A 72,089-nucleotide genomic window follows, 5' to 3' on the forward strand; every position below is an offset into this window, starting at 1 on the left:
AATCAACATATGATGCAGCTGCAGGGAAAATACTGTCTCTTTTATCCTCAGAGTGCTCTAAGCCTGACATAGGGCAAACTATATCCAAAGAGACTTAAGGCAAGTTAATTTTGGTATAATTTTTAAAAATAACTTCCTAGTTTTTTCCCTGGTACATATTTTAATATAATTTTTAAAGATTCATCATGAACCCTAGTCTCTACTAGGGTTAATATATTGATGACCAGAGTTCTCTTGTTTGTACACTATCCTTTCACACCTGATTTCACTCACATAGAAAAGCTATAGGGAAGTAGCCATTAGGAGGTAAGGCCTCCAAATATTAACAGTCAGTGGATGCCACACTCCCCTTACTTCCCACAACTAAGTTCTTATAAATCAAGAAAAAAGGGTAGATCTTTATCTTCTCTTCCAGAAAACGTCACTCCCAAGACATTTAATTGCAGTCCTCTAGAAATTTCAAGTAGGATAGAGAACACTTAGCCAAAGCCTATGGTCTAGATAGCTGATTATTTTCATCTTCTTGGAGCAGAATTTGTTAATGAGCTTTTAATTTGATGGGCTTAAATCACCAAAGTGCTCCAAGCTTTAGGGAAGAACCACAGAATTCACAAAGGAAACCTCATCAATCCCTTTCCAGCAGCTCTCTTCCTGACACCTATTTCCAAATAAAAGCAGCCCAGAGGATTTCTAAGATCACATACACACATTAGTACAGCCACTTTCCAAGTCCTTTTTTATAAATTGGCTTTTAAATGGTAAGGGATTGAAGTGGTATCTCCTAAGGAAAGCCCACAAAACAAGACATGCTATGTCTCAGGAACAAAGAGAAAGATTGAAACCACACCCAGACCAGGTTTATTCAGAATAAAGCCTGGGAGGAGATCAATCCCAGGTAAATGCATTTGAGAGCATTGCCAGTGAACACATAGCAGAGATATAATCACTTTCCTGATAGACTAGTGGTTTATATAGTATGAAGTGGCTGGAAAGGGCTTGGATGTCTGAGTTAAAGCTGGGATGCTGAAACAGAGGGAAAGTTTGGGTTAGATTTAAATGTCCTTTGACATAACAGTGTGAGCTGGGAGGGGTAAGGGCTAAGGTTGGCCTCAGGCTGAGATGCTAAGATAGGAGGAGACAGCTGGAGAGGAGTAAGAGAAGTCTCAGTCTGATAGCAAGAGACTTCAGGTAGTGCTGTGTCCAACAGTCTAGGCAGGGCAGAGCTGCTCAAGGTAGGGTTGGGCTGTATTAGCAAGGCAGAGAAATAGGGGCTGCTTGTTGTTATGTAGGTGAGAGGCCAACATGGATTTAAGGCTTTTTGATGGAACAAGGGTTCCATCTCTGTGTATGGTAAAGTCAGAATAAAAGCAGATTCTTATGAAGGCAACTTCTGGTAGAAATTCTATAATAAGAATTGAGCCAATCACAATTCATAGTAGTTCAAATAGATTTCACTTTTTAGTTAAAGGGATTCATGCTTGATGTCTTTCAATAGGAATCTGAGGGAAAGTCTAACAAGAGTAAATGTCATAGGAGTGTCCAGAACTCTAGTAGAGATATTGATGTGCACCACCAGTGACAAAATTTGGCCCTAATGACAGAACTCCAAATCCCCAATGAGGACCCACACATGTAGCATCTTTCAAGTCAGCAAGTAGTACTTATATTTTGGAAGAATTCTTAGTCAAGCAGAAGCTATGCACATGCCTATTTTTGTTTTAATGAAATATTATGTGCTGCCCTTTTTGAGAAAAGAGAAGCAGTTAGCAAGCCACATTAGGCCCTTCACTCACAACTTCTAACATGATTACTACCACCAATTCATATCTTAGAAGAAGTCAACTGCTAGCTTTGGGTGTGCATATTGGAGAAGGGGCAAAGGAGATGTACTATCTGCTATCTCTTTGCTTCTTTTCTAGCCTGCAAACTTCTCTTCCCCTTCTCTACTTGTCCCAGATAAGAAGTCACTATGCTTTAGTCACTCACAAGTCTGTCTAGCAAATCCCAGACTCTGATTCAGATCGTGGATGTTGATGAGCACATTGGCCAGCATCAAGCACTACATATACCATTTGCACTATTACCCACAACCTGCACACCACAGTTCTCATCTGCTGGTCTCAGCACACCTGCCCAGGTTGTTGTGCTCATCCCAAGCTCACCGAAGTACAGAGAAACATAAAGGGAAGGACATGGGGTCAGAAGACCAGTCCACTTTCCCAGGGCTGTACCTGTCACATCACTTCCAAAAATGCTATTGCTATGGAATCTCTCTCCAAACTGGAGGCCAGTGCATTAGACTTCTTCAGTCTGTAGGTCCCTATGTATCCCTTGGCCTCAATAGGCACTTCAGGTGCAGACTTGTCCCACACATACTGAGGTACTTACCAGGCAGGCCAGGCTGTCTCAAATTGCTGCCTTCCACATGGTTCTGATGTGTAAATCTGCAGCCAGAACCACAAGGCCACAATCCACAACACACATTTGTCTTCTGTGCCTGGCCTACTATGTTAGCAAATGTGTAGTTAGGCCAGCCTCTGAGGTATCTGCTGTATCCTTTGACCAATGGGTTCTAATTGGGTGGGACTTTTTCTCCCTAAATGCTTTCTATGGTGTCAAGATGGTACCTGCCCACTTCTAGTCTTAGAGAATTTGTCATTTTCTGGGAGCATGTACTCAAGAGGTTGGCAGATGGGCACTTCTGAGCTATGAAAGATTTTTTTTTTTTTTTGCTTTTTAAGGAGGACTCTAAGGTTGAGTGTAACCAAAGTCCCCTGCTTCAGTTTTCTTAATTTGCAGTACATTCATAAGGTGAATATTGATTCATAAGATGAGTCTTCTGTTTAAATATCTCAAGATTCTGTCAATTCAACAAGTCATTGTCATCCATCTTCTGATGTGAGCCTGTGGGAAATCTGCTAGCAGGAGCAGTTTACACTAAGAAGAAAACACTAGAAAAAAACCTACCAATGAAAGAAGAAATCTCAGAGTAAAAACATTCTGGTCTTAAAAGTGGGGAGCTCCCACAGGCCCTACAGTCAGCCAAAGAAAGAGATGAGTTTCTGTTGCTTGGTTATGCCTCTTTACAAAGAGAGAGGCCCCAGGATAGAAGCTGGGAGAGCTCAGCCTTGTCCAGGTTAATGATGGTTTTGACAGCCTCTCAGTCAGTCAGGATCCATGTTCTGGCTCCAGCTTCAGTTGCCAAATCTCTGCCTATCATCTTTCTATTTTCATTTTAGACAATGGTGTCATTTCTGGGCTCTGCTACCTCTGAGATCTGGTCTTAACCCAATGATTCCTTCCTTACATGAGCAGGGTATCCACAAATTATGTGGATGATTCTATTGTGCAACTTGTTTTTTTCACATGGTTTTGTAATTATTTATGTCCCCCAGGACTGTAAATGCCATTAGGGCAAGCATTATATTCACTTCATTCATGTTGTATCAGTTATACCCAAGAGAGTACCAGGCATAATGCAGACAAGTCACCCTCCCTCCTCTACTCCTTACTCCCACAGTGTAAGGGGCTCTTGCTCTTCTCCTCCACTCCTCCCTCAGCACAACTACCACAACCATGAGACCCCCACACACTATACCCTGGCACCCTCTCTGGCCCCATGTGCTCTCCAGTTCATGTGTCTCTAAGCAGAATGATGTGGCAAGTTAATGGGGCTTCCTTGTGCCCATGAAGCCTAGTTACTGTGCTTCATTTTCACTAAGTGAGTTGTGGATATTGTCCTTGAATGCTCTGATTGTGCTCAGTTCTTATTGACTCATAATAACTGAGAGGTGACAGTCTTCCAGAAATCAAGAAGACGCTTGCTTGCATATTACACTCAGGGGCCACAGAGTTCTGTAGAACTGGTGTTGGAGCCCTTTCCACTTATTCAATGTTCACACCTACTGCATTTTTCCCTTTGTGCTCATCCATTCCCCACCCCCCAGAATAGCCAAGACAGAATGAGATTATTTAAGAGCCATGATGATGAGCCAGTGGCAAGACAACTCACTTTATAATGCATATTTTGGCTATTCCACAATTTTTTTTTACTTATTTCCTTCTTTGTTGTGCTTTGATATTGGAGGTTGGTGGATACATGAACTGTGAATTAGTGAGGCATTCCAAATATAGCTATGAATTATATAATTTTGTGGATTATTCAATTAAAATTGTTCTAGCTGCTGATTATGTCTTCCAGTTTCTAAATAACTGCATCATAATGAGGACCACTGTATGTGGTAGCAGTTAAAAATATTTGTCTTGCTGATTAATATAAGGCTTATAGATAGCAGCCACATATGAGACTGTGTCCTGGATTTATGGGAACTTTATAAGTTGATTGGAGATAGCCTTTTATTACTGATGAACATTAATATATTGAGAACACCTTGTCTTTTAACTAATACAATCCAAATAAAGATTTATACATGATTTTTATTCTGCCTTCATCTACTAAATTAAAGTATTGAACACCTGTTGACTCTACCTTTTAGATCTCACTGTAATGTGTTGCATCTTCTTCATTCCCAACTGCCACAGTACCTTGGTTTGAGTCCTATTAAATTATATTTAATAGACTTTTTAAGTGACTTGCCTACCTTTTGTCTTCCTTACCTTTGTGTCAAAAGCCTTTTGTGCTTCTGCCCATCCTCCTGCCTACATCTCACTGCTCGGTATCTCTTACTCCAATTTCTAGGAAAATCAAGTGGCTAGCAGTTTTTTAACATGCCATGCAAAATAATGCTCAATAAATGCTTATTAAATAAATGAATGGGATGCCTTACATCTTTAAGCTAAAACTTTATCATGCTTGCCCCTGGATGGTTCCTGTTCATACACTTCATCCACATGTAGTTATTAATATGCTCCTTTTATGATCAGACTTGTCTCAGAACAGCAATTTATATATTCACCTAATTGTGGCAGCCATCAAATAGATTTCTATTTCCTTGTCTACTCTACTACGCAGTTCTTGGGGGTCAGGAATCTTGTTTATTTTTTTGTGCCCTCACTTATTAATTGAATTAAGATACTGAATCTGTCAAGATGCCAAGTTTTAATGTCAAAGCAAACATGTTTCTTGCCCTCATGAAGTTTTCAATCTGGCAAGAAAGAACAATCTACCCAAAGAATATTTCATGACCATAAATAAATATTGCTTGACACACTAAATATTAGTGTGAAATCAATGAATAATGATTTAAACATTCCTAATCCAGCAACAACTCTAATCCCATGAACTAAAATTGACTGAAGTAATAATAATAGAACTCTGTCACTCAGTTATCCATTTGCATTCCTACTTAAAAAATAAAAAAATCAACATACATATACCTAAGAATGTATACTATTCATATGCTATCTTATTCAGCTTAAGAAAACATGACTATGGGATAATAGTAATTTTGAATTTCCTTCCTCTTTTAGACAAAGTATAATCCTATGTGGTTCTCTACAGCATAAATTATTGTTGTAGGTACTCTTCCTCTTTTGAACATTTTGTCCCAGATGAGAAATCTTGGGTTTTAGAAACTGAGCACAAAGATAAAGATTTTTTAAATCAGCATTAAATTTTTGTTGTCCATTAACTTAGACTTTTTAATAATATTACCGTGGGCAAATTCTGAACTCTTTCCATCACATTTTCCACTTTGTAAATTCTTGATGATACTATCTCCAGAAATAATCTAAGGTGTCTATGATTTGATGTAAGGCATTTAGTCCCTTAACCTTTCTTCTAGAAGATACTCAGCAATATTAGACCTGTTTCAAATTCCCCTGTTTGTTTCTGTACTTTGTGAATTAAAAGATAGTGTAAAAGTGACTTGAAAATAAATATAAACGTCAATTAAACTCAAATAAAACTGTATTCTCAAAACTGGATGTTAAATTTTGCCATCCACACCTCTGCTAAAAGTTATATTGCATTCATAGTCATTTATTATTTGAGAGAAGTTTCCAGGACCAATGCAACAAGTAAGATTTTTTTTTTTCTAAAAGAAGACAGAGATTATGAAGGAGCCAGGATTTGGAGTGAGTCAGCAGCATTAGGAGTCACTCTTAAGATTAGATTCAGGAAAGGAGGAATACCAACGGATCCTTGATGTTTGGAGTTGGGAAGGAAGGGAAGGAGGATGTAAACAAAAGTAAATGCCCTCTGGATTCTAGTATGTCTCCACCCACCCCAGACTGAAGCCCTTGAGGAGGGCCAGCTGGTCTCCCTAGACATACTCCCACCTGAACTCCATTTCCCAGAGTCGCTAGGTCCCCTGACGTAATCCTTGATTGGAATCCCTGGGCGTGTGACAGTAGGAGAACCTGCGCATGCGCCCGCCTGCTCCAGTGGCTCGGAGTTGAGAAGAGGAAGTTCATTCACTGATTAGAGTCAGCGCTGTGAGGGCGCGCTGCTCCTCCCGCATTCACTGGGTCTCTTGCTCTGCACGTGGTATCCCAATCAGTTTGGGAACACACAGGCCGAGCCTTTCCCCTGCTGCTTCTGTGCCTCTTCATCTGCCGCCTGTGAGTCCAACGTGCAAGGGACTTTTTCTGCCCCACGCTCTCTGCTTTACTTTCCGTGTGTCCTGAAGAAAGGTGGCGTGCTCCCGGGACTTTCCGCGGCAGGTATGGAGAACAGGAAGGGGTGAGATGCGTGTGTGGGAGGGGGTGCGTGCGAGTGTGGCTGGTAGCTTCTCTGTAATCCTGGCAGCTTTCTGCATGAAGGTCAGGGTTGGGACCGGGCTTTCTGGTCTTCCCACTGCCACTTCCCTAACCTCCCAGTGCCCTCCCAGTCTGCATGCGACCTCTCTCAAACTTTCCTTAATGCGCTTTATTTAGTGGTTACAAGAGATAGCACAACGGTCAGGGAAACGGCACAAGCATGGCACGCTAGAGGACAGAGGGGTAAAGTAGAGAGACTCGGTTCTCTGTTTAAGTAAGTCTGCTTGCCACTTTGGGTGGGTCACAGAATGGCGTCTGGCGGGCTTCCCGCCATATCCTGCGGTGGTTCCAGTGGGGCGGGGCTCAGGGGCCTTCAGCAGAGTGCCTGAGGCAGCTGGGGGTAGGGAAAAAGGATCTGATCAGGAACTGCTCCAAAGCCCCCATCCTGCTTCAGCCTGATGGGGTCCCCGCGGACACACCTGGCCTCTGTGGCCCTGTGTGTTCGGCTTTTTCCCAGAGGGAACATCGTGAAAGGCATGCAGTAGCTTTGTGGATTGGTCACTCTCCCGTGTTTAGTTAACAGACTTTTCAATCTGGAGTTTGAGGGCATAGACTCTTAGCTGATGATTTCTTTGGCTGCTTTTCGGTTTCTATCTTAAGCTCTTCTTTCTTCTATCAACAAGGATGTCAACAGTTATTATCTGCCATTGATCCTTTGAAAAGTGAGGAGTGAACTGAAGTTAATGCAAGTCTACGGTGTGGGTCAATAACTGGAGCTATTTCAATCTGGATTTGCATGAAGTGGAGCACTATAAAAACGTACATACAGGTCGGCGCCGCGGCTCACTAGGTTAATCCTCCGCCTAGCGGCGCCGGCACACCGGGTTCTAGTCCCGGTCGGGGCGCCGGATTCTGTCCCGGTTGCCCCTCTTCCAGGCCAGCTCTCTGCTGTGGCCAGGGAGTGCAGTGGAGGATGGCCCAGGTGCTTGGGCCCTGCACCCCATGGGAGACCAGGAAAAGCACCTGGCTCCTGGCTCCTGCCATCGGATCAGCGCGGTGCGCCAGCCGCAGCGCGCCGGCCACGGCGGCCATTGGAGGGTGAACCAACGGCAAAAGGAAGACCTTTCTCTCTGTCTCTCTCTCTCACTGTCCACTCTGCCTGTCAAAAAAAAAAAAAGTACATACAGAGGCTGGTGCCACGGCTCAATAGGCTAATCCTCCGCCTATGGCGCTGGCACACCAGGTTCTAGTCCCAGTCGGGGTGCCGGATTCTGTCCCTGTTGCCCCTCTTCCAGGCCAGCTCTCTGCTGTGGCCCGGGAGTGCAGTGGAGGATGGCCCAAGTCCTTGGGCCCTGCACCCGAAGGGAGACGGGGAGAAGCACCTGGCTTCTGCCTTCAGATCAGCGTGGTGGGCCAGCCAGCTGCAGCCGCCACTGTGGGGGTAAACCCACTGTGGGGGTAAACCAATGGAAAAAAGGAAGACCTTTCTCCCTATCTCTCTCTCTCTCTCTCACTGTCCACTCTACCTATCAAAAAAAAAAAGTACATACAGAAAAGTAACTTTTTTTGGCCTAGTTCTTTACAGTCACCCATTGATCCATCAAACTTATTATCTTACATTCCATGCTGTTTTAATTATGAAGAGCAGTTAAGCACATGGTGTTTTGATGTTTTTGACATGGGAAGATATTCTATATTTTTATAAGGACTGTGACCTGTGGAAGCATCTATACAAGTTGTTAATGTGAGGAGGGCTAAGAAAGAAGAGTAGGGGCCGGCGCTGTGGCTCACTAGGTTAACCCTCCACCTGCAGTGCTGGCATCCCATATGGTTGCTGGGTTCCAGTCCCGGTTGCTCCTCTTCCAGTTCACTCTCTACTGTGGCCTGGGAGGGCAGTGGAGGATGGCCCAAGTGCTTGGGCCCCTGCACCTGCATGGGAGACCAGGAAGAAGCACCTGGCTCCTGGCTCTGGATTGGCATAGCTCTGACCATAGCGGCCATTTGGGGGGTGAACCAATGGAAGGAAGACCTTTCTCTCTGTCTCTCTCTCACTGTCTAACTCTGTCAAATAAAAAAAAAAAGAAGAAAGAGGAGTAAAGAAAAAATTGCACCTCTCCCCCTACAGATGCCCACATAGTGGAGCAGATGATATGACCTTGAAAATTGTTGCTGATTGACTTTCATTTTAATGATTTTCACATGAATAACTGTGCTTCAGTTATTCATGTGTTCTGATAGAATGAGGTTGTCATGATTATTAATTTATTAAACTTATTTAGCATGATGAGGACATCTAGAAAGTAAAAAAGTGAATCCTGGATAGAGGGTGTTAGGGTCACAGCATTTTTTCCCCTTAATCCCAGTGTGTTCTTCTCCAGTGTACTTCCTATCACAGTGCTTGTGAATGGAAAAACAGTTATGTGTTTCTGCTGGGAAGAACTCCTTCACGCCATGGAAAAACAACTGTAGGACCACTTTCTGAGCAACTATGATATGTGCCTGTTAATATGACTTGGAAATAGCTGAGAACAGGAATCCTAGACTCATAAGACTAACCGGCTGTCCTTGGCACATTATTGCCTGCACTGCTACAAGTTTCTGGCAAGTTATTTACAGTTTGTAAGAAAGAAATATTTCATGTGACATACATAATCTGGTAATATAGCCGTGATGTCTTTCAAGAAATATGCCATTTGAGAAAGCAAGTCTCATAGTGTTCATTTATCTTATCATTAATGACAGTCATTGATATCTACCACAGGTTGAAAGAAGGGAATCTGCTCTCTAAATTTTTTTTAAGATTAATTTATTTACTTGAATGGCAGAGTTACAGAGAAAGAGGGTTAGACAGAGAGAAATCTTCCATCCATTCTTTTACTTTCCAAATGGCTGCAATGGCTGGGGTTGGGCCAGGTTGAAGCCAGGAGCTAAGAACTTCTTCTAAATCTCCCACTTGGGTGCAGGGACCCAAGCACTTGGACCATCCTCTGCTTCTTTCCCAGGTGTGTTAGCAGGGAGCTGGATTGGAAATGGAGCAAGCAAGTTTTGAACCATTCCCATATTGGATGCAGGCACCTGCTTAGCCTACTAAGCTCACACCAGGTGGGGGGATAAAGTTTTTTCTGATATGAGTCAATATGAAGACTACTACTTTTAGTAGATAATGACTTTTGGTTATAATTTGAGTTTCATTACATTTTCTTTAATGTATATTTTTGAGGTTACTGAGTCCCAGTATTCATCTGATGTTATCCTTGCTCTGATAAACATTCTCTTATTTCTCATTTAAAACCCTTTTTAAAAAAGACTTATTTTGTGTATTTGAAAGGCAGAGTGACAGAGAGAGAAAGAGATCAAGATCTATTTTATTCTCTCAACCTCCACATGGTGGCAGTGGCCAGGACAGGGCCAGACTGAAACCAGAAGTCTGGATCTGTGGGACTCTCATGTGAGTGACAGGGGCCTAAGTGCTGGGCCATCTTCTAATCCTTTCCCTGTCATATTAATAGGGAACCAGACTGGAAGTGAAGCAGCGGGAACTTGAACTGGTATTCATTGCTAGTGGTAGCTTAACACATGCCACAATGCTAGCCCATCAATAGATATTTTGAAGTAGAATCAATGGCTATAAAAATGTACAATCTAGATTTAGAGGAAAATGAAAAAAGTTTCCTCTAACTTCAGTTGGTTCCAGAGGACTTAGAAGTTTATTAATATTGTTAATATTATTTAACTTTATTAATATTTTTAATTAACTTTATTAATTATTTGTTAATTTCTTATTTATTTAACTTATTTATATTATATTATTTATTAGTTCACATCCAGCAGACTGCATGTGATTCTATTTTTACAACTCTCAAAACTTGTCCACATTAGTCTAGTTTTAGAGGACAAGGGTGTTATCAGTTACCATAAGGCATTTTAAGTAGCTATGCTTTCTTTCTGACTGTTAGGCTACAACTCTGACTTCCCTTGGGGCCTAAGAGGTTTTTGTGTGCATATCCTGGATCTCACTTTGTTTATTTTTTTTTCAGTTTTTTATTTATTTTTTTTTAACCTTTATTTAATGAATATAAATTTCCAAAGTACGGCTTATGGATTACAATGGCTTCCCCCCCATAACGTCCCTCCCACCCACAAACCTCCCCTCTCCCACTCCCTCTCCCCTTCCATTCACATCAAGATTCATTTTCGATTCTCTTTCTATACAGAAGATCAGTTTAGCCAGTTTAGCATACATGAGTAAAGATTTCAACAATTTGCTCCCACACAGAAACATAAGGTGAAAAATAATAGATGATTTTTTAAATGATGATGAAATCAGATCAGACCTATTGTCATGTTTAATCCCAGTGAGAGTCAAGTTGGGAATTGATAATTTCTTCTTCTTTTTTTTTTTTTTTTTAACAGAAGATCAGTTTAGGATACATTAAGTAAAGTTTTCAACAGTTTGCACGCCCATAGAAACACAAAGTGAAATATACTATTTGAGTACTCGTTATAGCATTAAGTCTCAATGTACAGCACATTAAGGACAGAGATCCCACATGAGGAGTAAGTGCACAGTGACTCCTGTTGTTGACTTTACCAATTGACACTCCTGTCTATGGCATCAGTAATCTCCCTATGTTCCAGTCATGAGTTTCCAAGGCTATGGAAGCCCCTTGAGTTCTCTGACTCTTATCTTGTTTAGAGATGGTCATAGTTGAAGTGGAGGTTCTCTCCTCCCTTCAGAGAAAGGTACCTCCTTCTTTGAAGACCTGTTCTTTCCACTGGGATCTCACTCACAGAGATCTTTCATTTAGGTTTTTTTTTTTTTTTTTTTTTTTTTTTTTTTTTTTTTTTGCAAGAGTGTCTTGGCTTTCCATGCCTGAAATGCTCTCATGGGCTTTTCAGCCAGATCCGAATGCCTTTAGGGCTGATTCTGAGGCCAGAGTGCTGTTTAGGACATCTGCCATTCTATGAGTCTGCTGAGTATCTCACTTCCCATGTTGGATCACTCTCCCCTTTATTTATTCTATTGGTTAGTATTAGCAGGTACTAGACTTGTTTATGTGCTCCCTTTGACTCTTAGTCCTTTCATTATGATCAATTGTGAACTGAAATTGATCACTTGGACTAGTGAGATGGCATTGGTACATGCCACCTTGATGGGATTGAATTGGAGTCCCCTGGTATGTTTCTAACTCTACCATTTGGGGCAAGTCAGCCTGAGCATGTCCCAAATTGTACATCTCCTCCCTCTCTTATTCCCACTCTTATGTTTAACAGAGATCACATTTCAGTTAAATTTCCAACTTAAGAATAACTCTGTATTAGTTACAGAATTAAACCAGTCATATTAAGTAGAACAGACAAAAAAACTACTAAGAGGGATAATGTATTAAGTTGTTCATTAACAGTCAGGGCTATGCTGATCAAGTCACCGTTTCTCATTTCACTTCAGGAGGTTTCCTTTTTGGAGTTCAGTCAGTTGTCACCGATCAGGGAGAACATATGGTATTTGTCCCTTTGGGACTGGCTTATTTCACTCAGCATGATGTGTTCCAGATTCCTCCATTTTGTTGCAAATGACTGGATTTTGTTGTTTCTTACTGCAGTATAGTATTCTAAAGAGTACATGTCCCATAATTACTTTATCCAGTCTACCGTTGATGGGCATTTAGGTTGGTTCCAGGTCTTGGCTATTGTGAATTGTGCTGCAATAAACATTAGAGGGGAGACCGCTTTTTTGTTTGCCAATTTAAATTCCTTTGGGTAAATTCCAAGGAGTGGGATGGCTGGGTCGAATGATAGGGCTATATTCAGGTTTCTGAGGAATCTCCAGACTGACTTCCATAGTGGCTTGACCAGTTTGCATTCCCACCAACAGTGGGTTAGTGTCCCTTTTTCCCCACATGCTCGCCAGCATCTGTTGTTGGTAGATTTCTGCATGTGAGCCATTCTAACTGGGGTGAGGTGAAACCTCATTGTGGTTTTGATTTGCATTTCCCTGATTGCTAGTGACCTTGAACATTTTTTCATGTGCCTGTTGGCCATTTGGATTTCCTCTTTTGAAAAATGTCTATTGAGGTCCTTGGCCCATCTCTTAAGTGGGTTGTTGGTTTTGTTTTTGTGAGTTTCTTGATCTCTTTGTAGATTCTGGTTATTAACCCTTTATCTGTTACATAGTTTGCAAATATTTTTTCCCATTCTGTCGGTTGTCTCTTCACTCTCCTGACTGTTTCTTTTGCAGTACAGAAACTTCTTAATTTATGCAATCACAAATGTTAATTTTGGCTTTGACTGACTGTGCCTCCTGGGTCTTTTCCAGAAATTTTTTGCCTGTGCCAATATCTTGAAGTGTTTCTCCAATGTTCTCTAGTAACTTGATGGTGTCAGGTCATAGATTTAGGTCTTTAATCCATGTTGAGTGGATTTTTGTGTAAGGTGTAATGTAGGGGTCTTGCTTCATGTTTCTGCATGTGAAAATCCAGTTTTCCTAGTATCATTTATTGAATAGACTGTCCTTGCTCCAGGAATTGGTTTTAGATCCTTGATCAAATATAAGTTGGCTGTAGATGTTTGGGTTGATTTCTGGTGTTTCAATTCTGTTCCATTGGTCTATCCATCTGTTTCTGTACCAGTACCATGCTGTTTTGATTACAACTGCCCTGTAGTATGTCCTGAAATCTGGTATTGTGATGCCTCTGGCTTTGTTTTTGTTGTACAAGATTGCTTTAGCTATTCGAGGTCTCCTGTGTCTCCACATGCATTTCAGCATCATTTTTTCTAGATCCTAGAAGAAGGTCTTTGGTATCTTGATTGGGATTGCATTGAATCTATAAATTGCTTTTGGGAGAATGGACATTTTGATGATGTTGATTCTTCCAATCCATGAGCATTGAAGATTTTTCCATTTTTTGGTATCCTCTTCTATTTCTTTAAGATTTTGTAATTCTCATCGTAGAGATCTTTAACGTCCTTGGTTATGTTTATTCCAAGGTATTTGATTGTTTTTGTAGTTATTGTGAATGGGATTGATCTTAGCAGTTCTTTCTCAGCCATGGCATTGCCTGTGTATACAAAGGCTGTTGATTTTTGTGCATTGATTTTATATCCTGCCACTTTGCCAAACTCCTCTATGAGTTCCAATAGTCTCTTAGTAGAGTTCTTTGGATCCTCTAAGTAAAGAATCATATCGCCTGCAAAGAGGGATAGTTTGACTTCTTCCTTTTCAATTTGTATTCCTTTAATTTCTTTTTCTTGTCTGATGGCTCTGGCTAGAACCTCCAGAACTATATTGAATAGCAGTGGTGAGAGTGGGCATCCCTGTCTGGTACCAGATCTCAGTGGAAATGCTTCCAACTTTTCCCCATTCAATAGGATGCTGGCCATGGGTTTTTCATAAATTGCTTTGATTGTATTGAGGAATGTTCCTTCCATACCCAGTTTGCTTAGAGTTTTCATCATGAAAGGGTGTTGCATTTTATCGAATGCTTTCTCTGCATCTATTGAGATAATCATATGGTTTTTCTTCTGCAGTCTGTTAATGTGGTGAACTGGATCTCACTTTGAGCACTAGACATCGTTGTTCTGTGTGACTGCCTCATATTTCTGCTTGTGGTTGTGTTACACTTGCCCATAGTGGGAACTAAATCTTTCTTTGGCACTTGGAGACTCAGAAATCTGAATCCTGCAATCTTCTGCATGAATGTAATCAGAAAACGTGTTTTGAAATATTTGGCCTGTGGATAGTTGGGGCAGTTTCTCCGGACCCTGATGAGAATTGGTAAACTGATGGTGTTTTTCCACTCCACAATGTGTTCTGAAATTTACTTAATTTTATATTTATCTGAACTTTGCTACCCCCTCTTTTGGAACTTTTGTGCTTCCATTGTCCTTATAACTGCAGACATTAGTAACCTTTTTCCCTTCTCTTTATGATATTGAGAAGAGCAGTGGAGACATTGTGACTTTCTCCCTTGTCAGCCCATCTTCCTCAGTCATTTTTGAATTAGACACCAGGTTAGCTTTCCTACTGTAAAAGGCAACTGCCTAAACTCAATGTAACTTTTCAATAAAAGTCATTATAAAATTAACTTGCCTTGTAAATATCTTACCTTTTGTTTTGAAATATGTTTTGAGTGACTTTATGTCAGTGTCTGTAAGCTGGAGACTTCCCTCCTAAGGCAGAAGGCTACTAAGAGACACTACAGCTGTAGCCTTGCTCTGTTATTTGGATATGGCTCCTCTTTCACCCTTTCCATTTTTTTGGTAAGATTTAAACATTTTATTTTAAAGGTGGGTTTAAAAGTAGGGTTTCCCCTACTGGGAAAGAGGGAGAGACAGAAGAATGAGGATCTTGCATTTACTGGTTCACTCCTCAAATGGCCATAATGCACAAGCTGTGGTAGTTGAAAGCCTAGAGTTTGGAACTCCATCCAGTCCTCCCTTGTGGGAGCAGGGGCTGAAGTACTGGGACCATTTTTTGCTGCTTCCCCAGGTGCATTAACAGGGAGGCAGATCAGAAGTAGAACAGCTGACTCAAACAGGCACACTCATGGGGCTGACATTTTGGCATTATGGGTTACATACACTGTCTGCAGTACTGGTACTGACGTCTCAAATGGATGGTTCATGTCCTAGTTGCTCTGCTTAAGATCTAGCTCCCTATTAATTGCCTTGAAAAAGCAGTGAAGGATGGCTCAAATATCTGGTTCTCTGCCACTCATGTGGGAGACCTGGAAAAAGCTTCTGACTCGATTTCCACCTCAGTATCGGCTGTTGTGACCATCTGGTGTGTGTATGTGAACTAACAGATGGAAGATTCTCTCTCTCTCTCTCTCTCTCTCTCTCACACACACACACACACACGTACACATACTTTTAGGATATATTGATTTATTTGAAAGGCAGAGTTACAGAGAGAGAGAGAGAATCTTCCATCCACTGGCTTACTCCCCAGATGGCTGCAATAGTGACAGCTGGTCCTGGGCCTGACCTGCCCCACACCAGGAGCCAGAGCTTCATCTATGTCTCCCACATGAATTACAAGGGCCCAAAAACTTGGATCCATATTCTGCTGCTATTCCTAGGCCATTAGCAGAAAACTGGATCAGAAGTGGAGCAGCTGGTACATGAACTGGTATCTGTGTGGGATGCCAGCATTGCTGGCAGTGGCTTTACTTTCTGCGCCACAATGCTCTTTCTTCTCTGCCTTTCTCTCTTTCTGTAACTCCAAATTTCAAATAAATAAATAAATATTAAAATAAACTGGCTCTCATCGGTATGCCAGCATTTGAGGTGTTGGTACCTTAACCCATCATGCCAAATACCAGCCCCACCATTCCCCTTTTGTTGACTTGTGTGTCAAGATCTTAAAGATACCTGTGAATAGATGTCAGTATTGCACGGGATTATCCCATTTTAGTTTGTTTTTCATGTTTTGAGTGGGGATAAGTGATCAAGGCTAGAGGTAATGTGATCCATGTTTAAGCTGCCATGTGTTAGGGTGAAGTTGATTCAAACTTTTTATTTTTTCAAATATATATCAAAAGTGAAATCCAGCTCGTTGCTGTAACCTGGGAAAGCAGTAGAAGATGGCCCATGTCCTTGGGCCCCTGAACCTATATGAGAGACCTGGAAGAAACTCCTGGCTCCTTGCTTCTGATTGGCCCAGTTCCAGCCATTGTGGCCAGTTGGGAGTGAACCAGCAGATGGAAAACTTCTCTCTCTGCCTCTGTCTCTTTGTAACTCTGCCTTTCAAATAAAAAAGCCCCCAAAACAAACAAAAAACCTGAGGACTTATGGACTGGAGTTCTTTGTTTCAGTTTGCATTTTTTGTATAATGAGATACAACAATTTGGCTAAAGAATCCTATCTCCTAGTAGATGACTGCAATTGACTTGCTTGTCTAACCACATGGCATCAAGGTGATTCCTAAGGCAGGTGTTGGGCTCTATGGAAAAAGAAGCCTCTTCAGGGATGACTTATTTCCCCTGCAAAAATGACAAAAATCTTAATAAAATTGTAATAAAAATCATAAGATATCGATTTAAAGACTGTGATCCTATCCAGCATGGAATATAGAAAAAAAATCATAAAACAAAAAAAAATCCAGATCCATTGTTTTTAAATGGAAAATGGGAGAAATGGTTTGCAAGAAGAGTTTCACGTAAGATTCATAATTCCCTAAGGACACTGAAATAATTCTCTTTAATTGTCCCTCCCTGAGGTAGTTCCTGATGCTCATTCCTCAGGAAATAATGCCCATATTTTCAATTATGAATAGTCATGTGTGTTTTACAAATGGAGTATCTACAGATATGTTTCCCAAGGTCTTTAAAGTACGAAAACATTACAATAAAATACAGGGTTGGCCATTGTCTGCTGTCTTAGGCTAGAATCTATACATCTGTTACCCTCTTAGAAGTCTGGCTCCTATTACATACATCTTGTGATCATTTCTTTTAGGTCACTCCTGTGTCCAGATTCTTGAACTGGTAACACAATCTTTGGCAAGTCTTCTCATCTGTAAACTCAGTCTAAATTGAAGTTGTCTAGTTTTTGTGCCTACTCCAGGATCAGGGGGACCCAGAATTGTAGATGACTGGCTCTGCCTTCTTGCTCATTCAAGAGATGAACTCTCAGCACAGGTCCCAAGTGGCTTTGTTTGGCTTTCTTTCATTGGTCCCCTTGGTGACCAAGCTGATTCTTAGGTAGTCAGGAAACCTATTGTCTCACAGAAGCCTCTGGATTTCTGTTTTGCTCTTCTCTGTGATGTATTTGAAAGTTTTCTCTCAGGTCCCTTCTGGGACCTGAGTAGGAAGTCCTGTTTTGTACTGAGATGTGTCTTTATACAGGCAGGTATCACTGAGAACTGTGTCCTCAGGATCATCTGAATTTGCCCAGGCCTCGAGTTCCAGGATCCTTGCTTCAGTTTTGTGTATTTGTGGATGTACCAGCAAATGGAAGAAATCTCTCTCCCTCTCCCATTACCCTTGCCTTTCAAATGAAATGAAAAACAAATAGATAAAAATTGAAAAAAAGAACAACAAAGAATGTTTTGTCTTGTGTCCCAAGAAAAAATTACTCTCATAATACTCCTGTAAGTCTCAACTCACGGACTTGTTGGGCACTGCTTTCTAGATGCCTATTATAGATCCCATTCTGGGATCCACCCCTTCCATCATCTGCAGTTTACTGGGGGTGCTCATAAACCACCAAACTGCCTCCCAACTTTGCATTTTTTTAATACATAGCTTAGCCATAATATCACTATTTCTTTTTTTTGAAAAATTTTATTTAATAAATATAAATTTTGAATTTACAACTTTTGAATTATAGTGGTTTTTTCCTAATCTCACTTTCTTTAGCAGCCTCCTAATTTCTAAGATGCTTTGTGGGCAAAGAGATAGTGGGGTCTTTGATTTTCATTGAGCCTTTGCCCAAACTGATTCTGTGTGGTAGGTAGAATTTTGCTTGATCAAAAGGGCACAAAGATTTCTGTTAGAGAAATAGGGCTATCATTGCCTCTTCCACCATGCTCCACCCTACAACAATGCCTGCCCTTGGATTCTGTTTTCAAAGTGCTGGAGTGAGACAGTTGTGATGCAATAAAGGAATGAGCTTTTCATTTTTAAACATTTTTATTTTTATCAATATATAGAGAAAAGGTACCATGTATTTCATGTATAAAATCTTAAGAACATAACCATACTTTCCTATGTAACACCCCTTTCTCCTTCCTTTTATTTATTTATTTTTTGAGAATTTATGAAGTTGGCTTTTTTTCCTCACCTAATCTTTACCCCTTACCTTCAGCCTTCCTGCCCTTTTATTCTTACTTTACAATATGGTATTTTTAGGGTTTTTCCCCCACTTTCTTTCATCCACATTTTTGCTACTCTCACCCCAGTTCCAAAGAAGGGGTAATGATTAAAAATAATGAGCTAGTGATTCAAAGACAGTAATCCTATCCAGTATGGAATTTGGAAAAAAACAATTCCATTGTTTTTAAAGTTACCTATATTTTATTTTTTAAAGATTTGTTTATTAGAAATGTAAAGTTTCAGAGATGGAGAGGCAAACACAGAGAAAGATCTTACATCTGCTGGTTCACTCCTCAAATGACCACAATATCCAGGTCTGGGCAAGACTGAAGCCAGGAGCCAGGAACTTCATCCATGGCTTTCATGGGGGTGCAGTGTCATAAGTACTAGAGTAATCAATCTTCTGCTGCTCTTAGGCTCATTAACAGGGAGCTGGATCAGAAGTGGAGCAGCAAGGATTCAGACAGGTGTTTATATATATGGATGCCAGCACTGCACATAGCCACTTTATTTACTATGCCAGCCCAAGATTTCATTTTAACAAATGACAGTACATAATTCTTCTAGAAGAATTTCCTCATGGCTACAATAGGAATGTATTTCTTATAATGTGACCTAGATTAAATATTTCCATGTTTTCTGATTAACATTCTCTGTTGGTTCTGGAGACTGGCAAGTTGGGAGGCCAAGGGTAGAGCCCCTGTTTTGTGTTCAGTTGTGCTGAGCTGCAAGGAAGCTGTAAAGGAAGTTTGAGACCAGGAAAATGAGGTGTGAGGGAAGGCAGTGTAGAGGGGTAAGTATAGATGAAATAAGTGTAGGACCATATTCAGAGATAAGTTTAGTAATAAAACCAAAGGCAATCAGAGAGATGAAAAGAAGGAAAAAAATTTGAAGATAGAGGTCATAAGAAATGGGAAATTGGAAGCATCTGAAGCAATTCTGAATCTGATCACACACACTTGTTTGAGATGGGGGGGCAGGCTCTTGCACTCAAATTGGTAGTAGTATGATACAGTAGAGATTTTTGTAGTATAATTTGGCACATCTCTACAAAATACTTAACATGCAAATGTCCCTTGGTAGGATTCAACTGAAGGGTTTTATATTCCATATTTTTGTTCAAATACATAAGGACTATGTAAGTTCTCTGCAATATTGTGCATGATGAGAATAAAACAGAAAAAAACCTAAGTTGTTATTATATTGATAGGGAATGGGTAAAATATAGTGTTTTTGCACAATCAAATACTAAATATGCTGTGATCTGAAAAATGACTTAGACAGTGTTTTTATGTAAAACAAGGTACAGAAAAAATGCTCCTTTGTAAAGAAAAAAAAGACACATACATATGTATCTTTTTAAAATTTCATTCCTGAGGCAGAGAGATTGGCAGGGAGAGATTTTTCCATCTGCTGATTCACTCCCCAGGTGGATGCAATGGCTGGGGCTGGGCCAGGCTGAAGCCAGGAGCCAGGAGCTTCATCTGGGTCTCCCATGTGGGTGTAAGAGTCAAGGACTTTGGTCATCTTTCACTGCTTTCCTAGGCACATTAGTAGGGAGTTGGAGCAAAAGTGGAACTTCCAGGACATGAAGTACTCCCCATAAGGGATACCAGCATCAAAGGCAGTGTCTTAACCCATGATGCCACAATGCCAGCCCCATGCATATATATTCTTATGAAGGTATTTCAAGAGGTTCATGGAAAATTAATTAAAAGTGAAATTATTTTGGTGCAAAAATAAAATTCATTTAATTTTTTTCATAATACACAACCACAAATGTTTTTTAAATCTTCTTGTATTTGTGGACTTCAAAATTTATTATAACAGCCGGCGCCGCGGCTCACTAGGCTAATCCTCCGCCTAGCGGCGCCGGCACACCGGGTTCTAGTCCCGGTCGGGGCGCCGGATTCTGTCCCGGTTGCCCCTCTTCCAGGCCAGCCCTCTGCTGTGGCCAGAGAGTGCAGTGGAGGATGGCCCAGGTGCTTGGGTCCTGCACCCCATGGGAGACCAGGAAAAGCACCTGGCTCCTGGCTCCTGCCATCGGATCAGCGCGGTGCGCCGGCCGCAGCGCGCGGGCCACGGCGGCCATTGGAGGGTGAACCAACGGCAAAGGAAGACCTTTCTCTCTGTCTCTCTCTCTCTCACTGTCCACTCTGCCTGTCAAAAAAAAAAAAAAATTTATTATAACAAAAAGATCATTTAATACCATTTTTTATGATGCTTTAAGGTTTGCTTGTATATATACATATAGAAGTCTCAGAAGATAAGGTAAGAAACTTTTAAGAGTATTCTGGGAAGTATGACTAGTATAGAAAGATGGGGATTATCTTAGACATGTTCCAAATAAATGCACTTTTGTCCTCATACAACATCAGGGCCGATTATAGCCACTGACTGATTTCTTTGCAGGATTAGGGTTAAGGAATAGAGATTTGTCATTGATTCCATATGATATGTGCTTATCTCTCTTTCTGCCTTTGGTTAACACCAAATATAAGAAATTTCCCCTTTGAATCAATTTGTATTCTCACTAGAGAAAGACACCTTGATATTACCCTTCTGTATATGTGGAGTGGGGTCTCTAGACCTGTTACCAATTGGCATTGGCAACCAGTTTAAGTAGGGAGAGCCCTTGATAGCATAGAGTACAATCATTTCATCCTAGAAATCTCCCCTTCCTTGGCTTCTAGGACATTTTACTGCCATTGTCTACTTCTTCAAGACTCAAACACAGGTAATCTATACATGATGAGTAATCTGTTACCCACTCTTCTAAATATCTGTATCTCTTCATTTTAATAGGATTTCACTTTATCTTCTCTAGTAAGATATCACAGATAAATGTTTTCTAAATTTTTCTTTTGATGATTTTCCTAGACCTTGAGATATACACTTACAATTCACTTAAACTCACTTTCAAATAGCAGTACACTATTTATTGGGCACTAGTTTTTTATATTTCTAAAATTTATTTAAAAATTTTATATGAAAGAGAGAGAGAGAGAGTATCTTCCATCAGCCATTTTACTTTCCAGATGGCAACATCAGTTGGGGGTAGCATAGGCTGAAATCAGAAGCTTTCTCTGAGTCTACCATGGGAGTGGCAGGGGCCCAAAAATTAGGACATTTTTGATGTTTTTCTCAGAAATTATCAGGGTGCTGGATTGGAAGGGGAGCAGTTGGTGCACAAATCAGCACCTATATGGGATGCTACTATGGCATATTGTGGCTTTATCCACTACACCATGATACTTGCCCTTCTATAATTTCTTTTACCTATCAGAAGCTACAACTATGCAGTACATTTTTATATTATCATTTTGAATAAACATCTATCCATTCAATCAGGTGGAAATAGAGTAAATTTTTTATTATACTTTCATTTAACTCTTATCACACTCTTTTTGTGATGAAATTTGTATCTTTTTCTTTGAGGAATCCCTTTCCTGTTTATTTATCTAAGAGACTTAGAGGATTCCTGTCCACTGGTTTAATACTCAAGTTCCCACAACTGCCATGGTGAGTACCATGGCAAAAGGTGGTTGCTGAGAACTCAATCTTGGTTTTCCATGTGAGCTTCATGAACCAAATCATTTGAGCTATCACCACTGCTTCCTGGGGTCCTCATTAACAGAAATCTGGAGTCAGGAGGCATACACATATCCAGGAATTGAACTCAGATACTCAATAAAGGACACACACTTTTTTACTCTTAGAATATCCACCCCCAGTCTATATTTTAACTGTGATGCAGACACAAGGTTGATGAGTCTATGTATAACTTGATAACAGTATTAATAATGAATGGCCCAGGATCCTTCTATCTGAGTTCAAGTTTAGTTTCCCAACAGTAGTATTTTCAGAATACCAGTTTAATATTTTAAAGAGGGATCTCCCAGTTTTCTTTTCCCATTTCCTCTCTAGCTTTTATTACTTTTTATCATTTTAGAATAAGATGGTATAATATTGTGGGTTTTTTTCCTATTGGTTTATTTATTTCTTTATTAAATATTTATTTGTTTATTTGAAATGCCAAGTTATATAGAGAGAGGGAAAGACAGAGATCTCTCATTTGCTGGCTCACTCCAAAAAGAGTTGTAAATCATGTAATTGCTCATCAGAAAGTTCAAGTGGAAAGGCTACCTTAATGTGTTGATTATTGGGCTGAGTATCTCATTAATCACTAACAGTAATGGGGGATATTATTTTCCAACTGCTGTTGAATGTGGAACTGTTTTCCTAATTTCATTTTCAAATAGTTCATTGTGAGTATATAATGATTTTTAAATTTTTTTTTTTTTTGCTTTCAAACTTTTATTTAATGAATATAAATTTCCAAAGTACAGCTTATGGATTACAATGGCTTCCCCCCCATAACGTCCCTCCCACCCACAAACCTCCCCTTTCACACTCCCTCTCCCCTTCAATTCACATCATGATTCATTTTCGAGTCTCTTTATATATAGAAGATCAGTTTAGCATACATTAAGTAAAGATTTCAACAGTTTGTGCCCACACAGAAACATAAAGTGAAAAATACTGTTTGAGTACTAGTTATAGCATTAAATCTCAATGTACAGCACACTAAGGACAAAGATCCTACATGAGGAGTAAGTACACAGTGACTCCTGTTGTTGACTTAACAAATTGACATTCTTGTTTATGGCATCAGTAATCACCCTAGGCTCTTGTCATGAGCTGCCAAGGCTATGGAAGCCCCCTGAGTTCACCAACTCTGATCATATTTAGACAAGGCCATGGTCAAAGTGGAAGTTCAATTCTCCCTTCAGAGAAAGGTACCTCCTTCTTTGATGACCCATTCTTTCCACTGGGATCTCACTCACGGAGATCTTTCATTTAGGTTTTTTTTTCCCCCAGAGTGTCTTGGCTTTCCATGCCTGAAATGCTCTCATGGGCTTTTCAGCTGCATCCACATGCCTTAAGGGCTGATTCTGGGGCCAGAGTGCTGTTTAGGACATCTGCCATTCTATGGGTCTGCTGTGTATCTCACTTCCCACGTTGGATCATTCTCTCCCTTTTTTATTCTATCAGCTAGTATTTGCAGACACTATTCTTGTTTCTGTGATCCCTTTGGTTTTTAGTCCTATCATTATGATCAATTGTGAACAGAAATTGATCACTGGGACTAGTGAGATGGCATTGGTACATGCCACCTTGATGGGATTGAATTGGAATCCCCTGGTATGTTTCTAACTCTACTGTTTGAGGTAAGTCAGCTTGAGCATGTCCCGAATTGCACATCTCTTCCCTCTCTTATTCCCACTCTTACATTTAACAGCGATTTTTTGATTAATGTGTACTAGTCATACACTGTTATAGGGTATAGTGCAATATTTGAACACATATGCACAGTAGAAATGGATCAAGCTTGGTAACTAAGTTCCTATTCATGATTTGAACCTACCAGCTCCTCTTCTTCAGTTTTTTACACAGTACCTATATTGAGTACTGTAGTCATCAAACTATTATGAAATACTAGAACTTAGTACTTATTTCTGCCTCACTGTATTGTGGGATCTGTTATCCAGCCCCCCTCTTTCCCTAGCCTCCACCTTTCTCAGCCTCTTATAACCATAATTCTATGTTCAGATCCATTTTTTCACTTCCATATATGACAAGGAATATGTAACATTTGTGTTTCTGTTCTTGGCTTATTTCAGTTAATTTAATTGTATATTTCTATATATTTTGCAGGGTGGAACAGTATTTTATTCTTTTATGTGTCTTAAATGTTCCCTTGTCCACTTTTTATTGATTGACAGTTAAATTGAATCCAAATAATGACTGTTGTGAAGTGTTGTAGTGACTATAGGAAAAGTGCTCTCTTTGATATGTTATTTTCATTCCCTTCTACTGTATAGCCAGGAGTAAGATAACTATGTCATATAATAGATTACTTTATCTTTTTTGAAGAATAACCATGTTGCTCTCTATAGCACCTGTATTAATTTACATTTTCAGCCATAATGTATTGGGGGGGGGGGGTGTTTGTTGGCTTCCTGGTTGTTAGCAACTGGCCAGGAAGTCAACTACGGGTTCAACAAAGGAGACTGAGAAGACTCAGGTACACACCTTAAAGCTCTTTATTACAGCATCTAGAGGGAGAGACTACTCAGCCAAACTCCTGCAGGCACAAGGCACTATGGACCAGGAGAGTCCCCATGGGCACAAGGCACTACCGACTGGGGAGAGAGGCTGAGCAACCTCTGCTTACAGAGTCTGAGGGTCCACTTATATACAGTTTCAGAAGTTTCTAATGCTTGAGAATTTCACTGGGGATGTTTTTTGTATTGAACCCTTTTGACTTTCCAGTCCAGTTATTTTTTACTTTTAGTAGAGAGTCAGAGAATTTCCAGACTGGAGAATTACAAAGAATTTGCTGACCATGCACTGTGTTTAGAGACCCTATCCTGCCACAGTGCCAGTGCTTCTCAGACACTTGCTCTTCATCATCATTCCAGAGCAGGAGGGAGGAGAAAGACAAAGCTGTTTCCTCCCTTCTACTAAAAAATTCAGGCAGCTTAAAACCTTAGTGCTTTCTTTCTTAACGTATTCAAATTTCAACACTTCCCATTGGGTAGGACACTTGCTTTGTATTAAACCTGTTTGTGTACGTGTAAAACTGATCTTTGTTACTGACCAGTATATCTCTTTCAGATAGTTTGATGATTCACGCAAGTTTGAGGATGAGGACACTGGGAGAGGGTAGGGGGAGCTGTGGTGGTTTTTTGTTGGTGACAAGAAAGCTATGCCATTTAAAGTTGATACCAGAGACCTGATAGGGACTTATTAACTGCATTGAACATTTTCTCCTTTGCTTTTGACTCTATTTATAGTTACAAAGCCAGATTAGATTTATAGAGCTTCGAGTTGTATTAAATGATATTTTGCTTTCCGTAATACTGTTATAAAATAGTTTGTTTATTCTCCAAAAAAAAAAGGTCAGCCCTGCCCAAATGCTGCCCTCCCAGGTCCCGTAGCTATGGTGTTGCGGTTTGGCGATTTCCTCTTGCAGGGCCGCTTAGAGTACAGCTTCTTCATCTTCATAATAACCCTCTTCTAGGTACAGAATACTGGCCCTTTTTCTCTTAGGGGTTAATATGACAACATGCTAATAAGAAAATATAAAATGTAACTTCATTAAGAATAAATTAGGCTGGTGCCATGGCTCACTTGGCTAATCCTCCGCCTGCGGCGCTGGCACCCCTGGTTCTAGTCTCGGTTGAGGCGCTGTATTCTGTCCTGGTTGCTGTTCTTCCAGTCCAGCACTCTGTTGTGGCCCAGGAAGGCAGTGGAGGATGGCCCAAGTGCTTGGGCCCTGTACCCGTGTGGGAGACCAGTTAGAAGCACCTGGCTGCTGGCTTCGGATTGGCACAGTGCACCAGCCGTGGCAGCCATTTGGGGGGTGAACCAATGGAAGGAAGACCTTTCTCTCTGTCTCTCTCTCTCACTAACTCTGCCTGTCAAAAAAAAAAAAATTAGTTACATTATGCAAGTGAAATTTAGTAATGGAGTAGAGAACTAATGAGAGCAAACAAGTCAAATAAGGCAGCATCTGACACATTTTCTAGCTCCCTTCTCAAATACTGCTTCCTCAGCATAGATCATATCCCATCTCCTTGACTTTCCTCTGCATTCTGATTTCACCTTTTCAGCTCATTTGCAGTCATTTTGCCTATGATTAAATATTGATATTGCTCAGATGTTTACTATTGCCATAGTTGTCTTTACACTTTACAAACATGTGTAGTGCTTGGGCAATCTCACCTATTCCTCATGACTTCATACTTTATATTATATTAATTTACTTTTCTCATGAACATAGAGCTTCCAGATCTTCCCATGCAAGTGCAGGGGCCCAAAGACTTCAGCCATCTTCTACTGCTTTCCTAGGCCATAGCAGAAAGCTGGATTGGAAGTTTAGCAGCCGAGACTTGAACCAGTGCTCATATGGGATGCTGGCACTACATGCAGTGGCTTTACCCATTATGTCAAACTCCAGCCTTGGCATTAATTTCAATACTATCTCATTCACAAGTTGTGCATGCATGTATAATACAGACACAAAAATAGCTGTAACACATAAAGACATACTATATTGGAAATGCCTGATGGTGTTGTACAGGTAGCCACAATACAATTATCCTTAAGGTGGCATATTAGCAGAAATTAAAAAGAGAATTAGAAAGAATCAGAACAAAATCTATAGCTACTATATATATATGAATATATATATATGATATTCAATATTTATAGTTGATAAAAGATAAATACTGATATGTGGGAAATAAAACCTATATCTTACCTTACAATATTACAGACTAGTCTACATGAACAATGTCTTCCTAAAACCTTTCACTGTGCCAACTCTATGGCATAGTAGTAAGCCTTCGCCTGCAGCACTGGCATCCCATATGGGCACTGATTTGAGTCCCTGCTGCTATACTTCTGATCCAGCTCTTTGCTAATGGCCTGGGCATGCAGTGGAAGATGGCCCAAGTGCTTGGGCCTCTGAATGCATGTGGGAGATGTAGAGGAATCCCCTGGCCCTGGCTTCAGATAAGCTCAGCTCCAGCTGTTGCAGCCATTTGGGGAGTGAACCAGTGGATAGAAGACCTCTTTTTCTGTCTCTCCATCTCTATTTCTGTAACTTTGCTTCCTAAATGAAAAGATAAATATTTAAAAAACAGAGGGAAAGATTTTCACATTTTACATTTCTGTTACTCAAAACTAGCAGAGGACTACATTATACATAGAAAGATAAAATCTGAAAATCATAAGTTTAATGCACTGTAGAAAAAATTTTAACAAATATTTCTGATTTTGTAAGCATTATATACTAAATTAATGATATAATGAGTCACTGGGCTTTGTCAACCACTTATATTACTTAATAGCTTTCCAAAATTTATCATTATGTGTGGTTTTCAACACATGCACAGGATTTTATCAGTGTAGTGAACAAGGAGTTAACTATTAAAGGATTTTTTTTAAGATTTATTTATTTATTTAAAGTCAGTTACACAGAGAGGAGAGGCAGAGAGAGAGAGAGAGAGGTCATCCACTGGTTCACTTCCCAACTGACCACAAAGGCCAGAGCTGAGCTGATATGAAGTCAGGAGCCAGAAGCTTCTTCCAGGTTTTCCATATAGGTGCAGGGGCCCAAGGATTTGGACCACCTTCTGCTTTTCCTGGCTGTAGCAGAGCTGGATCAGAAGTGGAGCACCCAGGACTTTAACCAGCATCCATATGGGAGGTCAGTACTGCACGCAGTGGCTTTATCTGCTATGCCACAGTGCCTGCCCCTGTAAGATTTTTTAAAATTGCATTGTCATCAACATCTGCAAAGCCTCTAAAACACATACATAATATCATGAATCAGTTCTGAGACTGACATTTGATTGAGTTTAATTCTTTTTAGCTAATTTGTCATTAGTATGTGATAGCTGCAACTATAATTAATAGTTAACTAATCATGTTAGCATTAAAATTGAATGATTTATAGAATTTGGGCATGACGGTGAATAGCAGTAGGGGCACTTTTTTATTTAAATTGATGAGAATTGCTTAAAAATCTATATAATAAGCTGTTATAATAAAGTCCAAATATTTATAGGAAGTAGAGAAATACCCCAGAAAGTTTAGGATTCACCTTTTAAAGTATTAATTTTTTACAGTTACTTATTATATGACAAAATTTGTAGATAATGCTTTCATGAAACAAATGGTAACTTCTGTTTAATCTCTGCCATTTAGTAGAACTGGGTGAGCATTCTTATGTATTTCCTTGTTTAAAGGTTTATTCTTCCATCAGTGAACATCAGTGAAGCTAATGTTTTCTCTGTTAATGTATTATTCTTTATTCATTTCATAGTAATTTTTTTTCACAGTTCAATGTTGTTTTAAACCATATAAGTTTCTTTTAATTATTTCCATTCACCTTCTCTTCCAAGTATGATACTGGACACCTCCACATTTGTAACTGTTTATCAATTAAAATGGAAAATAAACATAAAACTTATTCTCAGGGTATATGCACAAGTTTGAATGATGAATTTGGCATGATTATGAAAGATTATAGCCATCTTACATAAGGCAATTTGTCTCTAATCTTTCTGTTGCTATAGGAAAATATATATTTGTTACATGTTTTGAGTTGAAATTTAGAGTACAATATGCTAAATTTTTTAGTCATGATGTCTGAAACATTCTTTATTGTCATATAGATGATATAGTGGGCAGTGTTTTAGTGCTACACTGGAAGTAGACACTTAGCATTCTGCAAGGGTAAGAGTTAACTGGTACTAATACACAAATCAGTTAAGTGTGTTTTTGAATTGTTAGAGTCATGCAATCTTTTATAGTTTTGAGGCACATAACTGGATTTAAGGATAGGATCAGGAATGTGGGGAAAGAATCTCATGCAGTTTCTTTTATTTTTTTAAGATTTATTTATTTATTTGAAAGGTAGATTTACAGAGATTGGGAGAGACAGAAAGAGATAAAGATATCTTCCCCATCTACCAATTTATTGCTCAAGTGACCACAGTTGCTGAGACTGGGCCAGGCCATACCGTGAGCCTGGGACTCCATCTTTGTTTCCAATATAGGGGGAAGGGACACAAATACTCAGGCCATCTTTCATTGCTCTTGCAGGCACATAAGCAAGGGGATAAGATTGCAAGTGGAGTAGCAGGGACCTAAATTCTTTGTTCACATGGCATGCCAGCATTGCAGATAGAGGCCAAACATGCTGCACCACAATGCTGCTACCTCCTGCAGGTTCCTAAAGAAAACTTTATGCATTTCTCTCAGTTATTTACAAATGTAGATTGTACTGCAGACAGTCCAAAGTTCTGTCTTTGGGCAAATAATCCCATTGTTTTCACTTTTATTTGGTGTAATGTTATTTTAGTTCTTCAAAGGTTTGTCAATAGAATAATCATACACAAAGCCAGAAGCTATTTTCTCTTCTGTGTCTTACTTGAATCTTCTTATTTAAAAATACTTATGAGCTTGAGAGAGAAAGAAGTTGATGGAACAAGAGAGAGAGCTCCTGTGCCTTGTTCACTCCCTAAATAACCATAGCAAGCATGGGTGGAAAAGGTCTGAAGTCTGGAGTCAGGAATGGAGTCTAGGCCTTCCTAGTTGGTGGTGTCACCACTGCTTCCCCAGGTCTGCAGTAGCTGGGAGCTGGAAACTGGAGCTGGCACTGGAAATCCAAATTGGGCGCTCTGAGGTAGAAGTATGATATCTTAGCTGGTATCATAAACACTAAGCTACGTGTCAACCCTTTCTTTCTCTCTCTCTCTCTTTTAAGATTCATTTATTTATTTGAAAGGCAGAGTTACAGAGAGGCAGTAAAGAGAGAGAGAGGTCTTCCAGCTACTGATTTACTCCACAAATGGCCACAGTGGTAGGAGATGTGGTTGATCCAAAGCCAGGAGCCAGGAACTTCTGGTTCTCCCATGTGGGTGCATAGGCCCAAGCACTTGGGCCGTCTTCTGCTTTTCCAGGCCATAACAGAGAGCTGGATTAGAAATGGAGCTGCCAAGATTCAAATTTATGCCCATATAGGATGCTTTACCCCCTATGCTACAATGCCATCCCCATTACCTTCTCTATTAAAATATTATTTCTCAGCCATATTTGAAATGACTATGCATGATGTTTCCCTAGAAATTCTTCTTTGTTCTTCCCCATCATAGTTTCACTGATGTGTTCTTGCCTTTTCCCCTGAATACTAATACATTCTCCTTAGCATTGCTCACTCAAGAGTCAATATTGTCCCCCTTCAGCCTGTTGTGTAATTCCCCTTGACAGATGTGGCCCTTTGTGATTTGAAACTGTTTTCCTCCAGCTATGGCATTTTTCATATCCTTTAGGCCATAGGTTTGTTTCCCTGTTGAATGTCCAAATGCTCAACAAGTCTAAAATAAAAGCACATCCTTCCTTCTTCATTCATACCCATATAAAAGAAATACAACTGACAGTGTTTTGTGACAGAACTGATATGTTCACCAGAAGTGTTTTATTACAGGTGATGATAGTATTTGGAGACTTGGCTGTGTATTTCACCTGGGAGGAATGGCAGAACATGAACAATGCTCAGAAAATCCTATACAGGGATGTGATGCTGGAGACCTATGAAACCCTGTTTTCCTTGGGTGAGTAACACCCATCATATGCCCAATGGTAACATTTATTGCCATTTGACCAATAAGTGAATGCTTTAAAAGTTTAATAATTAGCAGGTATAGAATTTGAGGACATGAATAATCTGAATGTCTACCATCTAAGAAAGGATTCAAATTGAAACATTTGTTGCATAGCATCTGAACCAAGCTGTAGTCCTTTAATTAACCCAAGATAGTGAGTTCACAAAGACTTACATTGATTCTATTAATAGGGCACTGTATGACCAAACCTGACTTGATCTTCAAGTTGGAGCAAGGAGCAGAGCCATGGATGGCAGAAGAATGCCTAAATCAGAGCCTTCCAGGTCAGTCTACACATATGGACAAGGAGGCCAAGGCAGAAAGAGTGCAGCAGATGTTGTCTGGTGCTCTTTTCCTGAATTCTTCCCAAGTCTTACTCCTGATAACACCTGGTTTTGTATAAAAGCTTAGTAGCCATAGCTCAAACTTGCATTGCTTTGGGATTCTGGCACTTAGCCATGTTTTAACATATTTTACCACAAAAGCCATTCTGCCTTTCCTGAAAAAAATTCAGGTAATAAGCAAGATTTTGATTGAACATTGGGAAATCTATAGGTACACTTTAATATATTTTAATGTATATTATTTAATGTATATTAATGTATTAAAGAGAACAGCCATATAATAGTCATAAATAAGTATCTTGTACTGATTTTGTTAAAATCTTATGCCATTTGGATAACAACTAAATTCCATTTATATGAGTATGCCAAGAGTAAGTCATATGTGATTCAGTGACATGGTTATTTTTACTCATTTCAGTTGCCATGAAAGAGGATGACCTGCTTAGGAACAACCAGGAAAGTCAAGACAAAAATCTGAATCAGGATGTTATGAAAACTAACAAATCACCAGTTCTCAAGATAGTTGAATTAAGAAAAACACTTAATGCAAGTTCAAGATATATTCCAAAACTGATTATCAAAACAGGAACTTATTCAAGAATGAAACCTAAGGAGGGCAATCTATGTCACAATGTGTATCCTCTCAGTTGGCTTGATCAATTACAAGTTGAAGAGAAATTTGATGCCACTAAGTTATCTAGAAACTCTCTCCAATTCTGTCAGCCTCTTAGTCAGTATCACAAGATTCAAACTGTGAAGCAGCCATTTGAACATATAGTACAAGGGAAAGGCTTCACAAAGAAGAAATTCTGTAAATCTGATAGGATTCATGTTGTAGAAGCCTGTAATAAGTCAACCATCACTGTTGGAAAGACAACACATAGAGAAAAAGTTTTCCATGAAAATTCTAACCTCAGAATGTGTCAACAAACCCACACAAGAGAGAAATTTTATGAATATATTAGGTATGTGGAACCTGCCATTTACCAATCATATCTTGCAACCAATTGGAGACCACATATAGAGAAAAAACTCTATGTATGTAAACCTTGTGGAAAATCATTCACTTTTAAGTCCTGCCATAACATCCATTACAGTACTCAAATGCAGGAAAACCCCAATATATGCAATGAATATAAAGAAACCAGTGACCAGAAGTCAGATCTCAGTAGAAGTCAGAAAATTCACACACAGAAGAAAATTCATGAATGTAATAATTGTGGAAAAGCCTTTTTGTGCAAGTCATCCCTCAGCAAACATAAGAGACTCCACACAGAGGAGAAGGCTTATGAATGTAATGGCTGTGGAAAAGTTTTTCACCAGAGGTCAAACCTTATAATGCATCAGAGAATTCACACAGGGGAGAAACCTTATGAATGTAATGACTGTGGAAAAGCCTTTAGTCAGAAGTCAAGCCTCATAACGCATCAGAGAATTCACACAGGGCAGAAACCTCATGAATGTAACTACTGTGGAAAAGCCTTTGGCCAGAAGTCAAGCCTCATAATGCATCAGAGAACTCACACAAGGGAGAAACCTTATGAATGTAATCACTGTGGAAAAGCTTTTGGCTGGAAGTCAAACCTCATAATGCATCAGAGAACTCATACAGGGGAGAAACCTTATGAATGTAATGACTGTGGTAAAGCCTTTGGCCAGAAGTCAAACCTCATAACGCACCAGAGAACTCACACAAGAGAGAAAATTCATGAATGTAATGGCTGTGGAAAAGCCTTTGGCCAAAAATCAGACCTCATCAAACATCGGAGAATTCACATAGGGGAGAAGTGTCATAAATGTAATGACTGTGGAAAAGCCTTTGTCCTGAAGTCAAGTGTCATACGACATCAAAGAATTCACACAGGGCATAAACCTTATGAATGCAATGACTGTGGAAATGCCTTTAGCCAAAAGTCAGACCTCATCAAACATCAAAGAATTCACACAGGGGAGAAACCTTATAAATGTAATGACTGTGGGAAAGCCTTTGGTCAGAAATCAGACCTCATTAAACATCAGAAAATTCACACAGGGGAGAAATCTCATGAATGTAACGACTGTGGAAAAGCTTTTAGCCAGAAGTCAAACCTCATCAAACATCAGAGAATCCACACAGGGGAGAAACCTCATGAATGTAATGAATGTGGAAAAGCCTTTATCCAGAAGTCAAACCTCATCAAACATCAGAGAATCCACAGAAGGTAGAAACTTGATAACTGTCATGACTGGAAAAGCAAGAGATTTCACACGGGAGAAGTCTTATGAATGTAATGACTGGAAACCTTTGGCAATAAATCATAACTCAGTGCATCAGAATTCACACAAGAAATCTCATGAATGTGATAACTAAAAAAGGCTTTTGCTGTTAAGTCTTGATTAATAACATACCAGAGAATTCACAGAGGAGAAACCCCATGTGGGTAATGACTATGGAAAAGGCTTTGGCCAGTAATCAGACCTGATTGAACATCAGAGAAATAAACATAGGGAAGAAATATGAATGTAATGACTTCAAAATCCATTTGCTATAAATCTCAACTCATAACAGATGAGCAAATTCACACAGGAGAGAAAAGTTATTAATGTAATGGGTGTGGAAGAGCTTTGGGAATAATGCATCAGAGAACTCATATAGAGGGGAAACTTCCAAATCCAATGACTGGAGAAGCCTTTCACCATTAATCAAACATCAGAACATTCACACAGGGAAGAAACCTTATGAATGCAATGGCTCAGAATGCTTTTTACCATAATTCAACCCTCATTGAACATCATCTAATTCATAATGGGGAAAAGCCCTTTGAATATAATGCATGTAGAAAAATCTTTCCCAGAGAACTCACACGGGGAGAAAGCTTGTGAGTGTAATGAGTGTGGGAAAGCTCTTTGCCAGAATCACACCTTATAACATCAGAAAATTTGTAATGTGGAAATTATTAATGACTGTAATATGGAAATCCCAAATGACAGTTGTCCCACACATCACCATCATTGTATAATGGGGCCACCTCTAATTCTATGAATTGCAAAACTCATCTACTGAATTTCCCTGTACTACTGAGTGTACAATTTTAAAATGTTTCATTCATGATTCCCCTTTTCTCCTTTTCTTCCTTCAATTTCTATTCTTTCTTGCCCAGAGAAAAGAACATTGAATAAAGTCTGAATGGACTTTGTTTTTGCAAAAGAGAATCAGTAATACACTTTTCCATTACTATAACTTTACAATGATTTTGTTATGATCATTTTGGTTGTATTATCTCCCCTCTCCCAAAGATGACCCTCAATTTTATTGAAAATGTATACTTTCATTCCTTCATGATTTATAGTCCTTTCTGGATTTTAATCAGATTTACATTCAACTCAGGATTTTCCAAGGTTTTCCAAGGTCACATGGCCATTCCTTGGTGAACTCAACAGTGGAATGTGAGAAACAGTACAAAAGCACATTTTACATCAATACAAGACAGTCTACCTGAGAGATGTTTTCTTTTTTTTTTTTTTTTTTTTTTTTTTTGTTTGACAGAGTGGACAGTGAGAGAGAGAGACAGAGAGAAAGGTCTTCTTTTGCCATTGGTTCACCCTCCAATGGCTGCTGCGGCTGGCGCACCACACTGATCCAATGCCAGGAGCCAGGTGCTTCCTCCTGGTCTCCCATGGGGTGCAGGGCCCAAGGACCATCCTCCACTGCACTCCCTGGCCACAGCAGAGAGCTGGCCTGGAAGAGGGGCAACCGGGACAGAATCCAGTGCCCTGACCGGGACTAGAACCCTGTGTGCCGGCGCCTCAAGGCGGAGGATTAGCCTGCTGAGCCGTGGCGCCGGCCGAGAGATGTTTTCTTAAAGATCTTTCAAATTTTAATTTGTTGCCCTAAAGTAGCAATTAGGATTATAAGACACATGAGAAAGACCCAGAAAGCATAATCTATTGCTGCAACTAAAATTTGATTTACTTTAATTTATTTTTCATTACTACCTACTACTTTAATGCATACTGGGTTATTCCAATTTTCAATCCTTTGAAAATTTTACATGATATCTAAGATTCTTAAAGTTATTTTCAAAGGAGTTTTAAACACTTGAACTGATTTTACTAATTCAAACAACTAGGGGTTATAATTACATAAATTTTAATTGTTGAATTTTATTATCATATATGACATATTGGCTTGCTAAAAGCTTCCAAAGGATGTCAATAATAATGTGACTTATGATAGTGACAACAGATTGAGGTTGTTTCTCATAGTAAAATGTGTATTATTGTGTGACAATTACAAGTAATTCATGAATTACTGCACATGTATTCATTACAACTGAATGATCCTTACAAAGATTTCTGATAGGACTATTAATAGTTACATAGATATAGATCCTTATTCTCCTAAAATTGGTGAAAATTCATTAAATACAATACAGAAACCCAACCATCTAACTATGTAAATGGTCATTAAGAGATAACAGTGAATGAAAAAATGATTACTAAAAAATCTAGTAAGATTAAGAACATGGAAGTTCAATAGTATTTGAATTTAGAACTTCTTTTTTCTTCTCCTTTCTTGAATCTTTATCAGGAAACTGCAGTCCAATTGTGTGCAGCAAAGAACATGGAGCTTCTTTTCCTGCCAGTTAACTGAATATCTTTCATCTGATAAGTCATCACTATTTCTCCTCCTTTCCTAGGAATCTATTGCTGTTCCTATTAGGTATGGAAGAGCTTGGGGTTTTGGCCTTTTGTACCCTCAAGGATGAGACAGAAAGGAGAACCAATCTCAACAGAGACAGGTTACTCTATTAAAAGCTAAAACAGTGGCAGCCTGTTCTCACAAAAAGATGCAGAAAAGATGTGTTTAGATCTGAGTTTTTATGTGGTTAAGGAGAGAATTTACCACTAGTAGGGGAGGTAGAAGACAACTGGTGGAAGAGTAAGGAGCTCTTTGAAGCCTCTGGAATCTTTCCTCTTTTCTGTTTCACAAGATGTCTTGTGCAGCTTATCTGCTTTGGCATTTGCTTGGCAAGGAATCTGGAAGGGTTTGGTTTGGCACCAAGGGTCTCAGTAAAAGGAAAGAAATGGAGTGGGGTGGGGAGAGGAATAGGAAAGAGATGAGGAGAAAGGTATGACATGTCCTTTCATTCCTATGTGCTGGGTGAGTATAGATGAAAGTGCAGGTGATCTCTTATGGATCTAGGCTCCTCATCAGGCAAGAGAACTTTTGTAATGCTTCATCCATAATGTGATGTTCACAGTCATAAATCTATGAAAAAAACTGAGTAGATTTGTGTTTACTTAGCTTGCAGGGATGAGGCTATATTTAAGAAGTAGTTACAGAGCACTGAGTTTCTAGTTGAAGTGGTAAATGTGTTCTAATTGGCAGTCATTGCTGCAAGCATCTGTTAAAACAATTGAAGGGTACACTCTCAATTGAAAAAAATGCATGGTAACTATAAAATAATATCTGACTAAGAAAGCTATAATTTCTGATAATTTTAAAATGTGCATATATAATTATTCTGAATTTTATGTAAATCTTTATACACTAAAATTCCAAAATTAAGATTACAGAAAATGTGACTTTCTGTCTTTGGGATGCATTCTATATGTAGACATGGCTAAAAATGCTTGAAAATATGCAGCATATAAACTGAAGTAATAGAATAATTAACTCAGGGAGCAGTGAGGGAGTGATTAATTCATGGGTGGTGAGGCAAAATCTATATCTGTTACTAAAGGATAGAATCATGAATCCATATAGAACTAAATATTGATCAAACTCCAGAAGTATGTGACTGCATATTTTTGTTAGTGATTAGTAGATTGACTTTAGATCTTAATTCTGTAAGATCCTCAGTAAATTCTATTCTATAATCATGATGCTTTTTATTTTTACTGTGTTATTACAAGTTAAGTATCAGTACTCCTGTTCTTGAATTCATATACCAAGATTCTTGAAGGTCATATTGTGTACTGTTCTTGAAAATTAGTGCTAAGGTTCTTGAAATCATGAACTCCAATCACTATGTGGGAGGTATAACATTGATCCAGAGAGAGGAAGTGAGTGGCCAAGGGAAAGTCACCAACAATTGTGTCTTTCCACTCTACTCAAACATTCTCCATGGAATCTATATGTCCAATTGCAAAATGAACAACTCCTCCTGGCAGAGGTATGTGACCACCATTACAATAATAATTCTTGGAAAAGGATATGAGTATTCATAACTCCTTGATGTTATTCTAGTTATTTGATCACTACAATTTCATTTACTTTTAAATTAATAGGACCTTGAGACCAAAGAGTTAGGAGTACAATTGCTTCTGTGGTTCTTAAGTAAAAGTACTTAGACTGGGAATCCCAAAACTGAAGTCTCTTGAATAAACTCACTGATGGGCAATTACAGGATCTAAAAAATTAAAGGAAGAGGACAATTCATACCTAATACATAGAGTAAATGTGTGATTACTTGTGACCCAAGAATCAGCTTCCCCATCAGATTACCAAATAAATCTGCATCAAGCTGATAACAGAATCTTTGTCCATAATAATTTGGTAGGAACAAGAGTAACAGCAGCAGCTTTGTGAAACCCTTCAATTCATCTCTACCTAGTTCATGACAGAAATAAGCAAAGGGAAAATAAAGTTCAAATCAAGCTCTTATAAATGTAATTAGAGTTTTATTAGATTGATAAAAGGACAAAGGGATGAGTGGAAAAATGGTCTCATGGATTTCAAAGATTTCTAGATAAGCAAATATCAGACAGTGGAATTTTAAAATTGCAGAGTGATTTTGGAACACATACCAGATTACCCAGCTATATTATGTTAATAATAACTACACACCCTGCCTATATGTAGAATATTGATGGCTCAAAGTTATTTTAGTTAATGGAATCAAGCAACATTTTAAGGTATCAGACAGGAGCTGCCAAACAAATATTAGTTTTTAAATATTTTGAAATGGAATAGAGTCCTTTTGGTTTATACCCTACTAAAGTATCTAATAAATAAATATCAGTTCTATAACTGCAATGCATTCATAGAAATTAAAAAATCCAAATATTCTTACATTTCATTTATCCATTTCCAGCACATTTGAACACGAACTGTTCAAACCAGCAATTAATAAGAATTTCCCATGGATGTCATATGTGTAGAGTTGAGTTCTGATGCAATCATTCTGTTCTCCCAGGAGACTGATTATCCAGGAAATATGTAGATCACCATTTTTAGTACCTGATGGAGATGTGTAGCATCTTGTGGAATGAAGTCAAATCTTCGCATAATAGCAGCAGTGCAGGTCAGTGGCAAGGTTCTTATAGGTTAATGTGACCATGAGTCTCTCCAACCACTTATATCAGCTTCACAGAATTTCTGGACCCAGGGCTCTATTGATGCTTCATTATCACTCTGGGATATGAGTCTTTCCTTTGAAGGTTGGTGTGAGCAACCAAGAGGTGGTCTTGGCTTAAGGGTATACCACCAAGTGGGACAAATTCTCCCCTCTGCCTTGGTGGGAGCATAAACTTTCATAGATTTTGAGTTTCAGGATCAGATATGCAGGTGTACCCTGTGGGCCTGGATGGGTCCAGAGGGTACCATAGTTCAAATCCACAGTATATGTCTATGGATGGGGTTCTCAAGCTTGCTTTTAAAGATTGCTTCATCAACAGGTGTTGCCCTTCCATAAGGTCATACTGTGCCTCCAGATGTACAAAAACTGGTTTGAGAAGATATCTATATAGTGCAGCTGATTCAAGATCAGGAGTGTATATCATGTGAGATGGAAAGTGTGTGTGGGGAGCAACCCGGACTAGACTAACTTACTGGAATTAGGACTTATTCTATGCATCTGCTCTCCCACAATATGGCGCTGAGAAGGGAGTAAGAACTTCTATACAGCTGCCTCCAGTTCAACCAATAAACAGCAGGACCTGCTCCTGATTGGAGGAGAGCAGCATACTCGGCGTGTGGGTAACAGAGTTGGGATTGGCGGAAGAGGACTATAAAGGAGGAGAGAGACAGCATGCACCAGGAACATCTAAGGGGAACATCTACCTGAAGGAACACCTGTGTAGCCCCCGAGAGAGCCAGCCGGCAGTGTGCCGCTCCCCCATGGAAGTGGGGAAAGTGGCCAGGGGGAACCACCCTTCCACGGAGGTGGAAGGGACAGTAGCCAACCCGGGAAGAACCAGCAGCAAACCCGGGGAGGGCCGAGCAGACAAAAGAACAACGCAGGGTCCTGTGTCGTTCCTCCACGAAGACGGGGAGCGACAGAAAGTTTGCAATGGGAGTTCACAAAAGTCAGTTTCAAATCCTGTGTAATGTTTTGGAATAAAAAATGGCTGCAAGATGTGGTTGCATATGTAGACCATGTGAGATGGAAGGTGTATAGGTGAATTCATGTTGTAGTTTCAACAGAGCTTATTCATTTCTTGTTTGTGTGTGTGTGTGTGTGTGTTCCTTTTTAAAACAATTTACTTAAGGAATACAAGATTCATGCATTTCATATATACAAACTTAGGAACAAAGTGATTCTTCCCTCCCTCCCTCCTTCCCTTCCACCTATCTTCCTTCTTCTCACATTCCCATTTTTATTATTTACAAATTATCTATTTTCAATTAATTTAATACTTTTAAAATTAACTCTACCGGTGCTGGCTCTGTGGCACAGTGGGTTAATGCCCTGGCCTGAAGTGCCGGCATCTCGTATGGGCACTGGTTCTAGTCCCAGCTGCTCCTCTTCCAGTCCAGCTCTCTGCTATGGCCTGGGGATTGCAGTAGAAGATGGGCCAAGTCTGTGTGTCACTGCACCCACGTGGGAGACCTGGAAGAAGCTCCTGGCTCCTGCCTTCGGATCAGCACAGCTCCGGCCATCGCATCCATCTGGGGAGTGAACCAGTGGATGGAAGACCTCTCTCTTTGTCTCTACCTCTCTCTGTAACTCTGTCTTTCAAATAAATGAAATAAACCTTTAAAAAAATAACTCTACAGTATGTAGATAGTTCAACAAATAATATGAAGAAAAACAAACAAACAAAAAATTGTTCATCAACAGTCAAGAAAAGGGCTGTTCAAATTCATTGCATCACAAAGTGACTAAGACAAATATATTAACAATACTGGTGAGGGGGAGTGCTGTGGCATAGAAAGTAAAGCCTCTCCCTGCAGTTCCAGCATCCCATATGAGCACTGGTTTGAGTTCAAGATGCTCCACTTTCAATCCAGCTCTCTGGGAAAGAGTAGAAGATTGTCCACATGGCAGACCAGGAAGAAGCTCCTGGCTTTGGATCAGACCAGCTCTAGCCATTGTGGCCATTTGGGGAGTGAAGCAACCAATGGATGACCTCTCTCTCTCTCTCTCTCTCTCTCTCTCTCTCTCTTCTCTGTCTCTGCTTCTCTGTAACTGCCTTTCAAGTAATTAAATAAATCTTTTAAAAAAACAATACTGATGAAATGTTTTGAAATTCCTAGACAAATTGTATTTTGTGTTCAGGCTGATTATGCTCTGTGGAAATTGTATTTGTGGAGTGTCCTGATGTCTTTTTAAGAAATTTGTGATCCCCTCCTGAAATGTGTCCCCTGTCTGTCTCCTTTCAAGAGCCAGGAAGTTCTACAAGCTTAGAAACAGAGAATCAGTTTATGAAACTACTGCAGTCAGATAACTGACAGTTTATGATGGTTTGTGGAAGAACTATGATAATCACCCTGGTAAGGACTATTTCAATATTAGATATATTTAGAGAGTACAGCCACTATGATGCTCATGTTTCCTGTGGGTTTACAAAACAAGGTATGTTAAAACATTTTTAACTTGTTAGATATGCTAGGTGAAGCAAAATATTTAAGTATAATTTGTGTTAATTATTTCAGCCACAGTTTGACCATCTTTCCATATTTTAAAAATCTTAGCTTTCTTAAGAACAAAGAAGTGCCATCTTTTACTTATTTTTGTATTGGGATAACAATTCTTTCCATATTATTATATGAATGAACAACAATTCTTACTAGTTAGGTAAATTTTCTGTTTTATGACTTGCTATTATCTTTGCTGGTTTTTTTTTAAAGATTCATTTATTTATTTGAAAGGCAGAGTTGCAGAGAGGCAGATGCAGAGAGGTCTTCCATTTGCTGGTTCACTCCCCAGATGGCCGTAAGGGCAGGAGTTGTGCCAATCCAAAGACAGGAGTTAGGAGTATATTCTGGTCTTCCACTTGGGTACAGAGGCTCATGGACTTGGGCCATTTTCTACTACCTTCCCAGGCTATAGCAGAAAACTGGACTGGAAGTGGAGCAGCTGGGTCTTGAACCAGTGCCCATAGGGCATGCCAGCACCGCAGGCAACGGCTTTACCAGCTAAACCACAGTGCTGGCTCCTGTTTTCTTTAAACTCTGTTTTTGCATAATTTAAATTATAACAAGAAGCATTGATAATTATGTATTCATGCTCTCAAATTTTACTTATATAGCTTCTTGGTATTGAGCTGCAGATAGAATAGACTTTCTAAGCCAAAATTATAAACCAAACAGTGCATATAGTTTTGTGCATTTGGTGTAACTATCTTTAACTTTTTCTTTATATCTGTTCAATATAATTTTTTGAGAAGTCCATAGGGCTACCTTGTAAACCTCCTATGACAGCTGACTTTGAAGGTAATCTTTAATTATTGCTTTTTTCTGGAGTTCTCAGGATATCAGGGATGCACATTGAGCTCAGTTGTGATTTGATAACCAATGACCTCAAACTCTATACGGCTTCTATTTTCAAGGTGTGCATCAAATCTTTTGGGCTCAGCATGATAGAATCACCTGTACTTGAAATTTTCTGGTCATTTTCACTGCAATAAAAAGATGGCAGTGAACCAAACAAGAGCTCTTCTGAGAACTGGAGAAAATTGCTTTTAAACAGTCTGAGCTTTATTTCACAGTGAGAGAAAGGATAGGATATTTTCCTCTCACCTAAAACAACACTAGAGATGAGTTGGCAGAGGTCATCATATACTGGAATCCCTCTTTCCCCTAATGTATCCTTATTTTATCCTATTCCCAGAAAAACAATCCTAAGATCCCATCTATTCAGCTATTTACACTCAAAGCCCAGGATTTCCTAAAGATATTGAATGTGTCTTTGTTGATTTATAGACTTTTGATTTAAGCAAACAAGTTATTTGCTTCCCTGTACCCAATGTACACTAAACATAGCAGTCTCCAATTACATACATTCTGTTGCAATAGACAAGATTTCATTCTTTTTTGGGATCAGGCTTTGAAGATATGTCTTTTTCTCTACCTTTTAAAGGTCTGATTTTTTTTTAAGGTGAAGAGTTTATTGGGGGAAACCCAACAGACTGGAGGGAAGGGATGAAGAAGGAAAAGAGGAAGGAGGGCATAAGAGAGAGAGAGACAGAGGTCAGGAGATGGAGAGAGAGAGAGAGAGAGGAGCCATCTGTTCAGGAGCAGGGTGAGAATAGCAACCAATGATCCTAAGAGTGGCATTAACCAGGTAATGAGAGGATTTCATAGAGGAGAGGAAATGAGGAGAGTCTCTGGACCCTTGTGAAGACTGATGGACGTGGTTTAAAGCTGATCACAACCAAGACTGGGAGAAAAGCCACTCAATTTTTGCAGGTGGAGGAGTTTGTAGAGAAATTCTGAACAATCATATAACATTAAGTGGGGGAGAGGACCATCAATACACATAGGTTGGGAGTAGAGCCATTAATGTTAGAGAAGAGGCTATGATTACAAAGAAATGAGGCTAGATGGGGTCTAGGACAAAGTTCAGAGTCATTATTAGAGGACCTAAGAAAGGTGCTATCTAAGTCACAACAAAATTTTCTGATTGAGAGGCACATAGAAACTGATGGAGGGGCTTGATAATAATCTGGTGGGCTTTGAAGCCTTGTGAGTTAGAAGGCCCAGATTTATCTATCTCTTCATATGGGGTACATTGTAAGGGAGGTGTGAACCTCTTGGGAAAGGCACCCAGTTGATGCCCATTATCTAGCTAGCCTGGAAGGAGAGCTGGCCAGTTAAATGCAGGTGGAACTCTAACAAGAAATTTATAGTTCTGCCTGCAATGTCACTGACCCTACTTGTCTGTCTCCTCTGCAGCAGTGGTCACTTTGGGAGCTGGGCTGAGTGAAGGGCTTTTCAGCTTGGAACAAGCAAGATCTGTGGCCCTGACCTGTCCTTTGACTCCAGGGCAGTTCCATTTCCAGTGATCCAACTCTTGGCTGGCAGAGCTTCCAGGGCTCTTCATAAGCTGAATTCTGCTGAAGCCCAGGCTTACCATATTGAAAGCCACTGCAGTGGACTGGTCTGTTGGATCTCCTTGATGTCATATCACTGTACAAAGCAGCCTTTAATAGGCCTGCCACCTATCTTCACATTTCTTCTGATGCCTACCTTTTTTTTTCCTCCTTGTTTTTGTTAAAGCTGACCAGAGGATGCAAGTCAAGGGAGTGTTCAAGTCCCATCTCTAATGATTTAATGAAACTCCAAAGTTTCCCTAGAGGTCAAGAGCCTGAGCCAAAACCTCTGCCTCCTATGTTTGTGGCCCCAACTTTTCACTATCTTGGCTCACTGTGCTTCCCCTTCCCACCCAGGAATTCCTACTTTATCTTAGAACCAGGCCTGGTTCAAAGTCTACTCTCCCTTTATCAGTGATCCTCCAGCAAGTTTGGGATTGGAAGCAGAGCAGCTGGGTCTTGAACCATTGCCCATATGGGATGCTGGCACTTCAGGCCAGGGCATTAACCTGCTGTGCCACAGTGCCAGCCCCTACAATAAAATTCTAAGAATACATAGTTTCCCAGAGAGCTGGGTCAGACTAGTGCTTTGTTTGGTATTGAATGGGATAGAACAATGAAGGGTGTTCCAAAGAAAGTAGATGCCCAGTTGCAGGGGTTGAGGAAGAGAGCTCCATAGATGCCTTTTAGGAGAAGGAATCTGCATAAATGCTGTCAATACTCTTAGTTAAATGTGTGGTAAAATAAAATAGCCAAGGCAGAAAGGAAAACTGAGTAGTATGAGTGAGAGTGCACAGCTTATTGGTGCTCCTGGAGCCTCTCACCTGAAGCATGGCAGGGGTTTCTAATCAGAGTCATCATCTATTTATGGGTCCATTAAAAACTGCTGAAAAGCCTGACAAAGTTAGTGCTAAGTTGGTTCATAAAACTTGTGGATGACTTCATATTGTACAACCATTTCCAGATTTAAATTCACCTCACTGGGTTCTTGAAACTCCTTGGAAGTTATATTGTTTCTCTGCTTATGCAAGAAGGAGATGTCTCTTTCAATGTTTCTCTCTCTAGCCTGCTGGGAGGGTATGGCTGGTGTGGATTGATACTTGCACAGGTGCCACTTGAGCAACTTAGAGTTTAGCCCATAGCTTGAAGATCCTGGTTCATTAGCTGAATAATGCAGGCTGAGAAACAGATCAGCGGATTTCTTGATGGGCTGTAGGTGTGAGAATAGTAGCTCACCCAGAAGAGGAAAGTGTGGAGTGAAGTGTTACCATTTTTGCTTATTAATAATTTTGTAATATTAATAAGCCTTGTGGGTTCTTGTTACGAAATCAGAGAATTCTGAATACTGGCACAAATAAATGAAGCAGCATGTTAAGTTTTAAGCTTTTTATTTAGTGAGAGAAATGCATAGGAATGTGAGGGCTCTATTTAAAAGAGAAAAGAAAATCTGGATTCATACCAAGCACCAGGAGCCAGCCATGTGGAGGAGCAAGCAGGCCAGAAAGCATGGAGTGGGTGGCCTGAAGGCCATGCGTCCTGGAGGTGCAGGGAAGCAAGGGTCCCTAGTGGCAAATAGAGCAAAAGGGGTGAAAGGACTGGGACCACTGTGTCCCAGGCCTTTAATCAACTTCCAAGTGGGATAGTGAATTAACCTGATTGGCAGGTGGGCACACAGGTGTGGCCAGGTAGGGGCATGAGGTCATACAAGGGACATGGTTCAGACATGGTCTTCCAGCTCACAAACTTCATCAATTTTATCCTGTATGCCTACCTACAAGAGAAGGGCTTGCCTGAGGGTGTCTCTATCCATGGTACATTCTAGAAAGTTGCTCATTGGAAGGGCTTAAGGATAACCAGATTCTACACTGTAAAGGATAAAGGGCATAAAGGTGTAGCCACTTTTACATGCAATGGCAGGTTGAATCTATTGACCCAATTTGCAAGCTACTGGTTATGAGTGGGCCTGAGACTGTGGTTCTTTGCTGATCCTCATATGGTCAAGGGCAATTGGAGTTACTCTGTGACCATGCTACAGCTAAGAGTCAGCTAAATCCCATAAAGGAAATGGCCAGGTAGGCATCCGACTGGTTTCCATTGGAGGCACCTCTCTCTTGTTTTCCTTACATCTCTGATTATAGGGTGGGTACATAAAGGGTGGGTCCACTTCTAAGACCATGATATTGGACATCATGCTCAAAAAGGATACAATAATTGTTTACAACCCTCATCTCAACTGTTGAGGAAAAGCATTTTGTTTTTCTTCATAATATTTGCTGAACTCTTTACTTAGTGTAGGGTTAATCTTAAAAGTATAAAGTTAACTGAAAATAGATTTTTGTGAAACATAAGAATAGAGAGGGAGAAGGAGGAGGAAGAAAGGTGGGAGTGTGCATGAGAGGGAGGAAAGGGTAGAAAGTATCACTATGTTCCTGAATCTACATAAGAAATATATGAAATTTGTATGTCTCAAATAAAATTTTAAAATAAATTTAAAAAGTTTCGGTGAAGATTACTTAATCTGGCTGACCTGCGGTACACTTAGGTCATTGTGTTGGTTTGAATGGCCTATTTTCAAGGTTGGCTGGCCCTCAGAAGGAATGACAGATGTCACTATAGCTCAAGTAGTCTGACAAGTGTTTATGGAGCAGCCTGGACACCCATATCAGTTTCTCTACATTGATTCATGGCTCTCTATCCTTCAGAAAAAGCCACCATGAATTCAGCATCTTTTAGCTTGGGATGCAAAAATTCTCTGATTCTGTGAAAACCCTCACCAAAGATTTTCCAGGTAGCAGAGGACCAAATTCTGCTACCACTTTACCAGATTTTATTACCTATTGCCCCACCAGCAAGGCTTCTGGACATCACAATACCCTCTGAGGTACCCCCAGAAGTTCTAACTTCTCTGGCTCCATGCCCCTCAACTCCAGTTGTGATCATCCAGTGACTCCTCCAATAGCTCAATATCTCCTGTCATCTCAGAATAACCCTCTGCCAGCACTCTAGATGCCATTGAGAGAGATTAGAGCACTCTCTGTCACTGAGGCAGAAGGCACTGTTTACATTGGGGCTTCATGATCTACTAACAGCCTTTCAACACTGCTCATCTTTTAAACTGGAAGCATAATACACCCTTCTACTTGGAGAAGCTGTAGGCATTTGTAGATCTGTTTGATTCCATTTTCCAAACTCAGCTTTTGATGAAGGGATGACTGCCACTAACTACTCCTTTTTTTGTTTCCAACTATTCCTGACTCTTCAATATGGAAGAGAGACAGAGAATTCTTCTCAGGGCTTGCAAATGGGCTCCAGAGCATATCCCATCTGTAACAATACATACCACCCCATGGGTGGCCCAGGTTTCTCCTTACCAGGCTTCAGACTGGAATGTTTATCAGATAGAAGGAAGAGCCCACCTGGACTGTTATAAGTACTCTTTATGGGTCTTTCAGTGGGATCCAGAAGGCCCACTAACATGGCTAAAGCCATGACCATCATCCAGAACTATAAGATGCCAGGAGATTTTTATGAGGGGTTATGTGAGGAATTCAGAGTTTACAAACTTTTGATCCTGAAGCCCCAGAAAACCAATGGATAATCAACAGCATTTTTGTAGCACAAAGCACTCCTGACATTCATTGAAAGCTCCAGAAACTCAAGTGCCTTTCAGGCAGCAACACTACTCTGCTCGTATGTTAACCAAGACCACACAGAGAAAATAGAGACATATCACCAATACAAATGCCATGCAACTTTGCTGGCATCCACCTTTGCTCAGGTGCCTTCTTCTTAGCAGTACATGGAACCTACTCTAGGATTGACCACATACTAGGCCATAAAGCAAGTCTCAGCAAATTCAAAAGAATTAGAATCATATGATGCACCTTCTCAGACCACAGGGGAATGAAGTTGGAAATTAGTAACTCAGGAATCCCTAGAGCATATCCAAACACATGCAGACTGAACAACATGCTCCTGAATGAACACTGGGTCATAGAAGAAATCAAAAGAGAAATCAAAAACTTTCTGGAAGTAAATGAGGATAACAACACAACATACCAAAACTTATGGGATACAGCAAAAGCAGTGTTAACAGGAAAGTTTATCACAATAGGTGCCTACATCAAGAAATTGGAAAGGCACCAAATAGATAAGCTTTCAATGTATCTCAAGGATCTAGAAAAACTGCAGCAAACCAGACCCAAATCTAATAGGAGAAGAGAAATAAAATTAGAGAAGAAATCAATAGGATTGAATAAAAAAAAATTACAAAAATCAGCCAAACAAGCAGCTGGGTTTTTTTGAAAACATAAACAAAATTGACACCCTATTGGCCCAACTAACTAAAAAAAGAAGAGAAAAAAAGAGTTCAACAAATAGTAATAAATAAACAAACAAAACAAATAAACTTCCTCAACAGCCAAGACATGGGCTGTTCAAAATAATTGCTGGCAAAGTATTAATTTCATTTTTATAGATTGAATTTTAGGTGCTATCTTTGTTATCACAGGTCAGGTAGAACATATGGTTTCTGTTTTTTGGCAGAATGGCTTCTTTGCTAAGTATATTGTTTCCCAGTTTCATCTATTTTATTGCAGGTGACCAGATTTTTTTTTCTTTTTTTTTACTACTGTGTAGTATTCCATAGTTTACATATCCCAAATTTCTTTATCTAGTCTTCAGTTGACAGGAATTTGGGTGGATTCCATATCTTAGCTATTGTGAATTGAGCTGCAATAAACTTGGGGGTAGGGATAACTTTCATATGCTGATTTTATTTCCCTTGGATAAAATCCTAGGAGTGTGGTGGCTGGGTCATATGATATAGTTCTATATTCAAATTTCTGAGATACCTCCATATTGTCTTCCACAGTGACCATACTCATTTACATTCCCAACAACAGTGGATTAGGGTACTTATTTCCACACATCCTTGCTAGCATTTGTTTTTTGTTGATTCCTGTACGAAAGCCATTCTAACAGGGGTGAGGAGAAACCTCATAGTGGTTTTGATTTGAATTTCCCCAATGGCTAGTGATCCTGAATATTTTTTTCATGAGCCTAAGGGCCAATTGGATTTCCGCTTTTGAAAAACACCTGTTTAAGGCTGTTGCCCATTTCATAACTGTGTTGTTATTTTTAATTGAGTTTCTTGATCTCTTTATATATTCTGGTTATTTTTAATGAGGATGATAAAGGCATTTATTTGATATTTTGGTAACATACTTGATACACAATATATTTTAATATTAGACATTGTTCAGCTTTGATATTCCATATGGAACAAATATCTGTTTGCCTACAATCTTTTTTTTAACTTTTATTTAATAAATATAAATTTCCAAAGTAGAGCTTATGGATTACAATGGCTTTTCCCCCCTATAACTTCCCTCCCACCTGCACCCCTCCCATCTCCCACTCCCTCTCCCATTCCATTCATATCAAGATTCATTTTCAATTCTCTTTATATACAGAAGATCAATTTAGTATATATTAAGTAAAGATTTCAACAGTTTACACCCACACAGAAACACAAAGTTTAAAGTACTGTTTGAGTACTAGTTATAGCATTAATTCACATTGAACAACACATTAAGGACAGAGATTCTACATGTGGAGTAAGTGCACAGTGACTCCTGTTGTTGACTTTACAAATTGACACTCTTGTTTATGGCCTCAGCAATCACCCTAGGCTCTTGTCATGAGCTGCCAAGGCTATGGAAGCATTTGGAGTTCGCCAACAACAATCTTATTTATACAAGGTCATAGTCTAAGTGGAAGTTCAATCCTCCCTTCAGAGAAAGGTGCCTCCTTCTTGGATGGCCTGTTATTTCCACTGAGATCTCACTGTAGGTCTTTTTTTTGCCAGAGTGTCTTGGCTTTCCATGCCTGAAATACTCTCATGGGCTCTTCAGCCAGATCCGAATGCCTTAAGGGCTGATTCTGAGGCCAGAGTGCTGTTTAGGACATCTGCCATTTTATGAGTCTGCTGTGTATTCCGCTTACCATGTTGGATCGTTCTCTCCCTTTTTTATTCTATCAGTTAATATTAGGGACACTAGTCTTGTTTGTGTGATCTCTTTGAGTCTTAGTCCTATCATTATAATCAATTGTGAACAGAAATTGATCACTGGGACTAGTGAGATGGCATTGGTACATGCCACCTTGATGGGATTGTATTGGAATCCCCTGGCACATTTCTAACTCCACCATTTCGCACAAGTCCGATTGAGCATGTCCCAAATTCTACATCTCCTCCCTCTCTTATTTCCACTCTTATATTTAACAGAGATCACTTTTCAGTTAAATTTAAAAACCTAAGAATAATTGTGTGTTAATTACAGAGTTAAACCAATAGTATTAACTAGAACAAAAAATACTAAAAAGGATAAAGTATTACATTGTACATGAACATTCAGGACAATGGCTGATCAAATCACTGTTTCTCATAGTGTCCATTTCACTTCAACAGGTTTCCTTTTTTGTGCTTGGTTAGATGTCACTGATCAGATAGAACATATCATATTTGTCCCTTTGGGACTGGCTTAGTTCACTCAACATGATGTGTTCCAGATTCCTACATTTTGCTGCAAATGACTGGATTTCATTGTTTTTGACTGCTGTATGGTATTCTATAGAGTACATGTCCCATAATTTCTTTATCCAGTCTACTGTTGATGGGCACTCAGGTTGGTTCCAGGTCTTAGCTATTGTGAATTGAGCTGCAATAAACATTGAGCTGCAGACAGCTCTTTTGTTTGTAAATTTAATTTCCTTTGGGTAAATTCCAAGAAGTGGGATGGCTGGGTCGAACGGTAGGGTTATCTTCAGGTTTCTGAGGAATCTCCAGACTGACTTCCATAGTGGCTTGACCAGTTTGCATTCCCACCAACAGTGGGTTAGTGTCCCTTTTTCCCCACATCCTCGCCAGCATCTGTTGTTGGTAGATTTCTGCATGTGAGCCATTCTAACTGGGGTGAGGTGAAACCTCATTGTGGTTTTGATTTGCATTTCCCTGATTGCTAATGACCTTGAACATTTTTTCATGTGCCTGTTGGCCATTTGGATTTCCTCTTTTGAAAAATGTCTATTGAGGTCCTTGGCCCATCTCTTAAGTGGGTTGTTGGTTTTGGTTTTGTGGAGTTTCTTGATCTCTTTGTAGATTCTGGTTATCAACCCTTTATCTGTTGCATAGTTTGCAAATATTTTTTTCCATTCTGTCGGTTGCCTCTTCACTTTCCTGTTTCTTTTGAAGTACAGAAACTTATCAATTTGATGCAATCACAAATGTTAATTTTGGCTTTCACTGCCTGTGCTTCCTGGGTCTTTTCCAAGAAGTCTTTGCCAGTACCTATATCTTGCAGAGTTTCTCCAATTCTCTCTAATATTTTGATGGTGTTGGGTTGCAGATTTAAGTCTTTAATCCATTGAGTGGATTTTTGTGTAAGGTGAAAGATGGGGGTCTTGCTTCATGGTTCTGCACGTGGAAATCCAATTTTACCAGCACCATTTATTGAAATGACTGTCCTTACTCCAGGGATTGGTTTTGGATCCTTTGGCTGTAGATGTTTGGATTGATTTCTGGTGTTTCTATTCTGTTCCATTGGTCTATCCATCTGTTTCTGTACCAGTACCATGCTGTTTTGATAGCAACTGCCATGTAGTATGTCCTGAAATCTGGCATTGTGATGCCTCCATCTTTGTATTTGTTGTACAAGATTGCTTTTGGTATTCGAGTTCTCCTGTGTCTCCATATAAATTTCAGCACCATTTTTTCTAGATCTGAGAATAATGTCTTGTGTATTTTGGTTGCACTGAATCTATAAATTGCTTTTGGGAGAATGGACATTTTGATGATGTTGATTCTTCCAATCCATGAGCGTGGGAGATTTTTCCATTTTTTGGTATCCTCTATTTCTTTGTTTAAGGTTTTGTAATTTTCATTGTGGAGATCTTTAACGTCCTTGGTTAAGTTTATTCCAAGGTATTTGACTGTTTTTGTAGCTATTGTGAATGGGATTGATCTTAGAAGTTCTTCCTCAGCCATGGCATTGCCTGTGTATACAAAGGCTGTTGATTTTTGTGCATTGATTTTATATCCTATTACTTTTCCAAACTCTTCTATGAGTTCCAATAGTCTCTTAGTAGACTTCTTTGGATCCTCTAAATAAAGTATCATATCTTCTGTGAAGAGGGATAGTTTAACTTCGTCCTTCCCAATTTGTATCCCTTTATTTTTCTTGCCTAATAGCTCTGGCTAGAACTTCCAGAACTATGTTGAATCGCAGTGGTGAGAGTGGACATCCCTGTCTGGTACCAGATCTCAGTGGAAATGCTTCCGACTTTTCCCTATTCAATGGGATGCTGGCCGTGGGTTTTTCATAAATTGCTTTGATTGTATTGAGGTATGTTCCTCCCATACCCAGTTTGCTTAGAATTTTCATCATGAAAGGGTGTTGTATTTTATCAAATGCTTTCTCGGTGTCTATTGAGATAATTATATGTTTTTTCTTCTGCTGTTAATGTGGTGTCTCACATTGATTGTTTTGTGCACATTGAACCATCCTTGCATACCAGGGTTAAATCCCACTTGGTCTGGGTGGATGATCTTTCTGATGTGTTGTTGCATTCTATTGGCCAGAATTTTATTGAGGATTTTTGCGTCTATGTTCATCAGGGATTTTCGTTCAATGCTGCATCGTTTTCCAGCTTAGGAATTAAGGTGATGAAAGAATTTGGGAGGATTCCCTCTTTTTTGATTGTTCTGAATAGTTTGAGAAGAATTTGAGTTAGTTCTTCTTTAAATGTCTTGTAGAATTCAGCTGTGAATCCATCTGGTCCTGGGCTTTTCTTTGTTGGGAGGGCCTTTATTACTGTTTCAATTTCTGTCTCAGTTATGGGTCTGTTTAGGTTTTCGAAGTCTTCCTGGTTCAATTTAGGTAGGTTGCATGTGTCCAGGAATCTATCCATTTCTGATAGGTTTCCCTGTTTGCTGGCATACAAGTCCTTGTAGTAATTTCTGATGATTCTTTTTATTTCTGTGGTGTCTGTTGTTATGTTTCCTTTTTCATCTCTGATTTTATTGATTTGAGTCTTTTCTCTTCTTTTTTTAGTTAGTTGTGCCGATGGGGTGTAAATTTTGTTTATTTTTTTTTTTTCAAAAAACCAGCTCCTCATTTGGCTGATTTTTTGTAATTTTTTTTGGATTCAATTGTACTGATTTCTTCTCTATCACCAGGAAATCAGGAAGCCTGGAGCATGTGGAGTCACCCACAGAGACTGCCCAAAATTCTAGCCACATCCTGTGCCCCTCCCATTTTGCCACAATGTTTTCACAGTCCTGGCACACAATCCTCCCACAGTCACTAGCACCCAGTCCCTTGTCAATTCTTCAGACTCAGGCATCTCCACTTGGCTGGTTGCTGGTAATGTGTACACAAGCTTGTTCAACTGTTACATATCCAAAATGCCATCCACCCTCATTTGGCTTGTTACAGGATGCTGGTGCAGGGTGGTCAGAGAGATAGAAGTATGTCATCTTTTTTCTCTCCTCTAGGTTGATATGTATACTGTCTCCCACAGGGCTCCAAGCCAGACATGTGGCAGTCTCTCCTTGCAGTTGCCAAAGGCTTGGGCTACTGCAATCTGGACTGACTTCACTCTACAAAGTTGGTGCTGAGGCTCTTGGCTACTGGGGTCCTGAGTTGTGCATGTCCACCCCTGCCATGTTATTCAACCATGTCCCTCTAATTTGCATGGCCTTTACTCTGCCATTTTCTTCCTGATTCTTCCCTGAGACTGCCCTCTTTCCACTTTTTTAAAACTATCATCTCCTAGATCAGAGCAGTAAGCTCCCTCGGTATTCCACTATCTTGGCTTTCTCCTTCTTCTGTTGTACTCTCTATTCCCACTTGTTTTAAGATTTCAGGTTTGGCCTCTTGGATTCATCACACCCAGGTTATGCCATCCCAATGACACTCCCTGGACATCTAACCATAGTCCTGGAGAGCTTCTAAAGTCCTCCTGTCCACAAACTCTGACAGCCCATTACAAAGCCCTCCTCCCCCCCTCCAGAAGACTCATCCACCAATACCCTGCTCTGATCACACACCAGAGGCTGATCAGTCTACACACAAATAAAGGCAAATATCAAAGAGATAGCATCACAGCTATCTGTGAGAACAAATTTACTCTCTAGTTGCAATTGCCCTCCAAAAATAGAAGGGGCCTTAATGTTTTAATTGCAGAAAAAGGTGGGCTTTGGGTTATTCTCCAGGAAAAGCACTGTTTCTCCTCTAATAAATCAGGTCTTTTCTGTGACTGTGCTAATTGACTAAGAAAGATTGTAAATCAGATATTTCCTTACAATTCATGGCTGTCCTGGCTAACCCTATCCTTCAACTGGTTCATTTACCTTACTTGACCACCTAGTGTTCACTTATTGAATCATTGCCATAGCCCACTCTGTGACAGGAGATCACACTAAAATTGTGTTTTTACCCAATCACCACAAAACTTCCACAGAAATCATCACCTCTGTTCAGCAGGAAGCAGCCAGTGAATGGAACATATCAACTCCTCTTCCCATACCAAACAGATTCCAAAATAGTGGGAAAGGGCAAAAGTACAGAATGTATTTAGCCACAGATTCATTCCCAGAAGCCTAGAAAGAAGGGATGAAGTCTGCCCCACTTCCCACCTGAAAAATATCTGAATAATGCCAGCCTCTACTGATCCAAATACAAAGTTCAGCCACCCTCCTCTCTCCCATCTGCACCTTACAGCAACTGTGAAAATAGTAGAGCTGGAAAGTCCCTCCTGACATTACTCTATAACATTCAGCTTGTGAGGGAGTCTTTGGTCTCTATGTCTAAGGACCCCTCTCAAGTTCTTTTCTCTAATAAACTTGCCCCAGATGTTGATTTGTCATTTTCTGTTTCTGATTATTTCACTGCTGCATTTTTCTAACAAATCCTCCCACAATATTTTTTTAAACTTAAAAAAGCTTTTTTAAGATTTTTTAATAGTTAGAAATAGTAAAACAGGTCCTGGAAGGTTTTATAACCAAATGCGCGAGGGACTGGGATGCTGAGGAGCAGGATCATAGATGAGAATAAGAAACAGGAAAGGATCCTCCTCTCAGTCATTTTGGCCTCATTGATAACTGAGGAGAGAGAGAATTCTTTTTGACAAAAATAGAGGAAAGAGGAAGAAGAGGAGAAGTGAGAGCTAGGGGGAAAGCAGCAAATAAAGGATCATCATTGCCCAATTGAATCCAAAGAAAATGCCCGGCCTTGTGTGGGGCAAGAAGCCCCTCAAAGGAAAGTAATCCTGAAATGAACATAGGCACTCACCACCATAGGTGTAGGTAGGGATTCCAAGGCATGTGCTGATGGAGGAAGCTGGTGGGGGCCACTGGAAGACTCTTGGACAGCTGGCTACTATGTACTTGTGCCACCCTGTGTCCTCCTGGAGTAGCTCCCAACATCATAGTTCCATTGTTCTTGGTTATGATAGTATGCATTTCACTACTGGGTACACTACAGGTACTGCTTATAGCAGGGCTGAGGATGGCTGTGTGCAGTAGCAGGCAGTGACAGGGTATAAGAGGCTGGATTGTAGCTGCTCAACTCCCATTGTGGTAGTCAAATGGTGGCAGATAGAGGTGAAGGAACTGTATAGCCCTGGCTATAACCTCCCTGGATGTAAGTTGGATGGCTGTAATGGCTGTGGAAGGCTGTGGCTGCCTCCAGTATGGGAGCTGGTATTGCTGATAGAGCCAGGGATTCTTCTCTTCTTTCTGTTTCTGTTGCTTCCATGGGCTTTGAAGCAGGGTTGTAACTTGGTGGTAGTGGTGGATGCCATGACAGTGGTTGTTCCCAGGGGAACCAATTGTAGCTGCCTCATTTGTTAGAGTTTCTGTTACCCTTGCTATTTTTACCCCAGTGTGCCTGATTGCAGCCACTACCTGCACTGCAGTGGAAACCCCCTTGGAGTCACCTCCTCTACCACTGCCTCCACCTCAGTTCTGGAAGACTCCTTGGTTACCTCCAGGAAGACCTCTGTAATCATAGCTATGGATGCCTCCACCACCCTCTTGTCCTTAGAAACATTTCAAAGTACTTCTGAGATGTGGTCCAGCCTGTGGCCTTCCTCATTGTATGGGTTCACCAGCTTATAGGCTTCCTCCTATTGTAGCTCAATGAACAGATCTTCATCCAAGAAGTCCTCAATGTCTGGCAATATGAAGGTGGCTTTTGTTTCTAAGGCCACATAATCTGAGACATCTTTCTCTTCCTCATTGGTTTGCATTATTATTTGTCCTTTTAGGTCCTTGGCAGTGGAACAAATTATAATGCTGTTGCACTGGAAGCCTTAAAATGGTCTCATTTTTCATCTCTGAACTGACCCATAACCTTTGAGACAGTGGGAAAAGAGCAGAGGTGACAGCACAGGAACACATAAAAAATCTCTTCTTACATCTTCCTTTCATCCATGTTTACCTATGATTTCTTGGTTAGGGCCTATTGGGCAGCAATACAATATTGCTGTCTTCACTTGTATAGTATCAAGTTATGATGCTTTGATTTCCTAAACAATCTTGTCTTATTTATGAGAGGTTTTTTTTGGTGTCCACTTAATTGTCAGTTGATTTTTTCAACTGAGATCATATTATTAGGTCTCTATGACAAAATTAGGCAAACAACATATAACTTGTAAGTTTGTGTTACAGACACAAGCAGATATCACAATTTATTTAGTTAATGAGTTATATTAACCAAAATTGATCACTTGTGGGCCACATCATTTGCCACTTTTAAAGTATGCATTTCTGCATTACAAATCAATGCATGCATATGGACCAATAATAGGATCAAATTCAGCAGAATAGTGTGCAGCTTCATTTCAATAGTTTTTTCTTAATATTTTCATATTTATTTGGAAAGTAAAGCTAAGGAGAAATAAAGAGAGAGAGAAAGAGAGAGGGAGAGAGAGGGAGAAGAAGAGGGAGAGGGTGGGAGAGGGAGAGGGAGAGCAAGAGGGAGAGGAAGAGGGAAAGCAAGACAGAGAGAGAGAGATCTTCCATTTGCTGCTTCACTGTCCAAATGGCCACAATGGCTGGCTCTGAGTACTTTGGGGAGCATTTGTACAAGAGAATATGGTCTGCTTTGGACTCCTGGGTAGAGAATGGTATAAGGAGGCACAAAAGTTCTGCTGGACCCCATTATAGAATTCCAGCTGTGAGAAGGTCCTGGGGATGAGGGCTATAGAGATTAAGAGATATGGCTATATTGGAAGTGTATAGGATGATAGTTGGCAGATGATGAAAGAAATCCTAAATTTTTGGTGTAAACATCTGGCAAATGGAAGTGATTTTTACTAAGATGAGGACACTTGTGTAGAGTGAATTTGATTGTATGTATTCAGGTTTGGTCAGTGAAAATGAATAATTGAGTTTCAGGACATATTAATTTTGATATATGTATTAGACACCTAAATGGAGATGAGATCTTCACCATGCAAGTCTTAAGCTGCTCATAGATGTGAGCATGGTCAGTATATTGGTGATCAGAGAAGGGTACCAGCTATGATCCCTGGTGGAGTGAGCATAGGTCTGGAAGGGGACAGGGCCTAGATGGATTCCTAGAACAATTTAGCATATAGAGATTATGATGACAGTGAGAAGCACAGAGAACTTGCAATAGTGACTGGAGTATTACAGAACCAACAGGTTGTGCTATACCAACATAAGTGAAAGACAGCAAGATAGATTGTTTAATGTCCATTGAAGGTTTGATAAGAATAATATGGAATCTAGGGCCAGCACCATGGAACACTAGGTTAATCCTCTGCCTGTGGTGCCGGCATCCCATGTGAGTGCCAGTTCTAGACCCGGTTGGTCCTCTTCCAATCCAGCTCTCTGCTGTGGCCTAGAATAGCAGTGGAGTATGGCCCAAGTGCTTGAGTCCCTGTACCCACATGGGAGACCAGGAGAAAGCACCTAGCTCCTGGTTTCAGATCGGCACAGCCATTTGGAGAGTGAACCAATGGAAGGAAGACCTTTCTTTCTCTCTCTCTCTCTCTCTCTCTCTCTCTCTCTCTCTCTGCCTTAACTCTACCTGCCAAATAAATAAGTCTTAAAAAAAGAAGAATATGGGATCCGACAACATAGAAACAGGTGCAATTTAGTGCTGCAGCAAAGTTTTCAGCTACAAGTGAGTCAATGGGATTTTTGGCAGAGAGGAAGCACAGACCGGGAGCATTTTGTTATAAAGAGCAAATAAGTGGATCATTTGCTGGAGAGGGTATTAGATGAACTTATGGTTTTTAATATTGTAACTATTACAGAATATTTGTACAATGCAGAAAGAAAACAATAATTACTGGAGAAATACCACATCAGGCAATAGACAATTACAGGATTAAAGTCCTTGAAAATTCTAATAGAGGAGATATGGAAGGCCAAAGCGGAATGACTGGACTTAGGAGCACAGAGTCCATCTGTACTGGGGTTAATTACATCTTCTTAAAACTCATATCCATCTGGAAGATTGGAACATGGCCATATTTGCAGATATAGTTAGTTGAGCTCATTTAAGATTATAGTGGACCTTAATCTAATACAAGTACTCATATAAAGAAGAGAAAACAGAGACACACAGAGATAATGACATGTAGAGAATTCAGAGACTGGAGTTATGCATCTACAAGCAAAGGAATGCTGAGGATTTCCAACAACCACTAGAACCTAGGAAGAGGCAGTGAACTCTTTCCCAGAACTTTTTGGGGGAGAACAGCCTTGATAACACCTTGATATCAAACGCACAGTTTCTGGAATTATAATAGAATAAATTTTACTGCTGTAATGCACCAATTTTGCAGTGATTTTTAAGACAAACATGGGAAACTAAAATGCCATCCGTTAGAAAGCCAAGGGAAGCTGAATACATGACTGTAGATGAAGTTCGTTGACAGAGTGGAGCTGTCTTCTATTATTTCAATATTCTGCATTAAATAAGCATGAAATCCTCATACTAAAGTGAGGAAAAAGAAAAGGTTATAAGTTAAGGAATGTTATTTTCCTGGAGTTATACTAATTTGCCCTTTCCCCAAATATAATACTATTTTCTTTCTCTCCCAAAAGTATCCAGATTCAGATCATGATCATGAAATTTCTGTTGTATAATATTTGAGAACATATTAAAAGATGTGAAAAGTTCAGACACACATATAATATATAATATATATAAATTTATTTATAATTATAACTATATTATATATTTATGTGTGTGTATGTGTGTTTAACATGCTATAAGATGCTCAAGATCCACTTGATATTAAAGTCAGACCAGTAAGCACAGTTGCATTTATCCAATCACTTTCAATTATTCAGATAGTCTGTTACAGGTGGGACATTGAGTTTAACCAAGTTTGGGATTTGCTATGTGTTCAGTAGAGGGAAGAATAGTTAAGTGTATATGTAGGGTCCAGTAATTGGCATGGTGGGTAAAAGCACAGCTTGCAATGGTTCAAGTCAGTCCCAGACATGAACTTAAAATATCATTCCCCTCTTAGAGATTTCTGGCCTTTAATCTTAAGAAGATGCTGAAAGATGTAGACTCATCATATCTGTGATATCTACTTCCTGATCATGGACACAGGCCCTGCTTGTCTTGGGTCTGGATGTCTCTCCCTATCTCATCTAATGACTCTATTCCATGAGCTGGAGTATTTTCAGTCACTGCCAATGGCTGTGTAACTCTGAATAATCACCATCACTTTAAAAAGTTGTTAAATTCTGAAACATATAAGTTTATCATTCAGTATTAGCAAAACTGGAATAAAAAAATTGCAAGTGGAGTGCCCCTAAAATGAGAAGAATATATTTTATTGCTCCCTTATAGTGCGTGGTGATAGGGTATTCTTGTACAGATTATAAAACCATTTAACCTTAGTGTAGATATTTTTAATGTCTCTTTTAGTAACATACTACTGTTAGAAAAGAGGTGATACATTCCACTAACCACTGCACATGCTCCTCTGTATTCTATAAGTATATATTCCAAGGTCTGTTGGTTGTCTATCACTATTGACTGGCCACAGATCAATATTTAAGTACTTGCTGTTTGCAAATGAGGATCACTCTGGAGTGACTGTGGAAGTTCAAAGCATGGCACTGTGTTCTTCAGCAAGCGTGGGATACCTCTTGTGCCTTTTCTGTTTGGGTTGGAAAGATCTACTCATCCTGTAAAAGTATCAATAAAAACTAAAGATATTTGTAATTATTTGCAGGGGCATGTTAGTAATGCCAATATTCTAATAGTCACTGGGTATGTTCCTGTCCTTTGCATAAGAGTCAACAAATGAGATAGTTTTATATGGTCACCAGGATTATTTTGTACACAAAGGGGACAAAAACAAATTATTTCACATATGACAGCATGTAGTCCTTTCCCTCCAAACACTCAGGAGACAATTTGCATTAAAGCTCATCTTCCCAGATAGGCAGATTTCATCATACATTTCCTTCATGATTTTCCATTGAGAGGTTATTGCAAGCATAATCTCATAATCTCCACTTGGACTTTAGATTAGTAACATCCATAGTGTGATCATGTTGTTGGCCCCAACTGATCTCAGACTCAGTTTAGTGAGGCTCTTTAGTCATTACTACAGGCTGATGTATTAGAATCATTTCCAGAGCTTCCTGTGCAACAGCTCTTTTTGCTGCCTTAGCTGCTGTACATTTCCCTTACTAACATGTTTTCTTCCTTCTGATGTCCCTTACATTGAATGACAGCCAATTTTCATGGTTTCAGTATTGCCTTAAGTATGGTAATATCTCCTTTCCAAACATAACAGGAAAATTTCTTGCAGTAAATAAGCCTCTTTCTCTCCAAATTGCTGCATATACATGTAATGCAAGGAAAGGACATTTAGAATCTGCATTTCTTACCTCACCGAACTTTTCCTAATTGCAAAGGTCTAGTTAATGCGATAAGTTCAGCGTTTTGAACTGAAGTATTACTTGGAAACACCTGAACTTCTATTTCTTGGGTAAGATCTACAATGGCATTGAAAACCACCCTAAAACCACCGAATCTGGCTGCTTAGAAAACTAGGCCACTGGTCATAGGAGTGGACTCAATTTCTGAGTCAGGGAACCTAGCGTAACCCTCTGTTTTTCTGTTATAAACTAGGTGAATGGCTTACTTAGGTTAGGGATTCTTAATGCTGGAACTTCTGTTAAAAGCTCACTAATTCTTAAGAACACCTTTTGTGTCTCCCTTGTCCAGCAAAGCATGTCTGTGTCAGGGCCTTTTAAAGCTTCATACAAAGGATTGCCTGCATATTAAACCAAATCCTGGAATCCATATGCTACAGAACCCTGCTATATACAGGAATGTTATTAGTTGCTTTTTAATCTGTTATGGCCCTATACATAGAATTGCTTCCTTTCTCTTCACTGAAAGAGCATGTGTTCCTGGGTATATATCCCAGGTAACCTACCTATTATTTAGAAACCTGAGCTTCTGTTAGGAAACTCATATATCCTTGCTTTGCTAGATTCTGGATTTAATAGGATGCACAAAGAAAGTATCCTTTAGATAAGTTTTTTGGCCGGCGCCGCGGCTCACTAGGCTAATCCTCCGCCTAGCGGCGCCGGCACACCGGGTTCTAGTCCTGGTTGGGGCGCCAGATTCTGTCCCGGTTGCCCCTCTTCCAGGCCAGCTCTCTGCTGTGGCCAGGGAGTGCAGTGGAGGATGGCCCAGGTGCTTGGGCCCTGCACCCCATGGGAGACAAGGAAAAGCACCTGGCTCCTGGCTCCTGCCATCGGATCAGCGCAGTGCGCCGGCGGCAGCGCGCCGGCCGCGGCGGCCATTGGAGGGTGAACCAATGGCAAAGGAAGACCTTTCTCTCTGTCTCTCTCTCACTGTCCACTCTGTCTGTCAAAAAAAAAAAAGATAAGTTTTTTTTTTTTTGGACTGGCAGAGTTAGACAGTGAGAGAGAGAGAGACAGAGAGAAAGGTCTTCCTTTTCTGTTGGTGCTAGGGCTAGTGATAGACTTAGGGTTGAGTTAGGGTTGGTTTAGGGTTAGGGTTAAGGTTTGGGTTTGGGTTAGGGTTAGGGCCAGGATTAGGGTTAGGGCTAGGATTAGGGTTAGGGCTAGGATTAGGGTTAGGGCCAGGATTAGGGTTAGGGCTAGGATTAGGGTTAGGGCTAGGATTAGGTTAGGGTTATGCCTAGGTTGTCGGTTAGTGTTAGGCCTATGATAGGGTTAGGGTTAGCATTACAGCTAGGGTTAGGTTTAGGGTTAGGGCTAGGGTTAGGGTTAGGGTTAGGGCTAGATTAGGATTAGGGTTAGGGTTAGGCTGAGGGCTAGGGTTAGGTTTAGGGCTAGGGTTAGAGGTAGGGCTTTGTCTATGTCTAAGGCTAGGGTTATGATTAGGGCTAAGCCTAGTGCTAGGGCTAGTGATAGACTTAGGGTTGGGGTTAGGGTTGGTTTAGGGTTAGGGTTAGGGTTAGGGTTAGGGCTAGGGCTAGGGCTAGGTTTAGGTTTAGGTATAAAGCTAGGTTTAAGGTTATGTTTAGCGTTAGGGCTACGGTTAGGTTTAGTGTTAGGTCTAGGGTTAGGGTTACTGTTCGGGCTAGGGTTAGGGTTAGGGCTAGTGTTATTTTTGGGCTAGGGTTAGTGTTAGGGATAAGGTTAGTTTTAGGGTTAGGTCTAGTGTTCGGATTAGGGCTAAGGTTAGGGTTAGGGTTAGGGTAGGGTTTGTGTTAGGGTTAGGGCTAGTGTTAGTGTTAAGGCTAGGCTTAGGGTTGGGGTTAGGGCTAGTGTTAGGGTTAGGGTTTCAGCCTAGGGTTAGGGTTAGTGTTAGGGCTAGGGTTATTTTTGGAGTTAGCATTACTGCTAGGTTTAGGGTTAGTGTTAGGGTTAGGATCAGGAATAGGGTTAGGGTTAGCGTTAGGGCTAGGATGTGGTTTAGTTTTAAGGCTACGGTTAGTGTTAGGGTTAGTATTATGGCTAGGATTTAGGTTAGGGTTAGGGCTAGGGTTAGGGCTAGGATTAAGCTTAGATTTAGGGTTAGGTTTAGGGTAGGGTTAGTGCTAGTGTTATGATTAGGGCTAGATTAGGATTAGGATTAGTGTTAGGGGTAGGGCTAGTGTTAGGGTTAGGTCTAGTGTTAGTGTTAGGGCTAAGCTTAGGGTTAGGGTTATGGTTAGTGTTAGGGCTACATTTAGTGTTAGGGCTAGTGTTAGTGTTAGGGTTAGCATTATGGCTAGTGTTTGGGTTAGTGTTAGAGCTAGGGGAAGGGTTAGGGTTAAAGCCAGGGTAAGGGTTAAGGTTAGGGCTAGGGTGTGGGTTAGTGTTAGTGCTACGGTTAGGATTAGGGTTAGCGTTATGGATAGTGTTACGGTTAGGGTTAAGGCTAGGGTCAGGGTTATCATTAGGTCTAGGGTTAGTATTAGGGTTAACGTATCGGCTAGGGTTAGGGTTAGTATTAGGGCTAGGGTTAGGGTTAAGGTAAGGGCTAGGATTAGGCTTAGAGTTAGGGAGAGGGTTATGGTAGGGTTAGTGCTAGTGTTATGATTAGGTCTAGGTTAGGATTAAGGTTACGGTTAGGATTAGGGCTAGTGTTAGGGTTAGGGCTAGTGTTAGTATTAAGGCTAGCCTTAGGGTTAGGGTTAGGGCTCAGTTAGGGTTAGGGTGAGGCCTAGGGTTAGTGTTAGTGTTAGGGCTAGGGTTAGTGTTAAGGTTAACGTTATGGCTAGGGCTAGGGTTAGGGTCAGGACTAGGGTCAGGGTTAGGGTTAGGGTTAGGGCTAGCATTAGGCTTAGAGTTAGGGTTAGGGTTATGGTCAGGTTAGTGCTAGTGTTGTGATTAGGGCTAGATTAGGATTAGGGTTAGGGTTAGGGCTAGTGTTAGGGTTATGGCTAGTGTTAGTGTTAGGGCTAGTCTTAGGGTTTGGGTTAGGGCTCGGGTTAGGGTTTGGGTGAGGCCTAGGTTTAGGGGTAGTGTTAGGGCTAGGGTTAGTTTAGGGTTAGCGTCATGTCTGTGGTTAGTGTTAGTGTTAGGGCTAGTGTTAGGGTTAAGGTTAGGGCTAGGGTTAGGGTTACTGCTAGGGTTAGCGTTAGGGTTAGGGTTAGGGTTAGAGTTAGTGTTAGGGCTATGGTTAGGGTTAGGGTTAGAGTTAGGGTTAGGGTAGGGCTAGGGTGTGCATTAGTGTTAGGGCTACAATTGGGTTAGGGTTAGCATAACAGCTAGTTTAGGGTTAGGTTTAGGGCTAGAGTTAGTGTTAGGGTTAGGGCTAGTATTAGGTTTAGAGTTACAGTTAAGGTTAGCGTTAGTACTAGGGCTAGTGTTATGATTAGGGCTAGATTAGGATTAGGGTTATGGTCAGGGTGAGGGCTAGTGTTAGGGTTATGTTTATGGTTAGGGTTAGGGCCTTGTCTATGTCTAAGGCTAGGTTTATGATTAGGGCTAAGCCTAGTGCTAGGGCTAGTGATAGACTTAGGGTTGGGGTTAGGGTTGGTTTAGGGTTAGGGTTAGGGCTAGAGTTAGGGTTAGGGTTAGGGTTAGGGCTATGTTTAGGGTTAGGGCTATGGCTAGGGTTAATGTTAGGGTTAGGTCTAGTGTTAGAATTTGAGCTAGGGTTAGGTGTAGGGTTTGTATTAGTGTTAGATCTAGTGTTAGTGTTAAGACTAGGTTTAGGGTTAGGGTTATGGCTAGGCTTAGGGTTAGGGTTAGGACTAGGGTTAGGGTTAGTTTTAGAGCTAGGGTTAGGGTTAGGGTTAGTGTTAGGACTAGGGTTAGTGCTAGGCCTAGGGTTAGGGTTAGTGCTAGGATTAGACTTAGAGTTAGGGTTAGCATTATGGCTAGGTTAGGGTTAGGGTTAGTGCTAGGATTAGGGTTAGGGTTACTGCTAGGATTAGGCTTAGAGTTAGGGTTAGCATTAATGTTAGGGTTAGTGCTAGGATTAGGCTTAGAATTAGGGTTAGCATTATGGCTAGGGTTAGTTTTAGGGTTAGGGCTATGGTTAGTGTTAGGGTTTGCATTAGGGCTAGGGTTAGGATTAGGTCTAGGGTTAGGTTAGGGTTATGGCTAGGTTGTCGGTTAGTGTTAGGGCTATGATAGGGTTAGGGTTAGTATTACGGCTAGGGTTAGGTTTAGGGTTAGGGCTAGGGTTAGGGTTAGGGTTAGGGCTAGATTAGGATTAAGGTTAGGGTTAGGGTTAGGCTGAGGGCTAGTCTTAGGTTTAGGGTTAGGGTTAGGGTTAGGGCTTTGTCTATGTCTAAGGCTAGGGTTATGATTAGGGCTAAGCCTAGTGCTAGGGCTAGTGATAGACTTAGGGTTGGGGTTAGGGTTGGTTTAGTGTTAGGGTTAGGGTTAGGGTTAGGGTTAGTGCTAGGATTAGAGTTAAGGCTAGGGTTAGGTTAGGGTTATGGCTAGGTTGTGTGTTAGTGTTAGGCCTATGATAGGCTTAGGGTTAGTATTACGGCTAGCATTAGGTTTAGGGTTAGGGCTAGGGTTTGGGTAGCGTTAGGGCTAGGATTAGGGTTAGGGATAGATTAGGATTAGGGTTAGGGTTAGGCTGAGGGCTAGTGTTAGGTTTAGGGCTAGGGTTAGGGGTAGGGCTTTTCTATGTCTAAGGCTAGGGTTATGATTAGGGCTAAGCCTAGTGCTAGGGCTAGTGATAGACTTAGGGTTGGGCTAGGGTTGGTTTAGGGTTAGGGTTAGGGTTAGGGTTAGGGCTAGGTTTAGGTTTAGGTTTAGGGTTAAAGCTAGGTTTAAGGTTATGTTTAAGGTCTTCAAAGAAGGAGGTACCTTTCTCTGAAGGCAGGAGAGAACCTCCACTTTGACTATGACCTTGTCTAAACAAGATAAGAGTCGGAGAACTCAAAGGGCTTCCATAGCCTTGGAAACTCATGACTGGTGCATAAGGAGATTACTGATGCCATAAACAGGAGTGTCAATTTGTAAAGTCAACCACAGGAGTCATTGTGCACTTACTCCTCATGTAGGATCTCTGTCCTTAATGTGCTGTACATTGAGATTTAATGCTATAACGAGTACTCAAACAGTATTTTTCACTTTGTGTTTCTATGTGGATGCAAACTGTTGAAATTTTTACTTAATGTATACTAAACTAATCTTCTGTATATATAGAAAGTTGAAAATGAATCTTGATATGAATGGAAGGGGAGAGAGAGTGGGAAAGGGAAGGGTTGTGGGTGGGAGGGAAGTCATCAGGGGGGTGGGGGAAGCCAATGTAGTCCATAAGCTGTACTTTGGAAATCTATATTCATTAAATAAAAGTTTAAAAAAAGGTTATGTTTAGCCTTAGGGCTATGGTTAGGGTTAGTGTTAGGTCTAGGGTTAGGGTTACTGTTCGGGCTAGGGTTAGGGTTAGTTCTAGTGTTATTTTCGGGCTAGGGTTAGGGTTAGGGATAAGGTTAGTTTTAGGGTTAGGTCTAGTGTTCGGATTAAGGCTAGGGTTAGTGTTAGGGTTTGTGTTAGGGTTAGGGCTAGTGTTAGTGTTAAGGCTAGGCTTAGGGTCAGGGTTAGTGCTAGTGTTAGTATTAGGGTTCGGCCTAGGGTTAGGATTAGTGTTAGGGCTAGGGTTATTTTTGGAGTTAGCATTACTGCTAGGTTTAGGGTTAGTGTTAGGTCCAGTATTAGGGTTAAGGTTATGGCTAGGGTTAGGATCAGGACTAGGGTTAGGGTTAGGGTTAGGGTTAGGGCTAGGATGTGGTTTAGTTTTAAGGCTATGGTTAGTGTTAGGGTTAGCATTATGGCTAGGATTTAGGTTAGGGTTAGGGCTAGGGTTAGGGCTAGGATTAAGCTTAGATTTAGGGTTAGGTTTAGGGTAGGGTTAGTGCTAGTGTTATGATTAGGGCTAAATTAGGATTAGGATTAGTGTTAGGGGTAGGGCTAATGTTAGGGTTAGGTCTAGTGTTAGTGTTAGGGCTAGGCTTAGGGTTAGGGTTAGGGCTCGAGTCAGGGTTAGGTTTAGTGTTAGGGCTACGTTTAGTGTTAGAGCTAGTGTTAGTTTTGAGTTAGCATTATGGCTAGTGTTTGGGTTAGTGTTAGAGCTAGGGGAAGGGTTAGGGTTAGAGCTAGGGTTAGGATTAGGGTTAGGGCTAAGGTGTGGGTTAGTGTTAGTGCTATGGTTAGGATTAGGGTTAGCGTTATGGATAGTGTTACGGTTAGGGTTAAGGCTAGGGTCAGGGTTATCATTAGGTCTAGGGTTAGTATTAGGGTTAACGTATCGGCTAGGGTTAGGGTTAGTATTAGGGCTAGGGTTAGGGTTAAGGTAAGGGCTAGGATTAGGCTTAGAGTTAGGGAGAGGGTTATGGTAGGGTTAGTGCTAGTGTTATGATTAGGTCTAGGTTAGGATTAAGGTTACGGTTAGGATTAGGGCTAGTGTTAGGGTTAGGGCTAATGTTACTATTAAGGCTAGGCTTAGGGCTAGGGTTAGGGCTTGGATTAGGGTTAGGGCGGAATTAGGGTTAGGGTCAAGACTAGGGTCAGTGTTAGGGTTAGGGCTAGCATTAGGCTTAGAGTTAGGGTTAGGGTTATGGTCGGGTTAGTGCTAGTGTTGTGATTAGGGCTAGATTAGGATTAGGGTTAGGGTTAGGGCTAGTGTTAGGGTTATGGCTAGTGTTAATGTTAGGGCTACACTTAGGGTTAGTGTTAGGGTTCGGGTTAGGGTTAGGGTGAGTCCTAGGTTTAAGGGGTAGTGTTAGGGCTATTCTTAGGGTTTGGGTTAGCATCATGTCTGTGGTTAGTTTTAGTGTTAGGGCTAGTGTTAGGGTTAAGTTTAGGGCTAGGGTTAGGGCTAGGTTTAGGTTTAGGGTTATGGTTAGTGTTAGGGTTAAGGTTAGGGCTAGGGTTAAGGTTATGGCTAGGCTAGGGTTTTGGTTAGGGCTAGGGCGTGCATTAGTGTTAGGGCTACGATTGGGTTAGGGTTAGCATTACAGCTAGTTTTAGGGTTAGGGTTAGGGCTAGAGTTAGAGTTAGGGTTAGGGCTAGGATTAGGTTTAGAGTTACAGTTAAGGTTAGGGTTAGTACTAGGGCTAGTGTTATGATTAGGGCTAGATTAGGATTAGGGTTATGGTCTTGGTGAGGGCTAGTGTTAGGGTTATGTTTATTGTTAGGGTTAGGGCCTTGTCTATGTCTAAGGCTAAGGTTATGATTAGGGCTAAGCCTAGTGCTAGGGCTAGTGATAGACTTAGGGTTGGGGTTAGGGTTGGTTTAGGGTTAGGGTTAGGGTTAGGTTTAGGGCTATGTTTAAGGTTAGGGCTAGGGCTAGGGTTAATGTTAGGGTTAGGTCTAGTGTTAGGATTTGAGCTAGGGTTAGGTTTAGGGTTTGTGTTAGTGTTAGGACTAGGTTTAGGGTTAGGCTTAGGGCTAGGCTTAGGGTTAGAATTAGGGCTAGGTTTAGGGTTAGTGTTAGGGCAAGGGTTAGGGTTAGTGTTAGGGCAAGGGTTAGGGCTAGGCCTAGGGTTAGGGTTAGGGTTAGTTCTAGTATTAGGCTTAGAGTTAGGATAGCGTTACAGCAAGGCTTAGGGTTAGGGGTACGGTTATGGCTAGGGTTAGGGTTAGGTTAGGGTTAGGGTTAGGGCTAGAGCTAGGGTTAAGTTTAGGGTTCAAGGATAGTGTTAGGGTTAGGGCTAGATTTAATTTTAGGGTTAGGGTAGTGTTAGGGCTAGGCTTAGGGTTAGGGTTATGGCTAGCATTAGTGTAAGGTAAGGGCTAGGGTTAGGGCTAGGGCTAGGGCTAGGGCTAGTGTTAAGGTTAGGGTTAGGGTTAGGGTTAGGGTTAGGGTTAGGTTAAGGTTAGGGTTAGGGTTAGCGTTAGGGCTAGCGTTAGGGTTAAGGTTAGGGATAGCACTAGGGTTAGAGTGAGGACTAGGTCTAGAGTTAGGGTTAGGTTAGGGTTATGGCTAGGGCTAGGGTTAGTGTTAGAGTTAGGGTTCAGAGCTATGGTTAGGGTTAGGGTTAGAGCTAGGGTTATGGTAAGGATTAGGGTTAGGGTTAGGGCTAGTGTTAGGGTTAAGGTTAGGGCTATGGCTAGGGTTAGAGTGAGGGCTTGTTCTAGGGTTAGGGTAAGGGTTCAGAGCTATGGTTAGGGTTAGGGTTAGGGCTAGGGGTAGGGTTAGGGTTAGGGTTAGGGCTGGCATTAAGGTTAAGTTTAGGGATAGGGTTAGGGTTAGGATGAGGGCTAGGTCTAGTTTTAGGGTTAGATTAGCGTTAGGGCTAGGGCTAGGGTTAGGGTTAGGGTTCAGAGCTATGGTTAGGGTTAGGGTTAGGGTTTAGGGCTAGGTATAGGGTTGGGTCTAGGGTTAGGATTAAGGTTAAGGTTAGGGTTAGGGCTAGCGTTATGGTTAGGGTTAGGGCTAGGGCTATGGTTAGGGTTAGGGTGAGGGCTAGGGCTAGGGTTAGGGTTAGGGTTAGGTTAGGGTTAGGGTTAGGGTTAGGGCTAGGGCTAGGGCTAGGGCTAAGGTTAGGGTTCAGGGCTAGTGTTAGTGTTAGGGTTAGGGTTAGGGCTAGAGTTAGTTTTAGGGTTAGGGTAGTGTTAGGGTTAGCCTTATGTGCTAGGCTTAAGGTTAGGGTTAGGGCTAGCATTAGGCTTAGGTAAGGGCTAGGGTTAGGGCTAAGGCTAGGGCTAGTATTAGGGTTAGGGTTAGGGCTATGGCTAAAGTTAAGGTTAGGGTTAGGGTTAGGGCTAGGGCTAGAGTTAGGGTTAGGTTTAGGGTTAGGATTAGGGCTAGCATTAGGGTTAAGGTTAGGGATAGCAATAGGGTTAGAGTGAGGTCTAGGTCTAGGGTTAGGATTAGGTTAGGGTTATGGCTAGGGCTAGGGTTAGGGTTAGGGTTAGGGCTGAGGTTAGGGTTAGGATTAGGGTTAGGGTTAGGTTTAGGGCTAGTCTTAGTGTTAAGGTTAGGGCTAGGGCTAGGATGAGGGTTAGGTATAGGACTAGGGTTAGGGTTAGTGTTCAGGGCTATGGTTAGATTTAGGGTTAGGGCTAGGGCTAGGGTTAGGGTTAGGGTTTTGGCTAGCATTAGGATTAAGGTTAGGGGTAGGGTTAGGGTTAGGGTGAGGGCTAAGTCTAGGTTTAGGGTTAGGTTAGCTCTAGGGCTAGCACTAGTGTTAGGGTTAGGGTTCAGAGCTATGGTTAAGGTTAGGGTTAGGCCTAGGGTAGTGTTAGGATTAGGGCTAGGATTAGGACTGGGGCTAGAGCTAGGGCTACGGCTCTGGTTAGGCTGAGGGTTAGTGCTAGGGCTAGGGCTAGGGCTAGCTTTAGGGCTAGGGTTAGGGTTAGAGTTAGGGCATATGTTAGTGCTAGGGCTAGGGTTATGGTTGGGTTAGAGTTAGGGCTAGGATTAGGGTTATATTAGGGTTAGCACTAGGGTTAGGGTTATGGAGAGGGTTAGGGCTAGGACTAAGGTTAGGGTCAGGGTTAGGGTTATTGTTAGGTCTAGGACTAGGGTTAGGCTTAGGGCTAGGTCTAGGGTTAGATGTAGGGGTAGGGTTAGGGCTAGGGTTGGAGTTAGGGCTGGGGTTAGGGCTACGGCTAGGGTTAGTATAAGGGGTAGTGCTATTGTTAGGGTTAGGCCTAGGGCTAGTGTTAGGTTTAAGGCTAGGTCTAGGGTTAGGGTTAGGACTAGGGTTAGGATTAGGGTTAAGGCTAGATTTAGGGTTAGGGTTAGGGCTAGGCTAGGGCTAGGGCTAGGGTAGGACTAGGGCTAGGGTCAGAGTTAGGGTTAAGGTTAGGGTTAGGGTTAGAGCTAGCATTAGGATTAGTGTTAGGGCTAGGGCTATGGTTAGGGTTAGGGTGAGGGCTATGGCTAGGGTAAGGGTTAGGTTAGGGTTAGGGCTAGGTCTAGGGTTATGGTTAGAGTTAGAGTTTAGAGCTAGGGTTAGTGTTAGGGTTAGGGCTAGAGTTACAGTTAGGTTTAGGCTACTGTTAGGGTTAGGGTTAGGTTTACGGTTAGTGCTAAGTTTAGGGTTAGGGTTAGGGTTAGGGCTACTTTTAGGGCTAGGGCTAGGGCTAGGGTTATGGTGAGTGTTAGTGCTAGGGCTAGGGCAAGGGCTAGGGCTAAGGCTAGGGTTAGGGCTAGGTTTAGGGTTAGGTTTAGGCCTAGGGCTTGGGTTAGCATTAGAGTTAGGTTTACGGTTAGGGTTAAGCTTGGGTTAGAGCTAGGTAAAGGGTAGGTGTAGGGTTAGGGTTAGTCTTATAGTGAGGGTTAGGATTAGGGATAGGATTAGGGATAGGCTAAGGGCTATGGCCTGGGTTGGGTTGGGGTTAGGATTAGGGCTATGGTTAGTGTTAGGGTTAGGGTTAGGGCTAGGGTGTGCATTAGTGTTGAGGCTACGATAGGTTTAGTGTTAGCTTTATAGCTACTGTTAGGGTTAGGTTAGGGCTAGGATTAGGTTTAGAATTACGGTTAAGGTTAGGGGTAGTACTAGGGCTAGTGTTATGATTAGGGCTAGATTAGGATTAGGGTTATGGTCAGGGTTAGGGTTGGGGTTATGGTTATGGTTAGGGTTAGGGCTTTGTCTATGTCTAAGGCGATGGTTATTATTAGGCTAAGCCTAGTGCTAGGGCTAGTGATAGACTTAGGGTTGGGGTTAGGGTTGGTTTAGGGTTAGGGTTAGGGTTAGATTTAGGGCTAGGTTTAGGGTTAGGGCTAGGGCTAGGGTTAGGATTAGTGCTAGCATAAGGCTTAGAGTTAGGATTAGCCTTATGGCTAGGGTTATGGTTAGGTTTAGGGTTAGGGTTAGGATTAGGAAAATGGCTAGGGTTAGGGTTAGTTTTAGAGTTAGGGCTAAGGCTAGGGCTAGGGCTAGGGTTAACTTTAGTGTTAGGGCTAGGGTTAGGGTTAGTGCTAGTGCTAGGGTTAGGGTTAAGTTTAGGGCTAGGTTAGTGTTAGGGTTAGGGCTAAGTTTAAAGCTAGGGATGGGTCTAGGGTTACGGCTAGTGTTAGGACTAGGGCTAAGAAAAGGGCTAGGGCTAGGGTTAAAACTAGGGTTAGGGTTAGGGCTAGGGCTAGGGCTAGGGCTAGGTTTTGTGTTATGGTTGATGTTAAGGCTAGGGTTAGGGCCAGCATTAAGGTTAGGGTTAGGGCTAGGGCTATTGTTAGGGTTAGGGTGAGGGCTAGGTCTTGGGTTAGGGCTAGGTCTAGGGAAAGGGCTAGTGATAGGGTTAAGTCTAGGTTAGGTTTAGGGCTAGGGCTAGGGCTATGGTTAGGGCTAGGGTTGGGGTTATGTTTAAGGTTAAGGTTAGGGTGAGGGTGAGGGTGAGGGTTAGGGTTAGGGTTAGGGCTCAGGCTATGGTTAGGGTTAGTGTGAGGGCTAGGGCTAGGGTTAGGGTTAGGTTAGGGTTAGGGCTTGGGCTAGGGTTAAGGTTTGGATTCAGGGCTAGTGTTAGCGTTAGGGTTAGGGGTACAGTTAGTTTTAGTGTTAGGCTAGTGTTAGGGCTAGGCTTATGATCAGGGTTGGGGGGTTAGGGCTAGTGTTAGGTTTCAGGTTAGAGCTTGTGTTAGGGCTAGTGCTAGGGCTAGGATTAGGGTTAGGGTTAAGGCTAGGGCTAGGGCTAGGGTTAGGTTTAGGGCTAGGGTTACGATCAGAGTTAAGGTTAGGACTAGGGCTAGAGCTAGGGTTAGGGTTAGGGCTAGCATTAGAGTTAAGGTTAGGGATAGGGCTAGGGTTAGGGTGAGGGCTAGGTCTAGGGTTAGGGTTAGGTTAGGGTTAGGGCTAGGGCTAGGTTGGGGTTAGGG

General features: G+C 40.8%; 1 protein-coding gene across 1 annotated transcript; it reads left to right on the forward strand.

The window, feature by feature from the left end:
• The first annotated feature begins 6,376 nt into the window (after positions 1-6,376).
• LOC100341584 (zinc finger protein 717-like) lies at positions 6,377-34,381 on the forward strand. Its single transcript, XM_017339717.3, has 4 exons — positions 6,377-6,624; positions 30,541-30,667; positions 30,910-31,002; positions 31,481-34,381. The coding sequence occupies exons 2-4, from the start codon at positions 30,544-30,546 to the stop codon at positions 33,265-33,267; spliced, it is 2,004 nt and encodes a 667-aa protein (XP_017195206.2). The 5' UTR covers positions 6,377-6,624; positions 30,541-30,543; the 3' UTR covers positions 33,268-34,381.
• The last annotated feature ends 37,708 nt before the right edge of the window (positions 34,382-72,089 follow it).

This window comes from Oryctolagus cuniculus, chromosome 11 (genome assembly GCF_964237555.1).
Source record: "Oryctolagus cuniculus chromosome 11, mOryCun1.1, whole genome shotgun sequence".
Lineage (NCBI taxonomy): Eukaryota > Metazoa > Chordata > Mammalia > Lagomorpha > Leporidae > Oryctolagus > Oryctolagus cuniculus.

Coding starts and splice junctions, on each gene's coding strand:
- LOC100341584 (XM_017339717.3), top strand. CDS start 30,544: ATGATAGTATTTGGAGACTTGGCTGTGTATTTCACCTGGGAGGAATGG. Junction 30,668..30,909: donor TGAAACCCTGTTTTCCTTGG/GTGAGTAACACC, acceptor TTCTATTAATAG/GGCACTGTATGACCAAACCT. Junction 31,003..31,480: donor CCTAAATCAGAGCCTTCCAG/GTCAGTCTACAC, acceptor TACTCATTTCAG/TTGCCATGAAAGAGGATGAC.